Below are 72089 nucleotides of genomic sequence, written 5' to 3'. Positions count from 1 at the left end.
TGAGGTTGGGTACCTTATCCTGGTGACACAACGAATACGACCCATTTTGTAGATGTTACAATTGTTGTAAAGTTCTATAAATGATCTGATCTTGATCATTCATATAGAGACATGTAAGCGAGGGTGTTCTATACAAAAGGGTTGGTATAAGACCAGACCACAAAATGAATAGTCTCATTATATAACTTTTAATAGTAAGGACTTGCATTTCACTAAGACAACCATAGGTGACATGACTTGAATCCTGAGTGAGTTGTGAACTTCTACCTATGAAGTTAGTCATTTGATTTGTTTGGGTGAGGTGGCAGATCTTCGACTTCATATGCCTACTATTTCGGGGATTCGTTTGATTGAGGAGTTGGGAACACAGCTACACAAGATAGAATTTACTTCTTTTCTAATATCGGGGTAAGTAAATAAATTGCTCTCTTAAATGTTGATTTTGGGGCTTGAACAATGTGGTGCCACACCCTCTTTTAGCCTGAAAGGGGTTTGGTCGTAGTTGGACTATGAATTATTGTTCATTAGAAGGATTAATGGTACTTAAGGAGTTAGACGTAACTATATAGGCAAAACAATAATATTTGTCCAGCTATACTTACGAGCAATTTGAAGGTCATAGCACTATTGACGGGTTATATCCAATGGACAAAAATATATCTATAATGCAAATAGTACAACTATCAATCTTTAGTGGAGTGATCGACAGTTAATAGATGTTGAGTAATTTAATTGAAGAAGTTTAATTAATTATTCAATTACCATTGAAGCTTCAATCTACAGGTCCATAAGGTCCCCTCTGTAACTCAACTGAGATTATTGAGAATTAATTTTGGATTTTTTGGAATTGTTCAAATTAATTGAGGAAATTAATTATATGTGATATAATTAATATAATATATTTTGATACATTATAATATAAAGTTTATTTGAGAGGAAATAAATATTTGAATATGATTCAAATATTAATTATGTGAATTGGACTCATATGATTAAATTTAATATAAATTTAATTTATATTAGATATTGAGAGAATTACAAACTATAGGTTATATTATATTTGATATAATATATAGTTCATTATATATTATATATTATATAATAAAGTTTTTATTATATTATGTAATATTGTTTTATTAAAATTGTTTTATATTTGAATATTAATTGAGAAGGAATTATGTAACTCCCTCCCCTCAATTCTCTCATATCATTATCGTGGGAGGTTACCACAAAGAAGGGAGTCTTCTTCATCATTGGTTCTCTGGTTTTTCAGAGTGATGGATACAAAATTCTTCCTAGAAAAACATCCTCTCAAAAGATTTTTCTCCCTCACCCAAAAATCTTCAAAACCCACACCTCTTGCATATTCCCACCCTACCCTAAGGATAATATAGAGGATGATTTTGTGGTGGTGTCCACATTGATTTCCGGTTTTGGTTCTTTATTCGCAAGATCGTGATAGTTCGTGAAGAGGAGGAATTACGTGAAGATTGTTTTTTCAAGGGTTGGATTCTAAACCTTAATTCCTTCTCTTTAATTTTGAGGCATGCTACAATTTCTTTTAGAATGCATGATTAGGTTATGTATTTTAGTTTTCTGTGAAATTAATCGGAATCTATCCCCACTTCCGCATCAAACTTCACCTTTCCCTTCAATACGAACTTAGCAAAGATAACGAGTGAGTGCGAGTTTGTGTGTGCACACTGAGACAAGCGAGTAGGTCCTAATGGAGCGAGGATAATGGGAGAGAAAACTATGAAATAGTAAGTATCGAGTCAAGAGTATCGAGTATTAAGTGACATGTGTCGAGCATCGAGTAGCGATGAACAAGTATTTAACAAAATCTTATTTTTCTAACTGTTCACTTGCTGTATTTTTTTTTGAAGGATGGAGAAATATCTATTCATACGTTATGGTGGTACATTGGGACAAAATAGAAGAACGCTATACTAGAGGTCGTTTAAAGGGTTTGCTAGTTTCGAGTACATTGGCATATAATGAGTTGGTAAATCTAGTATATGAGATCATGCAAGTTAGTTTGACAGAGTTTAAGATTATAATGAGAGTGATGCATAAGATTGATATTGATTTTCCTCTAGTCTACTTAATAGACGATGCTGATGTCCAATTTCTCCTCTCAGAGTATGATTGTTCTAGACCTCATGTATTTGTAAATCTTGAGAAAATTCAAGAAATTCATTGTAAGGCAACATTTGATTACATAGAGACAGAAGACCAACCAATGTGTAGAGTGGATGTCAATGAGCATGATATTGGTCCATCGGGTGTCTCATTGGAAAACAACAATATTAATGTTAACATAGTGAAGATATTGCATTCGTATGTGACAATGGAAGAGGTTGGGACTTGTGCAAACGAGAACGTGACGATAGAAAAGGAAGAGACTGGGAATGAAAAATAGCCAATCCCAGTTGTTTTAGGAATGATCCTTCTGTTGTGAATGAAGAACAACCAACCCAGGTTGTTTTAGGGAATGGTCCTTCTATTGTGAATGAAGAACAATCAACTCCGATTCTATTAAATGATTTTGGATATTTTATTGGGAGTGTGCTTTGCTAAAATCCACACAATGTACCATCTAATAGTAATGCCAGAACGAGGGACTTGATGATGCAACCACAGTTGTCTGTAGAGTTGGTGGATACCATTGAAGTATGTCAATTTTTTTTTTTAAAAAAAGAATGATGAGAAGATAAGGTTAGCAATGTTGACTATTAAGAACAACTTTGAGCTACGGGTTAAAAGTTCAAAAAAACATTGTATGATGTTGGATATTTACACCCGATTTGTAAGTGGGTTGTTTGAGCAATTAAAATGGACAAATGTGATATTTTCAAGATCATAAAATGCATGTCCAAGCACGTATGCTCGATTGAAGTACTAAATCATGATCGCAAGCAAGCTAGTGCATTCATTATTGGTCACATAATCAAGAACAAGTTCGGCATTGGTCGGGCCAACAAATTGCTCCATATTATTGAAGATATGCAACATTAGTACGATGTTAATATTAGTTATGACCATGCATGACGTACGAGGGAAGCTGCTTTCGCTCTTGAAAGGGGACTGCCAGAGGAATCATATGTCATCTTGCATGCATATGGTGTGTCTTTAAAGATAGAAAATCTTGGAACTGTATTTGTGATCGAGTTTGAAAAATCACAATATTTCAAATACATGCTTATGACACTAGGTTCGAGTTTAAGAAGTTTTAAGAGTTGTTGACCCGTGATCAATGTAGATGGTGCTCATCTAAAGGGTAAGTACAAGGGAACAATGTTAGTTGGTGTTGTAATGGACGGTAATAACAAACTGATATGATAACATGACCAGTAATAGTGCCAAATGATTTAATGCTATTACTAAAAAAGCAAGAGTGTTGCTAATAACTTCTTTGCTGCATAAGAGGTTTACATCAAGGGTGGTTTCATTAGTGGCGAACAATGTGGTAACATCAAGGGTGGTTTCATGAGTGGCGAACAATGTGGTCTGATGTACATCGACATATTCAAAGTATGTAGAGGAAATAATGGATTTAGAGTGTGAAAAAGCTAGGCAATACTGAGTAAATCCAATCGAATGTTATAGATTTCATGTCATGGATGGTGGATTAGACGGTATTGTCAGCCTTGTCATTCAACAATGTAGTTGCATATAATTTCAGTGTTTGGAGATTCCGTGCGCACACTATTTTTACAGTTAGAAAGCACAAAATCAATCCATTTACTCTCTGTAATAGATTCTATAATGTTGATCTCTAGTACTAGCATACGCAGAGTCAATAAATTTGTTTGGTCATGTATTCGAATGGAAAAAGCCACTAGGTTATACCAAGGTAAAAATACTCCCACCGAAAAGGGTTGTACATGTTGGTAGACGAAGGGTAAACAAGATACCGTCTGCTAGAGGACATATCACATTAAAGAAATGTGGCCAGTGTGGCCAACTGAGACATAATAGACAAAAGTTCAATGAAGCACTTGATACGTCTAATACATACCAATATTCCATGTGGAAACGTCGTGAATTGGTGTGCACATATCTCTAGCTAGTTAATAAACTTCCGTCGGAGAAACATGAATAAAGAATCGAGAATCTGTAATTTGCAAGTTCAGTCAATTAATGGAAATATAAAATAACAAGCATACGGAAGTAATAAAGGATGTTAACTTATGTCGTCCTCAATCCAATAACTGTCACATGTTAGCTCCCAGAACAACTCTTTTGTTGTGCAATTCCTCCTGAAAAGGACGTTCGTGCTTGGCCAGTGAGGACCCCTATCTACGCTATTAAACTAGACCATGAATTCATTCATCATATCATCTGAAATAGCATGTGTCAGATAATCGAGGATGATGTTGGCAGGATGTTGACTGAAGGGAAGCAACTCAAGATGTGGTAGGGTCAATAGGGGAAAGGGTGGTATATGGAGAAGCAACATAGCTGGTGGATAATGGGGAATAAGGAGGAGTGGTAGATATTGAAACGATGGGAAGGATGGGCTCGGTGGAGGATGGAGGGATGAGGTCATTGGACTAGGTGGAGTATGGAGGAATAGGGTGACTAGACTCGGTGGAGGGTAGAGGGATGAGGTCATTAGAAATATGGAACAAACACATGTGCAGCAGAAGAAAAATGGATCTAAAGTACTCTAATTATGTTAATTATAAAGGATAAGCATGCAATAAAACAAGTAAAAAGTGGAAAAGAATACAACCTTTATAGACTTTGAATCTTCTCCAAATTAGCTCAAATCTCCTCACGAACGGTTCGTAGACCACCACGAGAGTCTTCCCAACTATTCTTCGGCCTTAGAATGGGATGATGGGATCCGGTGAGTGACTCATTTGAAGAGGAAAAAAGGCTAAAACTTTGAGAGAAAAAAGGGATGAGATTATCATATAATCTCATCAATTTCCACTAAGATCAAGAGTTTTAAAATTCATTAAACACTCCCTTTTAAAGACCATTACATGCAAAACATGCAACTTTGAGTTTGATGAGAATTTGACGCTAAAAAATCCACTAACTCAAAATGAGATTTAGTGAGACAAGTGTCTTCAAATGAAGACAACACTTAGCCATGCAAAAGTTGACATTTTTCACTCACAAATGTTGGATCTTTCTACTAACTTGGTCAAAGTTTGACTCTCAAAGTCCAAAGTCAACAAATTTGACTTTTTGACTTCAAAGTCAAAGTCAACAATTTGACTTTTAATGCAATTTTGACCAATTCTATTTAATTTCAAAATTAATTATAATAATCATTTTAAAAATTAAATTAATATTAAATACTTAATTAAATAATTTAATTAATTTAATTTAATATTAAATTCAACAAAAATCCCAATGAATACGAATCTCTATTCATAATCTTGATATTTAAATCTTATTTAAATATTTTCTATTTTCTCTCTCTTTATGTTTAATTCATAATTAAACATTAGGTTAAATATATCGTATATATTTAATGCTTTGCACCGAAACCCGAATTTGAACACTTCAAATTCGTTCGTCACACTGTTCTAAGGTTTAGTCCGATATGAACTAGTAGAGGGACTTCATGGACCTACATATCATGGGCTCCAATGAATCGCGATTAACTGGCTAAACTCTTTAGCCTAATTAACCACCATTCATTAACTACCGGGTCACTCCACTAAAGCCAGTAGTTGCACTCCTCTCACTATAGATATATTATGTCCACTCGATATAACCATGATTAGTAAGTTAACCTTTCATAGGTTATTCGTAATAATGGTTGGGTCAAAAGCTGTTTTACCCCCGAGATTACATCTTACTCCTTAAGTCTCTAATGAATAATTGATTTGTGATAAACCGAGTCCTTCTCGGGCCAATGAGAGGGTGGGGCCTCTTGTTCAAGACCTGGAGTTAGCATTTTAGCCAACCCTCACCCATAAAAATCTAAGATAATCCCAAATAAACAAGAGTTCATAATTAGCTCAGGTTTAAGGTCAAGTTACCTAGGTCATTACTTTGAAATAGTCAATCTTAAATAGTAAATAGCATTATAAAGTAAGAGTGACTTAATTCTTTCTCCGATCTTATGCAAACTTATTACATAGGACGCCCCCACTTCTCAAGTCATTACATGAATGAATCAGGATCACATCGTTTGTGGTACTTTACAACACATTATAATAACTACAGAGTGGGCCGCATCCAATAGTATTACCAGAATAAGGTACGTAGCCTTATTCATATACTATAGACTGTTTTGGCTATTTACCGAACTTGATCCACTCTTATGTCTCCACATAAAGTTCATGTATTCATATAATAGCCATGGATATTTAATTTATTAGATTTAGACTTTACAAGTTCAATTCACATATTCAATAACAGTTTTATTGAATAAACGTCAATAACATCTTTATTGATAATAGAATATGTTTAACATTACAAACTGCGAGTTTTAGGTCATACAACCCAACATAGACTCGGTGGAGGCTGGAGGGATGGGATCACTAGACTCGATGAAGGGTGGAGGAATAGGGTCACGGGACTTGGTGGTAGGTGCAGAAATGGGGTCACGGGACTCGGTGGCTGGTGGAGAAATGGGTTCATGGGACTCAGTGGCTGGTAAATATCTATTCAGTCGGGTTGCAACCTTTTTGAAAATTGTGATATGTTCTCGTATGCCCACACTTATCATAATTAATGAATGATTATAAAATAGAAAGAAGTAGTAATGGATATTGGAACTAAAAAGGCCAAGGAATGGATATTACTTGGAATGCATGTAGAAACCTCGGTAGGTTATACTTGACAATGTAACTCTTATTGTTCTTGGCCCTTTTCTTGTAGTTCTTGGCCTTACCATTCAATCCTCTTTGCAGTCCAAGTAACATCCTTCCTATGGCATATTTCCCTAATCGATGCTATTGAAGTAATCCAAATCCTCCACATCATTTAATAAACTCTTGTCAACATTGGACCTCGTCTTTTTCCTCCTCATCATAGCCAATTCAGTGTAATATACTAATGTATATGCATCCATGTCATTCTCAAACACCATCTTCTGTTCACTGACTCTAAGTTATAATTGTCAACATCTCCTGCAAAATCATTCTTGAAGTACCTATTATGCAGTGATTCAACGTTTCAACCCTCCTAACAACTATTGGATTAAGTGACCACCACAATCTTATCACCAATAGGAAATCTTCTTTCAAGAATGTTACAATCGTACCATTCAAATCGAAGGTCATTGCATCCTTCCTATCATCACTCCCTCAATAGAATGTAATGGACCAATGGACCGTTGAAGATAATGTCCATGTCCACAAATCAACCAAATACTGTCTTCTTGAAGAGGACAGTGTGGTTAAGCTTGCTTTCCACTATCTTGTTAACCATCCCAATGTGAGAGGATAGATTGGTTGCTTGGCCTGGGAAACGATATGGGGAGGAATTTTGAATTGTTTAGCCATACTGCATAGAATAAAATAAAACACCAAAAAGTAAGCATTATGTTTCATACCTGATACTCAATACTCAAGACTTGATACACGATACTCGATCCATCATACTCGACACTCGATGCATGATGCACGATGCACGATGCACGATACACGATACATGATAATTCGATACATGATACATGCTATATAGTTACCTTTGCTCGCTAAATGTGACTCCATGGTTGATTATAGAGCATTCGGTTTGATTTTCCACCTTTGTGACTTATCCTACTCAAACCCTATACTCTAGATGGTCCAAAATATAAAAAAATATGAAAATTGAAATGAAAAAAATTCCAACTGTAGCCAAACATGCAAGATATGAAAACCGAAATGGAAACAAGGAAAAACCATATTGGTCGAGTATCGAATAACATCCAAATGCAAAAAAAAAAAAAAAAAAAAAAAAAAACCTAAACCAAAATATAAATGAAGAGACGAATGTTACTTGATTTCAGTGGTGCAATCGTCTAAGGATATAGAATCGGAAGACACAAGAGAATAATCTGAGTAAACGAGTTGAAGTGGTGAAATAATGGCCTTCAAATATTTTAAGAATTCAAAAGGTTCAACAGGATCGAGCATAAAGTAATTGGGTATCAAGTATGATGTGGCATAATCGAGTATGATGGATATAGCACGTGTCGAGTGTCGTGCATGGGCACGGGTAATTCAAAACGATAAATTATAAAGTAATCGAGTATTAATTATGACATGACATGATCTAGTATGATGGATATAGCATCGTGCACCGGGTATCAAGTGAAGAGCAATCGATGATCGAGTACCTTGGTCGTGGAAAGCATGCATGATGCATCTCAGGGGCGAAGCGATAAAATCACATGTGGATGATGCTAGAAGAAAGCCACTTTTTATCTCTTTTTCAACATGTGACTATTTTTCATTTGGGCCTCCCAATTGAGGCCACTTGTACAAAAAATCCAACCTATGAGATTTTTGTACAAATGGCCCTTTTTCATGTCCATGAATGAAATTTGACCAAGGGTTTGAAATCGAATGAAATTTGGCTACTAACATAAGCGCGCTATGAAATTTCTGATTCAACCAACAAATGGACTGAGAGTGGACATATACTCGTTCTTTTCTCTCGCTTCTCATTTCTTCATCTTACTTCTTCGATCTTTTCCCTCATCAATGATTTCCTTCAGATTCTCACTCTCACTTTTTCCTCTCGCTTTTAATTTCACCCTCATTTGAAAAAAAAAAAAAGAATAAAAGGATGAGGAAGGAGGAAGAAGAAGAAGAAAGTAAAGAAGACAATGAATGTAGCAAAAAGGAACCAGAGAGCAAACAAGAAGAAGAAGGTAGATGTAGAAAGGGAGAAGAAGTGAGTGAGGAAAAAAAAGGATTGCAGCGAACGCGAGAAGAGGAGAAGAGAATGCATATGGAAAAACATTGGGGGATTTTGATAATTTTAGCATGACAAGATGTAAGCAATAGGCCAGACATTCTTTATTTTCAAAATCTAGTTCAACATTCATTTGTGCCTCTTATTTTGAGTCATCCGTATAATTTTCTCCAAACTTGTTTGTTGTGCTGACCACTCTTCATAAGGCCCAAAAACCCAAGATCAATGCTGGAAAGATGAAGAAATGGCTCAGAAATTTTCTGTCAAATCCTCAATACTCGAAACTCGATGCTTGATGCCTTCCTACTCGACCCTCGATGAGAATTTCCTTCTTTGTATGATGAGTCTCTGTTCAATCCTCAATAGAACTCGAGACAACTGAACTAATACTTGATGGTACTCAACTGTTCTTGAACAATACTCGGTGTAACTTGAAGGTGAAAACGATGAACTCAAAGCTACTCGATAGCGAAGAACGATGCACGATTGACTCGATATTCAACTTACTCGATGCGATTTGAATGATGAATGAAAGGTGCATGATTTTTAATAAAGAAAACACTCGTATGAACAAGAAAGATAAGGCATGAAGATGAAGACACGATGTTTATGTGGTTCGACAAGATTGCCTACGTCCATGGGAAGATCTGAATTCTTTTACTGATGAAGATTGCATACAGTTTTATTGTTTACAAAAAACTATGAAAAATGACAACAACTCTCTGTGTGTTGAATTTAAAATCAGTGGTATTTATAGAGTATACTACCTGACCGTTTACAAAGTTAATTAAAAAAAAAATTGAGGTATTTGAGTCAAAGCTTCTTCATTGTTTGGTTCAATTCTTTGCGACTTCCTCCTGCTAAAGCCAATCTCTCTACGTGTTTCTTTGCGTTTGTGGTTTTAATTCTGAGATTGAAGAAGAATGCGCTGAGGAATATTGAGCCTTAAACCCATTCCTAATCTCAAGTGTCACAGAACAACTTTTGTTAAGAGCAAGAAAAGCAAACCAAGGCCTATGAGCTTTCCACCCTTTGCAATGTTCAAACCTGCATTTTCATTGTTTCTGATTGTGACCCATCCACTCACTTCAAAACATGGCCTCCCAATCGCGACCAAATTCATGCTATGATATATTCCTATAAATCCCACTCTTTAATTTCTCAATACAATCCCACAACTCTTCTTATGATCTCCATCAATTCTTCTCTGATCGTAACAACAAAATTATAATAGACACATCTAAATTACACCACAGTGTTGACAAATTCAAGGATCACCATTGATTCTCTATCAGAACATCAATTGAAGGACTTGTTGGCCACTTTAGGGACTTGTTGGTTGCTTTGGATTGAAGGATCTCTTAACGAAGAGCATCCATCAGCGTGTTTAGATCTTTTCGATTTCATCGTGACCGAAAAACAACACATACATTCTAACAGATAGTTATGCAAATTAACACTAAGTAAAGGCATGCTATGAATAATAAAATACAAAGGATGGAGTTCTCATGCCAGTTTAAAACCCTCTTCAAATGTTGAACTTAGATGCAGTGGAAGACCTCTATGCGAACAATATCGCCCAGCAAACCAGTCGGCAGCAGCAACACGATCGTCTACATGAATGGCAATAACACGAACAGTCACAAACAAGTGAACAGTAGTGGGGACGACACCACCAAATGGAGCCCTTGGTACTCTTGGAATGAGAGTCCAAGGTGTGGTCTTTGGTAAATTTGGTAGAGGTCGGAGAAAAGACAAATCGTGTAGACGATAAACAAGTGGGAGAGAAGAGCTATTATATAGCTGTGTGCTTATTGTTTAGAAGAAGCTACACGATCGTTTAGATTTTACTAAGCGATCGTTTAATAAATTGTAGACGATCGTTTAGAAAACACGGCACACTATATAATCGTTTAGGAAAGTTAGGCGATCATTTAAGGATGGGTGTGCGACTGTTTAAGCGATGAGCAACTATCGTATAGTCTCTCAAGCTAAGCGATCGTTACATTTTCACAACGATTGCCACTTTTTCCAACTCTTGCAAAATGAAAAAAATCCATTTTATTCTTCAGTTACAGTAACTAACTTCGTATTCTCCCACTAACGCACGACCGAGAGAAGTTTTAGACCAATTATCATATAATTAATTAATTTAATAATTAATGAATATAATCATATTATATTCTTTTACCCTTTAGTTTGATATCACACATCTACTATAGTAATTTCTCCTCTACTTGATATAAATCATATATATATCTAATTTTCTCCAAAATAATGTACCTCATACATTTAGTCAATTATATCATATATAATTAACCAGTCCAATTATATTATATATAATCGAACTCCCCCTTGTTAATTTAAACATTTCAAACTGACCCAAACACTAATTCTCGACTTTATCCAAGCTACTTAGGGGACCTAATGGATCCGTGGCTCGAAGCTCCAACGGTTCGTGAATAGCTGACTAAACTTTTTAGCCACGAGATCCACCATCCATTAACTGTCAGGCATTCCACTAAAGACCAACAGCTGAACTCTTCTTACCACAGATATATTTCTGTGTCCATTTGATATAACTAATCATGAGTACGATGATCCTTCACAAATGCTCGTAAGTACAGCTGGGCCAATTTTCCGTTTTGCCCCTGTAGTTACATCTCACTTCTTAAGTACCACTGATTCCTCTAATGAACAATACAACAAAGTCCAACTATGTGTGAACACCTCTCAGGCCAAGAGAAGGTGTGTAGCGCCACATAGTTCAAGCTCTGGGATCAGTCCTTAAAGGAGCTATCTATCTACTTACCCCTGCTTTGGGGAAGAAGTGAATTCCATCTTGTGTAGCTGATTTCCCAGCTCCCGAATTAGACGAATCCCCAAAATAGTAGGTTTGAATCGGCGACCTGGCCACTCGCACCCATACAAATCAAAGAACCATCCTCAATGGCAGGAGTTCCCAAGTCACTCGGGATTGAGGTCATGTTACCTATGGTCATCCTAGTAAAGTGAAGTCTCTGTTATGAACGGTGTTATATAATGAGACGTTAACACTTCGTGGTCAAGTCTTATACAAACTCTTTGTATAGGACACCCCCGCTTGCATGTCCCTTATACGAATGATCAGGATCCGACCATCTGTGACAAGTCACAACACTTGTGACCATTCCACAAAGTGGATCGCATCCATAACATTACCAGGATAAGGTTTCCCTCTTATATCCATATACTACATACCATTTTGGTTACCACTCAAGACATGATCCACTTGTATGTCACCACATACATGCTTAAGTTACATACAAATAACCAGCGATTTTATGTTTATTGGTTTGTGGTAAAGTAAATAAAACATTCAACTAAGTAAAAATAAGAAGTGAAGTAAAATATCATATATTATACATCAAAAGCGTTCATACAAACTGTTTACAAACTACAGGACACGAGATTTTAGGGCATCAATCCCAACATGGATTTCAAAATTGAAGTTGCAGATGACGTGATTTAGTTCATGGAGGCCGATTATAATCACTTGATTCAAGAACCATTTGGTGAATTTGACATATCGAAGTTTTTTATTGAGCCATATGGGTCTCAATACACTGTCGAAGATTTCATCTATGTTGAAGGACTAATTTCCAAAGGATAGTCAATTTCAATGTGCTTTGTTCTTGGGTGAAAGATAAGATGTTGGTTAAAGAATTGACTGAAATATCATCACACCAAAGGGTTGGAACTTGAGTAATAGGCACCCGAAAATCACAAAGAATTTGATGAAGCTGTAATATGACAGAAAAGAGAACTACCTTCTATGGAAGCTTCAAACCCAAGAGTCAGTAAATGAGATGTAAAACGCTCAAACAATGCATGTGGCACTTGTTTAGGCCCATATAGAGATTTTTTTTTTAAATAATTTGCAAACATAATCTGGTTTCTCATTATTAGTGAAACTTTGAGGTTGCATCATATAAATTTCCTCTTTTAGAATTCCATGTAAGAATGCATTCTTTACATTCATTTTGCCTAAGAGGCCACTTGAAATGAGAGGCTAAGGAGAAAAAAGTTCCAACTGTTGTATGTTTTACAATTGGACAGAAAGTCTTCGATTCCACCCTCTTGATGAAAGCATTTGGCAACGAGGCAAACTTTGTATCTGGATATGGATCCATCTGGATTGTGCTTATACGAAGCACCCATTTATTTCCAACAATATTTTTGCTAGTTGGTAAGGAAACTAAATCCTGAGTGCCTTGTTTGGGTTAATTCGAGAAATAGGGATGTTTTAGAACTTAATTCGATAAAAGGGGTTGTTTTCAAACTATTTATAGAAAAGGGGTATTTTTTTTTTGTCTTTATTTGAATTATTTTCAAGAGATGCATTCAACATTATTTTATTCTTTTTTTACCGGTTACCTTGAATGTGTCTCTTGAAGAGATGCATTCAAAGAACTAAATTGAAAAAAAAGAAAAAAAGAAAAAGAAAAGGTGAATGCGTCTCCTGAATAGAATGCGTCTCCTGAATAGAAAAATTTAATAATATTCAAGGTCAAAGTTTGTTTTCTTATTTGAATTTGATTAATAAATTTTATCATAAGTACAATTTTCTTTATTCATGGCTAGAATAAGATCCTCTATTACATCATCTGAGTCATTGTATGACCCTATGCTAACATCATCGTCCATCTGATCCTATAAAAACAAGATTAAATTTAACTTAAATATTTACTACAAATCAATGTGATTACAATCAATAAAGATAATTACAATCAATAAGGAATACACCATTTGTTGTTTACCGTTACAAGAAAAAGTTACAAGAACGAGCCAAGAAATAAAAAACGAAATCCAATGACTAAGTCGCATCGCATGCTCGATTGGGAAAATTTCGTCTATTATGTTCTTATTGTCTTAAAATTATGCAACATGTCTTGTAACGTTCCCTCCAATCCATCTCATTTTGCATACGAAAAGTACACGGTCTGATAACTTTTCTAACTCATGACTCGTCCGGATAATAGTGGGGAAGATAGGATCGAGCCAGTGGGACTTAAGGAACAAGATGTAATCTCAGGGGTAAAAAAAACTTTTGACCCAACCGTTACTACAAACAACCGGGCTTTAGTGGAGTGATTCGGTAGTTAATGAATGTTGTTAATTAGGTTAAAGAGTTTAGCCAGTTGGATTAAGAATAGCGTGATGAGAGAATTTGAAACGTTCAAATTCAAATAGAGAGAATTTGTAATTATATTCGATATAGTTACATGTTTAATTATTGAATTAAACAAAATTGGAGAATCAGATAATATTTAAATATGATTTAAATATTAAAATTACATGAATAGAGATTCATATTTGTGGAATTAGTGGTGTAAATAATTTAATATTGGATATAAAATTATTTTAATTAATTAAATTGTTTAATTAATTATTTAAATTAATTTTTAAGATTAATCATTTGAATTAATTTTATTTAAAATTAGAATTTGAATTTTTGGAAAATTCAAATATTAAAATTCAACTTTGGATTTAATTTAAAATTTGTGAAAATTTAATTTAAAGAAAATTAGATTTAAAATGAAAATTTGGAATTACCCTAAGTGGATTTATCCATCTTTTGACACTCATCCTTCCACTTTAATTTTCGCTTAAATTTGTGGATTTGGTGTCATTCTTCTATGCAATTTGATGGCACTAAATAGGCTGAATAAAAGTCAGTTGATTCAGTTGAGATTAAGTGCATGCAATGTTTAATTTTGTTGGTGAAGGTCGAACAAGTGTTCTTCAAACTTCTACTGAAAACCCAGTCTTCTTCCATAAAATTCCCTCTAATCTCAGTTCATTTTATTTTTTGTGTTGTGTATTTGATCGATAAATTTATTTCCATACAATATCTTTTTCTTGTTGTTTTTGATTTGGTAAATAATTTAGGTACAATATATTTTTTGATGTTGTATTTGATTTGGTAATTTGGGTAGAAGATAAATAAAATCTGTTTTGAATAATTTTTCCATGATTTTCGAATTAGTTAAATTATGGGGTTCTGGGGTATTTCCGTATTTTGGTAATTAATATTTTAGGCCCAAGAGTATTTTCGTCAATTGCTAATAAATATTTTCTATTGATAAAATTCGATTTGCTATATTTACTATTTTGAAACTTTTTTTGCTATTTTTCAAAATGAATTTTTAAATTTTGCTATTTTTCTTATCAACCCTTTAGTTTATTTCCTTATGTAAAAGCCTATTGTGTCTAGACTTAATATTTAGGAGAATTGGAGCATATGACAAAATTTAGGGTTTCGTTTTGAAAAATGGCAAAACCGGTCAATAGTAAGATTTATGGCAACTCACATGCATGACCACAAATTTCCAAATATCTGATTTACCCTTGTCTGTTTCGTAATTGTTATTAATGAAACTACAAAAACATGATAAGTGTAGAATCATAAATAAGGCCAAGTTCTAGATATAGGGTAATTGCTAATTGTCGAGTTCTGTATATAGGGTAATGGCTAATTTTCCTTAAGAACAAACATTGCTTTGCACAAGAACAACTACCCTCCTAATTTTTGATATGTAGTTAATGTAATTTGCATATTTTATTATTAATTTCGATTCCGTTTAATCACTTTTCGAAATTTTTTTGAATTAATCTCACTTTAATTAAATATCAAGATTTTTGTACCAAATTTATATTTTAATTTCATATATTATCAAATTTCATTTTATTTAATCAAATTTCAAATTTATTCTAATATTTGAATTGTTTTTCATTCCTTTATACATAATCAAATTTATTCCAATCTTTAAATTGTTTTTCATAATTTTATACATATTCTTAATAAATTAGCTGAATATTTCTCATATCCTTTAAGGTTTAAATTGGTTTATATTATTTTAACGATTTGGAAAAAAAAAATCCATCATTATTGTAAAAAAAAGAGTCATCGGCTTTGTTACTCACACTAAGTGTTTATCAATTTAGATTTTGTTGTGGTTTTTTCACACAAAGTATTTATCAATTTAGGTTTTATTATTGTTTTTTTTCACAAGCTATTGTTTTTGCTATGGCTTACAATGAATTAGACTTCTCTTTTCCTCTTTTCCTCATTTCATCGATCTATCGACGATTTTCCTCTTTTCCTCTTCATTTGTTTTTGTATGACGATTCAATCTTCTTTTGTTTCATTATTATAATCAAATTTCTTTGTTTTTCGATCAAAGAAGATGAAATCTTATTCATTGGAGAGAATCAGAGTTAGACACTACAATAAATCGGAACTTCTGCAGTTGCGGGGAATGCCGGAGAATTGGAATTATGATTTTTGTATGATGGTTGACAATTTTTTAATGTACCTGTGAATCTTGCAAATACACTATATGTTTGAATAATAATTCAGTAGAAACATAATATTTTCTTCAACCTTCTGAGCACATTATCATCAACTTTTATTTATTAAACTCTTTTCAATTGGTTTAACTTTTTATTACCAAATTTAGTTTTATCTAAATCTTTATTCATTAGTTTAAACATGTTGGTATCGGCTTCAAAATGTAATAAAAGTTAAACGTATTTCCAGTTTGCCTTCGATAGACTCTAACTAATATACATTTACAGATACAGTGTAATTGTAACATGAAGTTATGAGATTAATTAATTTACATTTACACATACAATGTAATTGTAATATAAAGATACAGTGTAATTGTAACATGAAGTTATGAGATTAATTAATTTACATTTACACATACAATGTAATTGTAATATAAGTTATGCGATTTTAATCCTTATTTTTCATGTTTCTTGATTTAAATTAGAGATTCTCTCTGATTTTTCTCTAACAATATCTATTTGAATTTGTCCTTTATTATTAGATTATGTTTTATTTTATTATTATTATTTGTTTATATATTTTGGTATTATATTAATTTTTTTATATTATTACACTATTTATATTAGTTTATACTTTTTAAAATGTAATCTAATGATATAACAATAGTATCATTGATATATAAAAACATATTTATATACCTTTGATAGGATTTGTTTTATATTGTTTCGTTTTTTTTAAAAAAATAAAAAACCTAACCCTTAATTCCAAAGTTTCAATATATTTATAATTTGTGAAAAAAAAAATCTAAGCACTTTCCTCCCTACATATTTAAATATATATATATATATATATATATATATTTAAAAATCCTAATTCTACTTTACCTCTTTCTTATCCATCATTTTCTTTCTCTCTTTCCTATTTCTCATTTGCAGCAAGCTTGTAGCCATAACATCTCCACAACCTCTCCATAAATTCTATGCTAGCATACCCTCCTCATGACAGTCACATCTTGGACCACCTTCTTTAGAACCTTCTATTCTTTCTTCTCTTACCATCGACTAGTTCTCTACGCAGTCGCATGCCACCACCGATGACCATCGCACCACAGACACACCATCGTGGTCGTTCATTGAAGAAGCAGTCGCCAATTGTTTCTCGGTGAGGACCATATTGGCAAGTTTTTAGATTTTCAAACTGTTTCTAAGATTTTGACTATGCTATTTGTTTTTTAGTTTTTGGTTGAGATTGTAATTTTTTTTTTTTTTTTTTTGCTTCTAGAAGTTTAGATAGAGTGTATTTATAGTTTTCAAGTTGTTTGTGAAGCATTGTCTATTTGTATTCAAGTTGTTAGTCTTTGGAGTAGTTTCGTCATTTACCAATTTGTATTTTCTATTATTTAATTTTTTTTTTGCTATTTTTATAACTTTGAAATATTTTTACCATTTTTCTAAATGAAACTTTAAATTTTACTATTTCTCTTGTCATCCCTAATATTTAAGATAATTTTCAATCCCTTGGTTGGAACCTCAATGTATCCATCCCCATTTATCTCTTTAAAATTTTGTATCCGCATTCTCTCTAAACTTATCAGGGTTGTATCATTTTGATATAAAATAGTGGGTAAGATGGAGGGTAGGATTATATAGTTGGAAGAAAAAAGGGTGGAAATAGAGAAGAAACAAGCATAACAACCTCCCTAGCTAAGTACTAATTTACCATTAATATAGTATTCCTGTCAAATAGTTTACCGCAGAAATATCTTAAATCACTTCAAATATGCTAAATTCCTTCAATTATTAGTTGCTTTTCCTTCCTTTTGTAAACTGCAAGAACATATGCATTGGTCAATCAATTTAGCTACTTAAACTTGTTTTCATGATAGATAAAAAGTATTGCACAATTATTAACACTTAAAAAATAAGGTAAAGAAAGAAGAGAAGAAAATCCATTCTTGTAGCTAGGGTAAGCTAGGTAATGTTTAAGCTTCTTTAGCGGTGCATATAGTGAGATCACATTGAACACAATGTAGTTCAAATCAGTTCTTACATTTCCTTTGTGCATCCAGAGTCTTAAAGCTGCAATTAAATGTTATTATTTGAACCAGAACTCCAATGTCAAAAAATTGGATCATCTTTTGCATGAGAAAACACTAAAAATGTGCTTGAAAAAGAAAACTTATGTTCCTCTTTTAAACTCAAAATGTATGTGTTGTGTCCCTATCTACATTCTCTCGTATTCATTATAAATGAAGCAAAGGCTTACCTGAATCAGTTTTTATACCACTTTTTTGTAGGGTATGAAAGATCAAGTGGACGGTATGGAAGGGCTTGCCCGTGAAAATCTCAAATTTGTAAGCAATTTGCAACTTCACAAGGCATTTTCTTTTGTTAGAAGGCATTTTCTTTTGTTAGAGGCTCCATTAAGATTAAGATTAGAAACAGAGGTCTAAAAATGGTTATGAGAAGTTGAAGTGTAATTGGCACGTACTCCTTCACTTCAAAGCAGAGGTTAGGCTCAAATCTCCAAACCTCCATTCCACTTGTGGTATTAAAAATAATGGCTATGACAAGCAATGAGATAATCAGGTTTAACCAAATACAAACCTATGCTGATATAATGCCAAATCTGTTGGGCCTCCATTCTAGAAAAGCTAGGGGGGATAGAAAAAATCTGATCATACTAAGCTAAAGAATGATGAATATGAAAGCGGTTCATAATAGATGGGCAATTTTATTTTTTCCTCCACACTACAGTATATATATATTGTTTTTTCTATATAAGTAAGTTGTTACATTCATGCCAACAAGAACGTAACTCAACTGATATCTGTATGTATTGAGGGCCAAGAGGTCTGTGATTCAAATCCTCCCACTCCCAACTTGTACTAGAAAAAAAGTTGTTACATTCATGTACACGATAAACTTACCCCAAAATGAAAAGGAATATCCTTGAACCTACGGGGGGTAATTACAACAACATCAGACTCATGAAATCATGACTGAATAATCTTCCTGCCTAAGAACCACCATCTGTAACATTGACATCACCATTTGCTGTGATGGGGTGTTCATGTTCTCCACAGCTAACTCTGAGCTCCATCTGATGACAACAAGGATGATTGGACACTTCCAGATGTATTACTTGACCAGGATGGAGGTTGAGTTACAGTTTTGGCTTGATTTTAATAATGCGATGTCAAATAAAGAGAGAAGAAAAAAAAATTGACAACTTCTCAAGTGTATATCAAGCGGATCTTGAATAAATAATCACTAATCGCATGAAAGAATTAGATTCTGATTATTTATTTAAAGATGCATCAGGACTAGCATTTAAATAAATAAATTATTGATGCTAGTGATGATTGTGCTTCAAAATTCGAGAAAACAAATAGTGGAAAGATGTTTTTCAATTTTGTTCTTCTTCTTCAACTTCAACTGCAAAGAACAATGACCTTATTCATGCAGATATTTACAAACTTTTAGAAAGACAAGGCGCATCCAGATCGTCCAACTCCATCCACCCCCAAAGCAAATTCATTCTAATAATTAGCATTTACTTCACATAATTCACCAATTTACACTCAACTATTCACCAAACATTATCTAAGACACATGTCAAAAATGTATTTATTCAAACATATCATTAAAAAAATAATTAAAATGGTTTTCTTAAAAAGGGAAACTTATCAGTAGGCAGCAACAATAATGAATGCAAGTTCTGTTTCAAGAAAGAGACCTGTCTTCAGCTTGGTTTTGGTGCTTCACATCACAATCAATAGCAGTTAGGAGCCAGTAATGTTATTTCCATCCTTTTCGTTCCAAGGAGAGCACTAATCATCCAACCAGTTACCAATTTCCAACAAACTCAATATATCCATATATTCGTCTAAAAAGCATTTAAAAATTATCAAAAAGGAAGGAAATTTCTGAAAAAAATAAGGTTTACCTGCTACTTTAGTCGGCTTCTGCGTCATATCATCTGTAGTCTAGCTAGGCTTCTCAAAAGGGTGCTTCTGTTCATTATGGAAAGTCAGGAAGAAGGAAAAAAAAATATGAAAGCAGCCATGGTCAGAAAATATTAAGACATACAAAAGAAGTCCGAGATAAACAAGATCTGTTTTCTTATCTTCAATTTGCCTCTTTATGGCTTTATTACTTCCTCTTTGCACTAAAATTTTGATATATCTCTCTCTCCTTTCACAAACAGTAGAAAATCAAACCAATAATAGATGCTTACATTTGCCAATACATATTAGATAACATGTATATCCTTATCATGGACCCTACTAACCAGGGAGTTTCAACATCAGAAAATGAGGCTGTGTATGAAGCAGATCACAAGTGCTAACTATCTAGTAATGATCTTCATTTACTTAATTTTGAAGGAAATCATAAATTACATCCACATCCAACTGGTAAATACAAGATTTTTATTGGCCAATTTGATTTAAATAATTCATATAAGTAGTTAAGCCTGCAAACTTTGAGAAACTCAATCATGACAGAGTTTAAACAAGACCACCTGCAACACTTCAAGTCCTCCAAAGCATCTGAAGAAAGGGGCTTGAATATGGAAGTCATAAACCAGCTCTCTAATGCAACGGAGAGCATGTTAGAGGGTTTCAATGAAACAGAATTCTCAATGGAAAACTTCTGGAGCTACCATTTCCAGTTACCAGAAAACACAACACCGAGCTCACTTTCCAATTTTCCTTGTGTTACCCTACTGAAATGTCAGAACGAGTTTCCGGTGATAACTCGAAGTAGTCTACTTGTAGATAGCGCTCAAGAAACCATGAAGAGAAAAACAAAACAAGCATCAGAAAGCAATCCAGGAACTCTTTGTGCAGCTTTTGGAAATGACAGTAGTAACGCTAGGCCTTCAAAAGCAAGTGTCAAATTCTTCAACAAATTTTTCCTATTGTTTTGAACTTTTATTTTCTCTCTCTCTTTGAGCATTAGATGTGTGTTCTTATTTGTTTCTTTGTTTACTCAGAACTTGGGAGGAGGAAGGAAAAGAAGGAACTGTGAGAAAGAACAAGAAAAGCCTGCAGAAGTAGTTCATGTTAGAGCAAAAAGAGGTCAAGCTACCGATAGTCACAGTTTAGCAGAAAGGGTATATTCCTGAACTAAAACAATGTTTCTTCCTAAACACAATTTGTTTTATGGATTGATATACAGTATACTGGTCTTGTATATAGAAAATCAATAAATAAATAGTCAAATACTAAAACGGTCTTTTCATATTTCAGGTGAGAAGAGAGAAAATCAACAACAAACTAAAATGTTTGCAAAACATTATTCCCGGTTGTCACAAGGTAATTTTTTTCCTTGTCCTGTGTATCAAAACATTGGAGTCTCAAGTTCAAACAAAATTTCCATTTTTTTCTTTTTTCAGTCAATGGGTATGGCAATGGTGTTGGATGAGACTATCAATTACGTCCATTCACTACAGAATCAAGTCGAGGTGAGGAATACGATAAACTTTTCATAAGTATTTATAGTGTTTTCATCAATAGCAATGATCGATTTACTTTGTTCCTGAATTCAGTTTCTCTCAATGGAGCTTGCAGCTGCATGTTCCACTTTAGGCATAAATTTTGGCATGGGGCCTATCCGAAAAGCTTTGGTACACCATCAACTACCCAAAAGTTTATTAACTTTTGACATTTTACTTTCTACCAATGAAACCATTGGGTAAATTAGTGCCTACTTAAACTGATTTTGTGTGGGAGTCTTTTTCTTGACGTGTGGAAGGAAGTTACGTTTGCTTTTTTCATTTTAAAGCAAGTCACTCCATTTATGACATAGATAGAAGTATGACTAGAAGAATGAAAAAAAAAAAAAAGAAAGAAAGAAAAGAAACTTATAGACGCTCATTTATTTCAGTTCATACAAGTTCTTCACTCACCTCACTTTCTGTCTTCATAAGTTCTCCTTACAAGAATTTTTTCCCCTTCACCTACCTCAAGATAATTTCTATAAAGAGTTCAAGAATTAGATAAGAATCTAAATCTACCATTTTCACTGATTTAGAAAAAGAAACGAGATAGGAAAGGGGAGGGGAGGGATGTCAAGTGAAATGATATTGATAGGTCAACAGAAAAATGGTGTTGATACTGGATTGGCTAGAGCAAGGGTAGGAGTGGGGTGGGTTTAAAAAGGAGAAGGATAAAAAATTCATTTTTTGTCCAGACTTAATTTAAGAAGATGGTGGATCAATTGAGCCAGTTTGATTGGACAAAGCTAAATTCACAAGCAATAAAACAATATAAAATAAACTTCTCGAATCTTGCTAAGTATGGAATTGATATCGGTGCTTTCTTTATTCATTAATTTTGAAGTATTGGTGTTTAAGCTTTAAGCATAACATTGCAGGGGACAAGATCACATGAGGAACATGAGAGAGAGAAATAGATGAGGAAATGATAAAAAGAGCACAGTTGCTTCCACTTGAGTAAGCCCTTTTGACTGCGAATGGGGCATTTGTTATCTATCTGTTGTCACAAATCACATGAATTTGCTTCTTATATTCACTTTCTCTTTAGACAAACAAGATAGTGTTTTTTCACAAGTCTACAAAATGACAAAAACATAAGTACTAGAGACTGATGTATCAATTTTACATCTACTGTAAATTGCAGAGATGGTAGAACAGTACAACCAAGTACCTAATATTGGTCATGTAGCTTGTTGATGGAATTTTGTTATCTTGTCTGCATCACGTCCACTTGTTTAAAGTTAAACAACAGATAAAATGACGTCTGGTTGGGATGCATGTAAGACTGTGATTCTCTTTTCACATTGGACTGTCATTTTATGTCATCAGCCAACAGCTTATGTTTTTCAAACCCTTAAACTATCAAATGAAAAGTTACTACATTAGCTGATGCCGCCTATATTTGTAGTAGGATAACTGTTCTTCAGTGGTCAAAATTCTATCAACGGTCACAAAATTAATAAACGAGGATCAATATTAGATAATATCAAAAATATATATATATATATATGAAACTAGTTATATTTTCAAAATCTTGCAAAGCTACACAGAAGAGCATTTTATCTTGAGACTGATAAAAACTAACAGTTTAATCTAAAGATGTCAATTACCAAAGAAGAAGATTTGAACAATTTAAAAATATATGACAAAAGCTAAAAACTAAAATTTAAAGAACACAAGCTAAATACATTAAATAGTATGCTATATCTAGACAACTAGAAATTAACTTGCCTATAACTTGGCTAATTAGTATAGCCAAGTCATGATCTTCACTATTTTCTTTAGATATTAACATTGTGTGAATCAAATTTTCTTACTAAGATCATGAATGTGTATGACAGTGTATTAGTTGAATGTCCAGTGTAAATTAAGTCAATCTAGAGTTGACTTGACTGTGGAAAACAGTTGAATTGACAGATTTAGTTGATTGTATTGAAATTGATAAAGATAAATATCAAAAAAATTTGTAATGTATTTTGATCTTGAATAATTATCATGTGTTGAAACATTGAATGGTTTTCAATACAAACAGTACATTTAACTGAATACTTTTAGATATTGTACTTTAGTCTTAATACTAAGATTTACTCTTCCCCAATGATCCACAATTGAATTCAGCATACTTCATAAAGTTTGTATGAACCAAAAGAGCCCTACTTTTAAAGGATATTATGTCCATAGCTTTTACTTTTTAGGGGGATATGATCAAGGAAAGAACAGATTTATATAAATGTGTTGGACAATAATCAAGGCAAATCTGATCCACAATGCTCACCCCTATGTTACTTTCATTCGTCTCATAACCAACAAATGCACAAACGCAATAAAATATCCACAAAGAAAATATATGAAACAAGAGTTTTTCCAATTTTGGGGCCACATAAAAGCACATAAAATACAGTATATGGACTAAAAAAAAATACAAAATTAGAGTGTATATAGAGGCTAATTTGCATATAAGTGGTTATTGACAGCCCTGTCCCAAACCAAAAATTGCAAGCTTAAACTCAAGCCACATCTTGACCCAGCAAATGATTAGACCTACATTCCAAACCTAAATGGTAATGACAAAAGAAAAGAAAAGAAAACCTAAGAGAACCAAATAAATCAAGCCAACAATAAATAATAACATCATGCTTTTGCATGATTAACAGGCTTGCCTGCTAACAACCAGGCATTGCAGACTTCATCAGAGACGTCTCCTATAGGATGTCCAAATCAAAGAGTGTGGACCAGTTTCCAGATACTCTCTAAAATCCACTTTTATTTCACCCATCTTTCTCTAAAATCCAAAATCCCACAAAGTCTAATTTCATTATGATGACACACTCAAATGGAATGGCTCTCTCCTTCAGGCAAGGAGGAGAATAAGGGGTGTTTAAAGGACAACCACCAGCTATGAAGAACAGAGAAACAAATTATGGAAGACCCCACAAATAAATTGAACAAGAACAAAAGAAAAGAGACAGAAATTATAAGGGGGCTAACAGAATTGACCCTACGGAGAGAAAAAAGATCCCGAGGCCATGGCTGATTAAAGAGAATGAAACTGTGGGGAACAGTCATTGGGGCATTTCAACAAATACATTTCAGCAAATACAGATGTGGGGTTTTCTGGAGCTTACCATTGCGACGTCAGAACAGAGCAGAGTGCTGTATCAGTATCATTTGCCTTACGTAATCTCCCTGAATCCCTCTCAAATCTCTACCAATCCTTTGCTTCCATGATATGAGAACCGGTCTGTCAGCTAAAATGGAAGTATCTCAAATTTATGCAGATATAATATAGCGAAATTGTGAGCAATGGCTGATTATAGACATGGGAAATGGTTAGTTTTCATCCGATTTACCTCTTCCATGGGTTGGATATCGATTTCTTCCCTTCGTTTGAAACTCAATCATGAATAACAATTTTTAAATTTTGTTTGATTAAATGTCTAGATTTGATGGTAGTCTACGAATTTATGATCTTAATTTTCGAATTCTAAGCCAATTTTGTGAATTGGAAAGATTAGTTGTAACGTTATTTAAAACCTTTTTTTTTCCTAAAAAGAATTGCTCCATTTGTTTCGATAGGCTACAAGATGAATTTATTTATGCTCAAAGCTTATTTGCAATTCTCGTACTTTTTTCTCTTACTTAGGGATGGAAATTTTCTAATACCATGTATTTGTGTAAATATTTAATTTGAATTCCGAAAATTTTCAACGTATCTACATCTTTATTTATTTTTATTTTTTTTTATTATTATCCCAACACTTTTTTTTAATCTCACCCAGACTGAAAAATTGAAAATTTTTCAAATGCAATGTATTTGTGTAAATATATTTATTCCATTTTTTAGTTTTGATTTTTGTAAACATCATTTACTTAACTAGATTGGATTAATTTGTATTTTAATTTAATCCATTTTGTTTAAATCTATGGGGTATTTTGGTCCATTTGATTAATTAAAAAATAATGTCTTTTTTGTGTTTACCTATTTTAAATAATGAAAAGTCATTTAGTTATTTTTCAAATTTGATATTTAACTTTAGCTAAATGTCTGGTTATATATGTTAAAAAAAGTTTGCCAAACTCAGTATTTGTAATTGATATTTAGAGGGTGTTTGGGTCAACTTTAAGTGGGTGAAGTGTGTTTGTTTTAAATAATAATACGTCATGAGCTATGTATGTCGATTAATATTTTATCACATTATGGGTTATTTTATTATGTGATCTATTTATGAAGACACTAGATACATAAGTATGAATTTAATGGGTAGAAGCTTATTCCTAGTTAATTAGAATTTAATGAGAACCTAAAGACCTTATGGTTATGGTCTCCAATATACCAAAACTTTCTTGAATCTCATCTAGAGAGAGTTCTACTAAGCGCATTTAGAGTTTTGGTTGAGGAAGACAATAGTCAACAATAGTCATCTTATAGCTATTAACATCTTGAAGCTATCATCAAACACTCAATATAATTTGGTATGTTAATTATTCTTGGCAATTCGGCATAAATGATCTTAGGGTTAATCTATTCAATATAGATTTAAATTTAGGGATTTTTACATAAAAAAACATCTTTGACCCATATATTTTTAAAAAATGCCTTTAATTTTGATTTTTTTTTCAATAAAGGCTTCAATTTTTGGATAAATTTACCCTTTTTTATTATTTTTATGTCTGATTTTTATATATATTTTCTTATTTACGAGGCCTCTTTGGTAATGGAAAAAGAAAATACAATTATTATGAAGAGAGAAAATGCATTTAATATATATTTTTTTTTTCATTTTCGATTGGAGAGATAGAATACATATATATATATATATATATATATATATATATATATATATATATATATATATATATATATATATTTTATCCATTTTCAATTAGAGAGAGAAAATACATTTAATATATTTTTCTTCATTTCCAATTGGAGAGAGAAAATGCATTTAACTTATTATGTGATATATTTCATTGTTTGTTTTGAGTACTATTTGTTTTCATGTAATATATTTCATTGTTTATTATGCTATATCCGAGGTATTATGATATGTATGTCATTCTAACTAGGTATCGCTTGTGCGCCTGTAATATATTCCCTCGGTGCCTGATATATATGTCATTCTAATGCAATATTTATATGATGATCTGACTTATTTGAGTTTGTCTATTATAGTTTATTGTTTATTTTTAGTTTGTTTATATTTTGCGTTATTATCTCATATATACCATACTTTAGATTATGATTACTTTAATTATATGTTAGAACATTTGTCATAGATGTTTGCAAATATTTTAACCAATGTATTAAATATACTAGTAAGATTGACTAAATTCCTGGTGGGTTTTTCTCGTGGATGCTAGGTTATATTTATATATACTTTAGAAGTTGTCATTCTTCGTCAGTCCACCATTCATCGACTATTCAAGATATGAGTACCTATATTTAATTCATAAGAAGTCTCAATCTTTGGAAGTTTTCAAGCCTTTCAAAGCTGAAGTTGAACTTCAATTTGGAAAGAAAATTAAGGTTGTCAAGTCTAATCGTGGTGGTGAATAATACGATAGATATGATGAATTAGATGATTAACGTCTAAGGTCTTTTGCTAAATACCTAGAGGAATGTGGAATCGTCCTACAATACACTATGTTAGGGAAGCTAAACATAAATGGTGTGGTGGAAAGGCAAAATGGAACACTTAAGGATATGGGAAGAAGTATAATTAGTCATTCTTCTTTACCAGAATCTCTTTGGGATGAGACACTAAAGACTGCAATATATATCCTCAATAGGGTACTTAGAGCTGTGGACAGGAAAGAAGCCTAGTATTAGGCATCTTCACATCTGGGGTTGTCTAGGTGAGTCTAGGTCATACGAGCTTAATGAAAGAAAATTGAACACAAGAACTATTAGTTGCTATTTTGTTGGCTATTCTCAATGATCTCAGGATTTCAAGTTTATGATCCCACTTCTAGATCATTGTTTGAGATGAAAAATGCTAGATTTCTTGAGGATATTATGTTTGGGGAGGGGGGAGGGGGAAGATAACATAAGGAAAGTTGTCTTTGAAGAGGAAATAGTTTCTTTTCCTAATGTGGTTATAGATGACATTCAGGCTCCAATTCCTGACTTCAGTGTTGAACAAATTATAGAACAAGACAACATTGAAGTCTCCGTTGTTGAACCTGAAGTTCAGACTCAACAACTTCAAGAAGTTTCACTAAGGAGATCCACTAGAGAAAGAAGTACAATTTCAAATGATTATATTGTATTTCTTTAAGAACATCAGGATGATGTGAATGTGGTGAAAGATGATTCAATCAAGTTCCAACAAGCTTTACAAAGTTCTAACTCTCAAAAGTGGATAAATGCTATGAAAGAAGAAATAAAATCCAAGAAAGACAATGATGTTTGGGAACTTTTCGAATTGCCATCAGGAGTGAAACCCATAAGTTGTAAATGGATATTTAAAACCAAAAGGGTTTCGCAAGGAAAAATCAAAAGATATAAAGCTCGTCTTTTTGCAAAGGATTTTACTCAAAAGGAAGGTATTAATTACAAAGATCTTTCTCTTTGGTTTCATTCAAAGATTCTTATACGGAAATCATTGCACTAGTAGCTCACTTTGATTTAAAGCTACACCAGATGGATGTAAAAACTATGTTTCTCAATGGAAACATTGATGAGACGATTTATATGGTATCACAAATTCTATGAAGTAATTACCTCATTTGATTTTGAGGTGAATATAGTGGAAGATTGTGTATATCATAAGTTTAGTGAGAGTAAATCTATCTCTCTGGTGTTATATGTTGATGACATACTCATAGCAAGTAACGATGTAGGTTTATTGTATGACACTAAGAGGTTTCTCAAAAAGAATTTTGAGATAAAGGATCTTGTGATGCTTATTTTGTATTAGGAATTGAAATACTACGAGATCATTCACAAGGTATTTTGAGATTGTCACAAAAGAACTACATTGAAAAGATTTTGAGTAAATTTGGCGTGAAAGCTTTTGCACCAAGAGATACCCATGTCACTAAAGGTGATAAATTTCATTTATGTCAATACATCAAGGCTAAACTCAAGACTAAGGAGATGTAGAATGTTCCTTATGCATTAGCTGTTGCAAGTCTAATGTACACTCAACATATATGTGTCCAGATATTGTGTTCAACCGGGGGATAGATCATTGGAAAGCAGCCAAACGGGTTATGAGGTATTTGCAAAGAACAAAAGATTATATGTTAACTTATTAAAGATAAGAAGTTTTAGAGATCATTGGGTATTTTGATTCTGATTATATTGGATGCCCAGACATTTGCAATCTGCTTCAGGCTATATCTTTATGTTAGATGGAGGAATTGTATCCGGACAAAGTGTTACACAAACACTTATGGCTTTTTTCTATCATGATTGCAAAAATTATAGCATGTTATTGTTGGGGTTAATGCCTAAAGTCTCGTGTCCTGCAGTTTGTAAACAGTTTGTACGAATGCTTGTGCTGTTAATATATGATATTTACTTCACATCTTGTATTTGTTCAGTTGCTTGTTTTATTTGCTTTACCACAAACCAATAACTTAAAATTCCTGGTTATCTTTATGTGATTCAAGCATGTATGTGATGACATACAAGTGGATCATGTCTTGAGTGATGACCAAAATGGTCTGTAGTATATAGATATAGGAGGAAAACCTTATCCTGGTAACGTTACGGATACGGCCCGCTTTGTGGAATGGTCATAAGTGTTGTGACTTGTCACAGATGGTCTGATCCTGATCATTCGTGTTGGGGACATGCGAGCGAGGGCGTCCTATACAAAGAGTTTGTATAAGACCTGACCATGAAGTGTTAACGCCTCCTTATATAACACTGTTCATGACAGAGATTTCACTTCACTAGGATGACCATAGGTAACATAACCTCAATTTTGAGTGAGTTGGGAACTCCTTCCATTGAGGGTGGTCCTTTGATTTATATGGGTGCGAGTGGTCAGGTCGCCGATTCAAACCTACCATTTTGAGGATTCGTCTGATTTGGAAGCTAAGAACTCAGCTACACAAGATGGAATTCACTCCTTCCCCGAGGCAGGGTAAGTAGATAGATAACTCCCTAAAGGGCTGATTCCAGGGCTTGACGATGTGGCACCACACATCTTCTCTTGGCCTGAGAGATGTTCACACATAGTTGGACTATGTTGTATTGTTCATTAGAGGAATCAGTGGTAATTAAGGAGTGAGATATAACTACAGGAGTAAAACGGTAATTTGGCCCAGCTGTACTTATGAGCATTTGTGAAGGGTCATCATACTCATGATTAGTTATATTCGATGGACACAGAATATATCTGTGGTAAGAAGAGTTTAGCTGTTAGTCTTTAGTAGAATACCTGAGAGCTAACGGATGGTGGATCTCGTGGCTAAAGAGTTTAGTCAGCTATTCACGGACCATTGGAGCTTCGAGCCACAGGTCCCCTGGGTAGCTTGAATAAAGTCGAGAACCAGTGTTTGGGTTAATTTGAAATGTTCAAATTGACAAGAGGAAGTTCGATTATATATGATATAATTGGACTGGTTAATTATATATGATATAATTGGCTAAATGTATGAGATACATTATTTTAGAAGAAATTAGATATAAATATGATTTATATCAAGTAAAGGAGAAAATACTATAGTAGATATGTGATATGGTCACAAGTGTTGTGACTTGTCACAGATGGTCTGATCCTGATCATTCATATAAGGGACATGCGAGCGGGGGCGTCCTATACAAAGAGTTTGTATAAGACCTGACCATGAAGTGTTAACGTCTCATTATATAACACCGTTCATGACAGAGACTTCACTTTACTAGGATGACCATAGGTAATATGGCCTCAATCCTAAGTGAGTTGAGAACTCCTGCAATTGAGGGTGGTTCTTTGATTTGTATGGGTGCGAGTGGCCAGGTCGCCGATTCAAACCTACAATTTTGGGGATTCGTCTAATTCGGGAGCTGGGAACTCAGCTACACAAGATGGAATTCACTCCTTCCCCAAAGTAGGGGTAAGTAGATAGATAGCTCCTTTAAGGACTGATTCCAGGGCTTGAATGATGTGGCGCAACACACCTTCTCTTGGCCCGAGAGGTGTTCACACATAGTTGGACTATGTTGTATTGTTTATTAGAGGAATCAGTGGTACTTAAAGAGTGAGATGTAACTATAGGGGCAAAACGGCAAATTGGCCCAGATGTACTTACGAGCATTTGTGAAGGGTCATCGTACTCATGATTAGTTATATCAGATGTACATAGAAATATATCTGTGGTAAGAAGAGTTTTGCTGTTGGTCTTTAGTGGAATGCCTGACAGTTAATGGATGGTGGATCTCGTGGCTAAAGAGTTTAGTCAGCTATTCACGGACCGTTGGAGCTTCGAGCCATAGGTCCCCTGGGTAGCTTGAATAAAGTCGAGAACCAATGTTTGGGTTAATTTAAAATATTCAAATTGACAAGAGGAAGTTCGATTATATGTGATATAATTGGACTGGTTAATTGTATATGATATAATTGGCTAAATGTATGAGATACATTATTTTAGAAGAAATTAGATATAAATATGATTTATATCAAGTAAAGGAGAAAATACTATAGTAGATATGTGATATCAAACTATAGGGTAAAAATATAATATGATTATATTTATTATTAATTAATTGGTTAATTATATGATAATTAAGCCAAAAATTATGTCTGGACGTGGGTTAGTGGGAATGAGTCAGTTATTATAACCGATGAAATAAAAATGAAATTGTTTCATTTTGAATCGTCGTCCAAAAGAAATAGAGAGAGCGCACGTTGGTAAATTGAAAACAATTGCTTAAAGAATTGAGAGCCTATACGATAGTTCTTCTCCACCTAAACGATCGTCCACCTCGCGCCTAAACAATCGCACACTAGTTCTTACACGATCGCATAGCTTCTCTAAACGATCGTATAGTGTGCCAATTTTGCTAAACGATCGTATACCTTTTTCTAAGTGATCGTTCAGTAAAATCTACATGATCATGTAGCTTCTCCTAAATGATAAGAATTTTGCTATGCTATAGCGCCCTTTTTCCCTCCCACTTGCTTATCGCCTACACGATCTGGTATTCCTCCTTCATCTACCAAGTTCACCAAAGACCACGCTTTGGGTTCTTACTCTAATAATACCCGACGCTCTATTCTAATGGTGTCGTCCCCACAGTTGTTCGTGCTGCTGTAATTGACGCTGTTGTTGGGTGTTGGTAGATCGCGTGGAGGGTTTCGCTACGTTGAGTTCTGAAGTTTGAAGATTGTCTTCAACTGGTATGGCAACTATTTCCCTTGTTATTTTGTTGTTCAGAGCATGTCGTTAATTAAGAATTGTTTGCATAACTGTACGTATGAATGTATATTGTTGTATTTTGGTCACTGTGAGATCAGAGCGATCCAAACGTGCTCATGGAACTCTTCGTTAAGAGATCCTTCAGTTATGAGGTGTACATTTATGAAATATGGTTGCGAAATTTTATTACTAAACTACGGATAATGGTTGACATAGAAAGACCACTAAAATTATTTTGTGATAATAAGTCAGCAGTGATATATTCCAAAAACAACAGAAGCAATACGAAGTCAAAACATGTAGACGTGAAGTTTCTATTGTGAAAGAAAGAGTTCAAAATAGTCAAATTTCAATAGAACACATAGGAATAAACTATATGCTGGTAGATCCATTAACTAAAGGTTTGTCACCTAAAGTTTTTCATGAGCATGTTGCTGATCGGTAGAAGAATGGGTGTCGCAAACCACTCCCCTAAGACTAAATAAAATTTATAATTCTAAATCTCACTCTTGTTACTATAAAGAAGTAGCAATAGTGGTGAGTCCGAGTAGACCTACAGAAAGGCTATTAATTTTTCATTAAGCTAACTTCCTAACTAAAGCAGTAAATTGTAGGGGGGGGGGGGGGGGGAGGGAGGGGAGGGTTGTGTGGATAAAATAATAAATGTGCATGAAATTAAAATGCAAGGATAAATGTAAACTAGGATTGATTTATCTAATTTCTAGAGCAAGAGAGACATTCAATGCAATTTCGATCATTGACTTCCATAAATTAAATATACATTCGATTTATGCATACACAACAACTTGTTTGATTTGACCAATCTAGCCTCTACAAAGGCGGACAACTAGGAAGGATCGAACTAAGAAAGCATCCTAAGCATTAATTAAGCTTGGAAAGTCATTCCCTAATTAATATACATGCTTCTAAATTCTATTGGGTTCGATAGTGTCCATATAGAACTAACAACATGCGCATTACATTTTAGGATTCTATTATGTTGATTAATCAATTGAATAGCCTAATTAATTAACCAAATTTATCTTTGAACCTAGCAATTCATGCATCCTAGGAATATCCATCAAATGCACAATTAATTATTGCTACTTATTTGATTTTAGCTAGACATTCTAAAAGAACGTAATATAACTAAGAATCAATAGTGATGCATGCTTATGGGTGAAAAGTCAAAAACGCAAACATAATTATAGAAATTAAAATTGATTCAAAGAAAACATAAATTTTGAATGCATAAAATTCAAGAAACAGAAATCTCAAGTAATTAACAAAGAATTCTTGCTCCAAAAACTAGATAAAAAAAATTACTCATTAGTTCATAGACAAATCAAAGAGGAAAATCCAATCCATGACTTACAATCCAAAAGAAATTGAAATTCTAACTTAATGATGTTGAAAAGATAAAGGAAGGGGAAGAAAACTAGCCTTTCTTCGGCCTTTGTCAAAATCTACGTCCCTTTAAAAACCCTAAAAATTGAAGAAACTATTTATACTCAAGGACACAACGTCGCGACACTGATAAGAGCATTGCAACGCTCTAGCCGCAATCAGACCTCGAGCATAAGCCAAGGGTAATGCCAACATTTTGACTCTACGGCGAATTGGGCAGGCGCGCACGTTTTAGGAGAATTGCGTCAAAGTCCATGGTAACATTGCGATGCTGCCATGCGTTTTGAGTGTTCTACCTATCAATGTAGCACATCAGCATTGTGCAAGGGTTTAGACACTGTACATAGGGGCATTTTGATAATTTTCCTTTTTTGAAGCTCGAATGCTCATTTTAAATCCAATTTGCTTCAAATTAACCCCAATTGACTCCAAATTGTTGATGCTACCTCTTTGGTGCTCAATACCTACAAAATAGCATAATTAACATGTAAAATTCATTAACAAGCCTCAACTAAGCCTAGGGAAATAGTACTTTTATAGCTCTATCAGACACTCCCAACTTAATTCTTGTTCGTCTGGAGCAAGGTAGAAACATACATTCAAATAAAAACATATTCTTACACAAATATGCTTGTTGAAGATGCAAGGTTGTTGCTCTAGTCTCAACAGTCAATTAGGATGAAATTTGTAATCAAGAATGAGATTCAATTACAATCAATCATGAAGAACATTTTTAAAAATGATTCTACATTTATTCATGCATAAATGAGCCTAGAGTCTTTCTAGTTAAGCTTGGATAACTCGAAAAGGTCTTATAAGGTTCTCAATCCGTTTTACCCTACTGTGCTTGGTTATTGCCTTTAGACATATCAAACTTGCAATAAAAGGGCAACACAAAGACAAGGGTGCCTAACTCACACACACAAAATATAGAGGGTGTTTGTTTTACCTAGAGGGCTAGCTTTCATACTCAACCGAAGGGAACCTATCCACCATTTTCTTGCGAGGCCCTAACTTGACATGACAAAGGTAACTCTTTTCACCCCTATCCATGCATGCACATACACACACTTTTCTTTTTATTAGCAAGCTAGCATAGTTTTTTTTTTTTTTTTTTTTTTTACTTTAAATTACCTTTTTTATAGTAACTATTTTGCTTCGGTTTTTCATTTTTAAATTTTATTAGACACTAGACCCTTTTTAATCCACTTTATCTACTTTTTCTCTAAAACAAGTAGGGTTACTCTAAAACCAAAGTGGGCCTTTCGAGGTGACAACAGAAATCTAAACCAAATAATATAATTCTAGGTATGCAAGGCCTAAGTTCATAAGAAAAATGACTTAAAGATGCATGAGAAATAAGATTTTTTTTAATAAAAAAAATGGGCTAAAAATCATGATCATGCTCTTCAGACATTATATCATATAAATTTAATCATAGAGAGAGTGTGTTATCAACTATTCATCATAACAACCAAGGAAAAAAGCAAGCAAACATTTAAGCACAAACATAGTTAGAGCACAATGCTCAAGGATCCTAAACTATTATAAACTACCCCATAGGTACCCCACCCCTAACTTAAATTGATACATTATCCTCAATGTATCTCTAATCTATGCTCTACGAAATAAAAGAATCAAGGGAACAGAAATACTCTCCTGAAGACGTTTATGTGCACGGGATGGTGGTAAGAGGGCGTGTAACTTGATTTGATCTTCTTTCTTCTTTATGGGAAAGGAAAGAAACCTACAAAATAAAAACAAAAAGTTAACTAAGAAAAAAAAAGAAGAAAAAAGAAAATAAAAATTTAATGCATGGCTCCTCCAGGAAGCGCAAATTTTTAACTTCGGTTGCTCGACATGACCCGTCCTCTATTAAGGTATAAAGAAATTCTTGTATTTCTCTGATCCTTTCTTGGATAAGTCGATATAACCTGGAAAAGCTGTAAGGCTTCTATTCTTTTGAAGAGAACCAAACATGTTGAATTTGGTATTTTTGATAGTAGACAAAAAAGGTGAAGAAAAAAAGAACTAAAAGACTTAAATGACCCTAAAGATTCTAAAGAAATAAAAGACGCAACAGACTCTTGAGAACAAGGAGAAGAAAACTAAAAAATAAAGATATACCAGTGGGTAAAATAGGTCGAGGTCTTTCAACCTCTAACTTTATCACCTGGGTACTGACAAATGTAGGCTCAAATTCTTATTCTACCTCAATGACTGGCTCAGGACATGGCATGCCATCTTCTAACTCCTCCTCGGTATCAATATAGATTACCTCATTGTCGCAAGCCTTAGTAATGTAAGAGGATGTGAGTAGTAGAGATTTTGATCTTTTCTCAACTGAATTAGCAATGACAAGGTCTCTCGAACTTTGAAGGTCAGCTCTAGTCTCAGTTTGGGGACAAACTTTTCTACTGGAGGTCTCAGATCTCCTGTTAAAAAAGAAGATCGTTATTAGCAATTTGATTCATAATTTCCTCTAATGGCATACCTGAGTTAGTAGAGTGAGCTTGCATCGATATGTTGGATGTGATAGGGTATGAATCATAGTGGCACTGATCCTATCCAAGCTTTCCATAACAATCAGACTTCTCCCATCTAGGTCGACAAAAATCATCATCCATATGATTAGGGGGCCCTCCTAAGGAGTAGTCTCTTGGCATCGGGCTCCTCTGCAAACTTGGACATGCTTGCTTAGGATGGCGAATCATACATTCTTGCACTTGTTGTGATCCCCCTGAAACCATTTGACTAACCAATGAAGTTAACTAAAAAAGTTGACCCTAAAGGGCAATAACCTCGTTATTTCATTGAGATGGTTCACTAGATTGTTCCCATCCTCATTGAAGATATCCTGCCATGCTTAGAACACTAATACAAAAAGGAAAAACAAATCAATGCAAAAGAAATCTCTAAGTAGAAACTTAAATAAATGAAAAACTGGCACCTCTTTGGCAACGACGCCAATTTGATCGGTTAGAGAATAGGTGTGTTGCAAACCATTCCTCTAAGACCAAATAATATTTATAATTTTGAATCTCACTCCTATTACTACAAAGATGTAGCAATAGTGGTAAATCCAAGTCGATCCACAGGGAGACTATTAGTTTTTCATTAAGCTAATTTCCTAACTAGAGCGATATATTGGGGGGCTTTTTGTGGATAGAATGATAAATGTGCATGAAATTGAAATGCAAGTATAAATGTAGACTAAGATTGGTTTATCTAATTGGTAGGTTGCTGGTAACACCACCGCCCATAAACCTACGCTACACAAATAATATTTATAAACACTGAACGAACTACTTATACTAATTAATAGTACAAGCGACAAGTCCAGGGTCTAACCACAGACAGCTGAATTGGTTTCCTCAAAAATTGAAACTCGTAGAAAGTAACCAAGGGGGGGATTTGTGAAAATTTCAAATTGAAATTGCACGAAAATCAAATTGCACAATGAGAAAGAATGTGTAAAAATGTCAATTGAATAAAATACGTAGCTTGGGTAGTTTAGGTTTATTTCATTCCTTTTCAACTCAATCATAGACTTTTCAAGAGATATGTGAGAAATTCAAATTACAACTTAGCCTACTCATTTAGAATCCTAACCGGTAGTCCATAAAATCAAGTTAATTAAAAGAAAAGCGAGAATCCTCAACTAATCAATCAATCAACATGCATTAAGATCTAAGGCAAAACTAAGCCAAACAATTGATTTCCATCGTCTAACCAATTATTTGAGCGAGAATCATCTAAGTTAGAAAGTAATGCTTATTAAATGGAATCCCAATTTAACTTCACAAACTTACTTAACTCTTGCCTCTAGATGACGACTACCTAACAATTACAAATTAGGGTCAATCAAAGTAATAAATTATACATGCATAGCCAATTTTTCAGATTATCCTATACAAGATAATTGAATAATAAACACGAGATAAATTTTCATAAAATTTAGAACAGTCTCACAGAATTACATAACATAGTCTTAAGAACGAATTGGAATGAAAGTAAACTACAAACCCAAGCTAAATTCTTACCCTTTAGCCATAAATCATCTTCGAATCCAATACAATGCTCAAAGGGGAAGAAGATTCAGAATTCTGGTAAAAACAGAGGAAGAAATCGAGAGGAACAGAAGGGCGACCGTCTATTTGAGTGTGCCTTGAGTGCCTCTGACGTGTTTTTGCTGAGCATTAAGGAGGTGTCATAACGCTGTCCCTAACATTTGGTTGCGTGCACGCGGAGGTGGGAGTTGCAATGCTACCATTCCGCCGCACAGCGTTGGAGTTAAGCGTTGTAGTAGCGTTGCGATGGTGGCGTTATTCCATCTTTGGAGCATTGCAATGCTAGCCTACACTCAAGCCTACCACCTTCAAGCGTCGAGTGAGCATTGGGCTTATGCTTTGGAGGAGCGTTGTGATGTTTGGTAAGGCAGAATACTTCAATGTGTTGGTCTTCTTTCTTCATTAGTTCAATTTGGCTCCTATCTTGGCCATCTTAATGTCTTTTTGTCCTGAACGCTTCATTCAACTGCTTGTACACTCGAGTCCTACAAAACAATCAATTTAAATATATTAAGTAGCTTAACAACCCCGATTTAAGTAGAGGAAGATAGCACATTTTCGATGCTATCAAACACCCTTAACATAGCTCTTGATCGTCCTCGAGCAAGGTAAAACAAGTAATCATGCAAAAATAATCTGTTTGTCAAACTAGAATATTCCTTACTCATGCCTCAACAGTCAACTAGAATCAAATTCACAATCGATTAGGTAATAAAAAAAGCATTCTATCATTTCAAGAACGGTTTGAAAATTCGTTTTAAGATTTGTTATGCATATTCAAGCACAAAGTTATTTTTGAACAAGAGCAAGCCCATAATGGCCTTATGAATCTTCCATTTGTTTTTCCCCTACATTGGCTCAAAGGATCCATAATTAGTTTTTCTAAATTCAAAGTGGTAATGACATCAAATTAGATCGGTGAGAGTAGAGAGAATCTTCCATTTGTTTTTCCCCTACATTGCCCTTACTACATGTTTTTCTTCTTCTTTTTTCTTTTTCTTTTTGTTTTCAAACAAAGGCGAAACTTAATATAGGAAATCGACTTTCATTTTGGCTTGCCCACACAGGTTTCATGCGAGTCATCCAACTACAGGTCAATTTCCCTTCAAAAATGCCTAAGCTTATGCATTCCTCTGGGATACTTTAGCTCAGAGGGAAACTATGAGTGTCATGGTTGCTCTAGGTTAATCATACCCTTGAATAAGGGGAGTAGACCCTATACATGCATATATGATTTTTTCTAAATATATATATTAGGTGACAGTGATAACAATTGACTTCATCTCAAAGCGTGCATTACTAAATTGAACTGTGGAAAGACTGATATCTATCATCGAGGCCTTTCGAAGTGACAACAAACTTATGGTCCCATAATTCAATTCTAAGCAAGCAATAGAGTCAAGATAGATATGCAAAGGGTATGGAGATGTAATAAAAAAAATTAAGTAGAATTTTCAAAAACATCATGAAAATTATGAATCCTTTTATCTGGCCTATTCTCATACAAAAACGATTCATACGAGTGCATCATAGATTAGTCATCGCAAGGAACAAAACAGCAAGACAAACTACAATCAAGCAAACAAATTCCGAGCACAGTGCTCAAGGAGCCCAAAAAAATCAGCTTAAAAATCCTAAAAATCCAAAACACCCTACCCCCAACTTTTAAAACACATCATTTTTTATTTGTTCTCAACTAGGGGTTGTAGGATTAAAGGCAACACTAGAGGGGGGTGAATAGGGTTGACTACCAATTTTTTTTTTTTTTAAATAATTTTATCTCCAAACAATGCTCATTAAAGTTAACCCACTAATTTGATTAAAGAAAATTTATGCAAGACAAAACTTAAATCATGCAAGCTATGATAACTTCAAATTTAAAGACAATTTAATCAAGGATAAATTTAAATAACACACTAAAAATTAAATCATGCAATTTGGAAAGATTAAAAAAATAACTAAGACAAGAAACAAAAAAATTGAAAATAAGAAATAAAAGAGAGAGAGGAAGAGAAAACACCGGGAATTATAATGGTTCGACAAATTGCTTACTCCACTCTCCAAGACTTCTTCTTAGGTATTTCACTAAGAGATCCTCTTGCAGGTGAGAACCAAACCGACACACGACCCTCTTTTTTCTAGGCTAAAGAGAAACCCAAGATTCTTTTTACGGGTTCAGGATCAAACCAATTTCTTTTTCTTACAACCCAAGGTGTACCCACACCTTAATACAATTCCCAAAAATTAAAAGAAAACCTTACAATATTACCTCTTGAAGGCTAATACACAAGTTGAGCACTCAGAAAAAAAACTCACAAAAATAACTCTGGGTCAATTTAGGAGCAAGGAGGACAAGAATTTAAGAGTAGAGAGAATTGAGAGCTTAAGACTTGATAGCTTTTGGTGTGTGTCTATGAAGAGTAAAATCAAGTCGAATTTATAGGCGAAGGGGATAAATTTTGGCCATTGGATATGATTGCAAATGAAGGGTGGAGATTGAATAAAAATAAAAAAGGAAAGGATTTGAAAATGAATTTTGAAAGATTGGAATTATTGAGATTTAGAGAATAAAAAGGATTTGAAGGATGAAAATTTAGGAAGGAAATCAAATTTGAAAAGGCTGAAATTTGATGAGAATTTGGAGAAAATTAGATCAGGAAATTAAAGGAAAATAAGAAAATAAAAATGAAAATAAAGAATAGCCGGATGATATGAACACCACGCGCACAAGGGAGGAGATTGAGCGTCATGCGTCGCATTCTGTGAACAAACCGCAGGCACGTGCGGTGCACGCGCGTGAAGCTGGGTGACCGCCACTTGTCATTATCTTATTCGTCCACGGTCGCCACGTCAGCTGCCACATCATCAATATTGGCCATTTGTGTGCCACGTCGGCAAGGTGCCACGTGTCACTGCCACGTTAGATTTCCTCTCCAATCTTCTTTTGCTTATAACTTTCTCGTTTGAACTCCGATTTGAGCGATTCAAATTGCGTTGCAATCGTCTTTCCAAGCTCTACCAGATGACTCTGAAACACTGAAAATGTTAGTACAAAAAATCTGAGTTTGTTATCATCAAAATACTTGGTTTGATTGAAGCCCTAAAGTTAACAGGGGTAAGCATGTTAGATCGAAAAACCGAACGACAAATCTAAATTGGCCGAAATAGGGTCGGTCGATCGAATATCTGAACATAAAGATTGGGGGTCGGTTTGAATTTTTCGAACCAAATAAGTAGTCGGTCGAGCGCACAAGGGGTCAGGTTGAGACCCGACCTAACCAAAATATTAAAAAAATTATATAAAATATAATACTTCTTCATTCTTTCGATCCGCACGGTACACCTGCACGAGTTAGGGATTTGTTCCTTTTGATTTTGAGTCAGCTTTTCTTCCGCACCCTAGGTCGTCGTTCCTTCTAATTTTCTTCTGCTGTTTTTGTTCATCTTCGTTGGTTCCACATCGTTCGTCTTCAATCATCTTCTGTCTAATTGTCTTCTGTTGTTCCTTCCGCTTCATTCATCTTCGTAGTTCGTAACTTCGTTCCACTGTTCGTCTTAGTAGTTCATTCCGTTGTTCCTTCTGCTTCGTTCGTTCCACTATGGTTCATTCCACATCATTTCGCACCCCAGGTTGTCGTTTCACCGTTCCTTTCGATTTTCAACCGCAGGCCGCTATTCCTTCTGCTTCCTTCCACTTCCTTCCGCTTCCTTCCTTCTTGTCAATTCTCAACTGCATCCGTTTCTTTCGCATCGTAGGCCACTGTTCCTTTGAATTCGTTCGTTTTCACAGTTCGTTCCACCGTTCCTTTCAATTTTCAGCCCAGGTCCGTATATCTTCTATTTCAGCCGTTTTAATTCATTGTAGAGTGTAGATTCTAGCCTTTTCAATGGAAATTAGTTTGATTTATGGCTGTGACGGGTAGTGATTGACTGATTGTAATGTATTGTAAATGGAAATTAGTTTGAAAACAATGGATATGGAGTTTGAAAACAATGGAAATTAGTTGACTTTGATTTATGGATGTGTGGGTAGTGACTGACTTAACATTCTTGCTGAGTTTATGTAAAGCTAAAATCCTTCGAGTTTTTGTGAATTGTGTGATACTGACGACATCTGTCATATTGTGGTTCAGCTACATGGATTCAACAGATATGAAGTTTGATGGAACTGCAACTGATGCTTCAAAAAATGAACGAGATGCAGAAAAAACAGATGTCAATACAAATATCGTTGATGTTGATTCAGCAAATGAGACATCAGATGTTCCAAATCCACCAAAAAGAAGGAAGGTAGTGAAAAAATCTATGGTTTGGGATCATTTTGAGAGGCTAAAAGGTGATCTTAAAGACCCTCATGCTCAATGTAAGTATTGTGGAGTTATCTATGCATGTCATTCCAAACGTAATGGTACTGGGACTATGAAGAATCATTTGGAAAATTGTAAAAAAATACCTTTACCAGAAAAAGAGAGATCTAACCCAAATGATATTATCTTTCAAAACTAAAGCCAAAGATAATGTTGGGGATAATACATCATAATTTGTATGTGAGTCATATAGTTTAGAGAGTTGTCGGGAAGCGTTAGTTGAAACGGTAATTATTGACGAATTGGCATTCAAGTTTGTGGAGGGTAAAGGATTTAAGAAATTTGTCGATAGATTAACATGTGCAAGTCAACCTAGATTTGTTGTTCCGTCTCAGTTTACTGTGGCTAGAGATGTGCTTAAGTTATATGTTAATGAGAAAAAGCATTTGAAAGACATGTTTGTGAACAAGAAGTATAGAGTTTCTCTCACTATGGATTGTTGGACACGGAACAAAATATAAATTACATGGTACTAATTGCCCATTTCATAGATTATGATTGGAGATTACATAAAAGAATACTTAGTTTTTATCCAATTGAGAATCATAAAGGTGATACTATTGGTAAAACCATCGAAAAGAATTTGAAGGATTGGGGCATTGAAAGGGTAATGATTTTGACTGTTGATAATGCAAGTTCGAATGATACTGCCATTACTTATCTTTTGAAAAGATTCAATAAGGGATTATTGTTTGGTGGAGAATTTCTGCATGTTCGTTGTTATGCTTATATATTAAATCTCATAGTATGTGATGCTTTTAAGGAATATAATGATTGCATTGAAAGGATTCGATATGCTGTACAGTTTATAAGATCTTCTCCTGCGCGTTTTTTGAAATTTAAAAAGTGCATTGAAATTGAAAAAATTTCTTGTAAGAGTTATGTGTGTCTTGATGTTCCCACTAGATGGAACTCTACATATTTGATGCTTGAGGTAGCTGTGAAGTTTGAAAAGACTTTTGATAGATTAGAAGATGAAGATACTTCTTATAGACACGATTTGTCACCAAATAAGGAAGATTGGACAAATGCTAAGATGTTGATTAGGTTTTTAAAGGTCTTTTATGATGTGACATTGAAAAGTTCAGGGTCTTTGTACACCACTTCGAATATGGTTTTTCATCAGATTAAAGTGGTTCATAATTGTTACGTTTGAATGCTGGTAGTGCAAATGCAATGCTAGTTGGAATGGCCAATAGCATGAAGGCCAAATTTGAGAAGTATTGGGGGAACAATGAAAAAAATAATATATTGTTGTATATTGCTATTATGCTAAATCCTCGAAAAAAGCTAAGGTTTGTATCTTTTTGCCTTAAATTTTTTTTTTCAACCACAGGTTGCCAATTCTCTGGGAAATGTAGTGGAACAATATCGTAGACATCTATTTCATGAGTACAGTATTACTCATACTCATAGTGGAAATGAGAGTGGGAGTGGGAGTTCTACTACTAATACACCAATTATCTTAGCTTCAGAGACTATGATTGATTGTGATCCAACTGAAAAGATGGGTGAAGACTTTTCTATGATACAATTGATCTTGATTTTGAAGGCGATAAGACTACACCTTTCGAACAGGGATCAGAGATTGATATTTATTTGTTGGAAGCGAATGTTAAGAATGAAGGTAATTTTGACATACTTCAATGGTGGAAGAGGAACAATCATTGGTTTGAGGTTCTTAATCGTATGGCTAAAGATATTTTGGCAATTCTAGTATCTACTGTAGCATCTGAGTCGGCTTTTAGTACAGAAGGACGTGTTGTTGATTCATCACGTTGTTCACTAGCTCCAAAAATAGTGGAGGCTCTCATTTGTACTCAAAATTGGCTAAATTCTGGTCCAATAAATCTTGAAGTTCAGCATGACATGGAAGAAGCTTCATTATTTGAAGAAGGTATTTATTCATTATTTGTATTTTGTAGTTGTAACTTGTTAGATTAAAATCTTAATGAGGTTGTCTTTCTCTTCTTAATCTTAATTATATAGGATTCATAGTGGTTATGGACAATGAAAAAGACATTCATGATCTTCCAGATTTTGTAAAGTTGTCCCTTAACGATTAAGTATTTATCATTTGATTTTATTTGGCAACTGACTTTATTTTTTATTGTAATTGGGTTGTATTTGACAATTGACTTTATGTTTTATTGTAATTGGGCTGTATTTGACAATTGACTTTATGTTGTAATTTCTAGTTTGATTGTATTGTATGTGAGTGTGACTATGTGTCATTTGACATTTCTATTTGTGACGTACACTCTCGACTCTCATATTAGTTTTGTTTTCAATTATATATGTAATATGTATTAAAGGTTCTTTAAGCAATTAAGCGAAGTGAGCAATAACACAATCTCAAACAATGGACATGTTAATTGTTAAATATTAAAGGTTGTCAATATCAATATCTTATTTTTAATACCTCTAGGCTAGCTCTATTCCATAAGTATTAAATAATAAAATGTGAAATAGTATCTTGAATTATGACTCATAATCACAAATTAAAAGAAAAAACTAAACATGATTGATAAGGAAGTTAATAAATAGTTGATTTTTTTTAATTAAAAATTGCTATCTATAACGATAATGATTTATAATTAAATATAACTTCTACCTAATAGCAATTTTTCTTAGAATTTTAATAAATAAATCTAATTTCTTTTAAAGGAAGAAAGAAAGCCAAAAAAAGTCAACAAAAAAAAAAACTAAAAAAATATATATAACCCTAACCCGAAAAAACCGACCCTAGTTGGTCGGTCGTGTTTTCGTTCAGTCGTCTACTGGGACCGGTTTGGACATATTCCAAACCGATTTTAATCGGTTCGGGGTCGGTTTGGTCGAAAAACCGGCCCCAACCGGTCGATGATCATCCCTAATATAAATATTGGTTTTTCCATTGTGAAATTTGATCTCGAAAAGAAAATTGAAAATTGGTTTTTAAAATTCATTTTAGGAAAAATAGTAAAATGAAATAAGTGGGTTTCTCGCACTTTTGACACTCAAGTTCCACTCAATTATTTGAGCCTTGGTTTCATGTTTTGATGCAATTAGATTGCATGAAGAACTTGAACAAAAACTGGTTCAATTTGTGCTGAGAGGTGAGAGAGGAAATTCTGAATTTTTTGCTGAATAATGAAGTTAAATTAGGGTTCTTCAACATTCAAGAAAACCAGTCTTTCTCCATATAATTCCCTCGAAATTTCTACTCATTTTGGAATCCACCTTCCAATCTAAGGTCCTAGAGGATAGTAAAGAAGAGTTCTTCAAAACCCTATTTTCAGTTTATGAACATGCTTTCTTAGTTGCTAAAATTGATTGAATTAGAGTGCTTAATAATTCTGTTTGATTCCACTAATTGAATGCTTACTCCATCATTGATTCATCCAACGTCGAGCAAACAAAGATAAAAATTTATGCTTCCTGGATGCACCCAAGCGGCATATTTATCAGCTTTCATTTCCTTTTTCTTTATGTTTCAGTTTTATTTTCCCTTTCTTATTTGTCCTTTCATTAAAAAAAAAAAAAGCAATAACTGAAAGAATTTTGAAACTTCTCTTTCTTATTACAGGAAATTTTTACTCTTTGTTTGAAGACCGACATGCTCTAATCTATGCACGCATCCAAATCTAGGGGAGTTCTCTGTTCCCTCCTTCTATTTGTCCTTATGCATGATTTTTAACTTTGCAATACATCGAGGACAATTTATTTTTCTAAAGTTAGGGGTGTGTGCGATGCATGCCTATTTGTCTTTTTCATATATGCTCCATTTTTGGTGTTGCTTAATACTTGATATAGAGTGAGATAAAATTGCTAAATTCTTTTTTATCGATAATGATAGATTCATTGCTTGATGTTTAATGAATGGATTTGTTCGCTCAATTTTTAATTTCCTTTTCATGAAAGTCAATTATACACTTATTGAGTTTTATTCCTTCAATAAGAGAAATTCTTTCATAATTTTGAGCTCATTCTAAAAATCTTTTCTTGAAAACTCATTCTAATGAAACTAGGCTGAATTTTTTTTCAAAATCCTAAAAATCTTATAAACGGATTATCCTTCTCATATTTTTGTTGTCATCTCGAAAGGCCTACCTTTAACTTAGGAGTAACATTTTGTGCCTTAGAGAAGAGCTAGACAATGAGGAAAGAAACGGACCTAGTGTGTAATTGAAAAATAATAATGATGATGAAAAAAAAAAGAAAAAAACTGCTAGAAAAAATGAGGCAAATGCTAACTTGCCTGCAATAAGAAAAATAAGTGTACGTGTGCATGGATGGAGGTGAAAAGAGCTACCTCTATCGTGTCAAGTTAAGGTCCCATGAGAAAAGAGTGGTTAGGTTCTCGATGCTTAAGTGTGAAAACTAGCCCTCTAGGTAAAAGAAATGCCTTCTAAGTGTTGTGTGTGTGAGTTTTAGGCACCTTTACCTAAGTGTTGCCCTCTATTTTGAAAGAAGGGTATGTCTTAAGCCGATAATTGAGCAAGAGTAGAGGGAAGATGAAATGGGATTTGGATAAAAATTTTCTAGACTTTCTTTGATTTTAAAAATTCCAAGGTCAACATTTCATTTATACATCTTCTTGATTGCAAAAGAATCTTTTGCAATGAGTTTCAAATAAGTGCTTGAATTCGGTTCATGAGATGATTACTTGCATAGCTCGAAGGACTGTTAAGACTTGAGTTCGAAATCGTTTAATAGAGTGAACAGTAACTTGTTTAGTGCATAATTATATGTCGTAGCCTTGCTCGGGATGATCAAGAGTTAAGTTGGGGGTGTTTATTAGCTCTCAAAAAGAGTTAATATTCTCTCCTTAATTCCACTATAATTGAGTATTTCTTATGTATAAAATTTCTATTTTGTAGGTAAGTTGATCCTGAGGAGCTAAAAGTTCATTCAGAAGCAAAACAAGCCAAAAATGAGAAAATTTGGGAGTTGGATGCATCAAGTTGGAAGAAGTTAGAAAAATTACAAAACTACCATCAAAGGTAGCATTACAATCCTCCCTTGACCCTCACGTGACGTTGAAAGGCAGTAAGCACCTCTTTCAAGACATGAATACAACATTGCAATGCCCCTGCAACACTTCCGCGTGACGCTATAAAGCAGTAGTATCAAGTCCATGGCAGTGTTGCAATATTGGCCAGAGCGTCGCAACGCTACAAATATTAATGGACATTCAGCATCCGTGTGCGCGCAACACACCGTCACGCCAGTGCCACGCCTCCACCCTGACACTTGAGGCCTGTTTTTACAAGAGTGTCACAATGCTCTTGCCAGCGTTGCGACACTGTGATCGTGATATAAAAAGAAATTTTCAATTTCGGCAAAAATTGTGACAAATTGGGGTTGCAATTGAGAGCGATTTTGAGAACTTTTCATCAATTTTTCACCATTCTTTCTTCCATCCCTCAATTCTTTTCATATTACTTTCAATTTCCCAAACATTGTATGTTGATTTAAAACAATGCAAGGCTAGGTAACCCTCTATCTTGGGAACAATAATTTAGTTCAATTCTTGAGGATGTTAATTTGTTTATGTTAAACTCTATGAACACTTGGGTGTAATTTGAGTTTTTCTTGAATGAAATTTGATAAAGTTGAACTGAGAAATCAAGTTTATTAGATTCTTGTATGCAAAATTTTACATGGCGTCTTTTCATAATCATAGAATAGGTTGCGCAAATTAAGAGTCCTTATGTGAGTCAAGACTTTTTCTGAACTTACACTTGTATGCCCTAGTTTAATTTCACCCAATTAATCATGCTATGAATCTAGACTTTCCAATTCATAGGGCGTCACAACAAAAAATCCCAATTCTTAATGTAAATTAGTATTAAAAATGAATATCACTTAGAAGGAAGTGTTTAAGACTAGTTTAGGGTCAATTGGGTTAAGACATTTAATTGACTAATAGAGCTATTAGGTTTCACTAATAGGTTGTGGAGTTCATGAGTTTGTATTACATTTTGTATGCAACGATAGAATTAGAATCTAATGAACTATTCCCAAGAGCCTTTTTATTGAGAACTTCAACCCAATTTTACGCTCTATTTTTGTCTCGAATTTTACATATTTCGTATGCTATCTTTTAAATTGTCTTTTTCACAACAACCCCTTCCAATTGTATGGAATTCTTTAATTGACCTTGCTAGTTCGTAGTTTCCCTAAGGACTTGACCCCATACTTACTGTTTATACTACCCTTTTTAGTGTAGGTTGTAGGCTCGATGAACACATATTATTTGCTAAGTCAAAAGTTGTGGGCAACAATAATTTAATTTGGTAAACAACGTGATTTTCATGGTTTTGCGCACTCTCTTTCATTGAACGAAAAGAGAATCTGTCCAAGGGCCATTGGGTGATGTTTTCGTGTGACTCCTGAAGTTTGTTTTATATAGCAACATTCTCCTTCTTCCACACGGTGATCTTCTTCTGAAATTTTGTAGCTCAATGCAAATATGAATAAAATTCTCTCTGATTCCCAGTGGACGTAGACTCTACGTCGAACTACTATAAAACTTGTCTTCTCCTCTTTTTCTATTACTTTTAATTTCTTCGGTTCTCTGTTGCTTGACTTCGTGATTACCACTTTTGCTTTTCATCATATTTAATCTCTCTTTATATACATTAATTGGAGAGATTAATATTTCAAAGGATGATTATATGTGACTTGATCTGAATCCTAGAAGTTATGAACTTTTATGTGTGAAGAATTGTCCCTTGATTTACATAAGTAAGAGTGGTCTGAGCCATTCACTTAACTTGCCTAACACTTTGGAGACTTGACCAAATAGATCATAAATTTAGATGTTTTTAAATAAATTTTTAAATATAGAAATATTTTGTTTTTAAGTTGAAAATTCAGATATAGAAAATAATGTAGAAAATAAATATTTGATTAAAATACTATGAAGATTTTCTTGATTTTTTTACCGTTCAAATTAGTTTATTTATTGGGGTCAATTAAGAATGTTCAACCTGATCAAAAATTATATTTATTTTATTGACCCTTTTTGTATTTGGGATTCATCATTTTTGTTGAATTTTAGGGAAGATTTTGATTTTGGAATTTGGTAGGATTTTTTTATTTTGAATTGAAGTTTTGATTCTGATTAGTCGCTAAAATAATTGTCGTAAGCAATGGACGAACGTATAGGAGTATCTATATGAGTTATTCTTTTCAAAATAGTTAATTTCCAACTCAATATAACTTTCACAAAAATTGATTGTTTAGGTGTTTAAATTTCTTATATTTATGTTTTGGCATGCTCAAGAAATATTTTCTTAGTTATTTAAAGTTATAATATTCAAGAAGAGATAGGAAAAAAAAAAGAAACATGGAAAGTTTTTTAGAGTGAAGATTGAAAGAATCGGTTAATAGGGCATAAAAAAGAAGGAAAAACGATAAATAGTCAAGTGTTAGAGCATAGATTGAAGTAGAGAAAATAGAGAAAATTCGACGAATATAGATTTTAAATAAGAAATTTATTTTTAATAACAATTAGAAAAATTTTATGGCAAAAATAGAAAATTTTATAACAAAGATAGTCTTTTTTGGCCAATTTGTGAAATATGGATTAACCTTTTTTTAAAACCGATGAAATGACTTTAGAATATTGATGTCTATTTTTGCTACAATGATGTTGTATCAATGTAAAACTATCTTTAAAAAAAAAAAGTTTGAGCCATAATTTAAAATTCCACTATTTCTTTATAACCATGTAATATTTGAAAATATCAAGGGATAGGTTGTTTATAACATATCGTTGAACTTTTGTTTAGTAAACTAATAATAGGACGTTGTACTAAATTAATCCTAGAAAAAGAGTTGGTAAAAATACAAAAATGAAGGATAATTCATATGGAAGTAAAAAAGACAGAATGAACATTGTAAAAATAATAAAAAAAAAAAAAAATGGCACCAACAATTCACTAGTCAAAAATGTCCATAAGGGAATCAAATCGTGAACATACAGATCCAAACCCTGGATATAAATCTAAAAAAAAAATAGATATAAGAAAAGAAATGAAAAAGAAGACGTAGAATTAGTCAGATCTACAAACAGAAAAAAACAAATCATATCAAGTAGATCTAAGAAAACAACTATGGAAAGAAAATCAAAAAAGAGAAAAGAGAAGTTGAGGAGGAAAAGGGAACGAATGTTTGAGATATAAAATCGAGCAAGATGGAGAAAGAAAAGAGAAGAAAAAGATGAACTAGACAGCGAAAGAAGAGAGAAGATGAGAAAAGAGGAGTAAATGTGAAGAGATGTATGCGAGATAGAGAAACAACAAAGTAATTGAGGGAGTTGAGGGAGTAATGAAAACACGTGGAAAAATGGGTGAGAGTGAGATAGTGGGTTATTAAACCCACCATTTTACTTTTATCAGTGCAACAAGTCAGGTTGGGCTACCAAACAATCCCTAAGGGTTTATTTACATGTTCACAAAAAACAGGGTTATCATTAAAGGTGGTCTTCGCTGGAGTTGGTCTTCTGAGTGAATGTTAGTGTTGGTTGTCAGATATTGTTGACACTTGAATTGATCATCCAAGGTGTGGTCTTTTCTAGAATTGTCATCAGAGGTGGTTGTCAAAGCCTAAAGTTAGTCGTCGAAATTGGCCACGCGAAGGTGGTAGTCGGAGTATGTCGCTGGAGTTGCTTATGCAAAGGTAGTCATTGGAGTTAATAACTAGAGTTATTATCGGAGGTGGTTGGTGGAGCCTGAAGTTCGTTGTTAGAGTTGGTCATGTGAATGTAGAAGTTGAAGTATGTCATCAGAGTTGCTTTGTATAAAGGTGGTTGTCGGAGTTGATCACTGAAGTTGTCTTCGGAGCTCGAAGTTGGTCGTCAGAGTTGATCGATCGAAGGTGGTCATCGGAGTATGTTGTCAGAGTGTAGTACTGATAGTCATTGATTGTGAGTAATGGATGGAACTATTAAAAACATTGGAGGGTGGAGGAATTGGGGAGAGTTGGTAAAGCAACCAACTCAATCTACCAACATTTAAAGTTAGTGGGCCAAACATTGAGTTGGAATAAAATACCAACTCAATTAAACTCATGTTGGGTTGCCAAACACCCCCTTAATAACAAAGTAGTAAAGTTTGAATTTTAGTATACTGGCACATTTATAACATGTTAGTTTTGCACTAAATCCTTAAATTGTCTCTTTTTTCTTGTAGTCATGAAATGAATTTTACCTTTAAGGTTTGCATTTAATAGCATTCTTAATCCACCTGTTAGTTTCTACATTTTTTATGAGGAAATAAAGAAAATGAGAAGTAATAAATTTTATAGAAAAGGGGGAGGAAGGAGTAAATAAAAACTAATTGTTTGTGACTGCCAATAGGTGACCAATGATAGTAAATAGGTAGCAGTCAGTGACCCTAGTGACTGATAGTGGACAGTAGGCAACAATGAACATATGTTGAAGGAAATCGATCACAAGGATTTCCATGAGTAGCGGAAAGATCATTCCAAATTACAATCATATATGAACTTTACAAATTACATTCATAAAACAAAACACACGGTTATGCATTCATTACATAACTTATAACAAGAAACTACAAATGATCAAGAAGAAATCTACACACATTTGTAGACTCATCGCCAAGATTTTTAATCACGAACGCTCGAACACAGAAACCTCGAACGCTCGTCCAACACGATCGCTGCACAACAGGAACAACGCGCACTCAAATTCCGTGATCGCCTAGGTCACGAACACCCTAACAGCACGAACAGCCTCCACAGAACCTCGAAGGTATCAAGTTGAGTATGACACCACCAAGAAGACTACCTTGGTATTATTGGTGTGAGAATCCAGAGGGTGGGCTCTGTGTGGACTTGGTTTGAGGCAGAAGACGGAGGATACAACAATCATGTAAACGATTGAGCAAGTGGGAGAAGGCTAAAATTATCGTATAGATCGATACCCAATCGTTTAGCAAAAGCTAAGCGATCGTTTAGCAAAAACTAAGCGATCGTTTAGCAAAAGCTAAGCGATCGTTTAGCAAAAGCTAAGCGATCGTTTAGCTCATCACTTAGATGCGTGTCTGTCGCTTACAAACACTACACGATCGTTTACCTTTGTCAAGCTATCGCTTAGTAAATTTTATTTACTTGACAACTTCCGTGAGATTCTTTTTCGATAGAGAAAATCCCAAAACACAATTTTGCAAAAAATTATTAAAATTAGAAAAATAAATTTTCTTTTATCTCACGGTTATCATGAAACCACTAATAACCTCCCATCAATTGGTTATTAGAGAAAAAGATTTAATTATTCAATAATTAATATTATTATAAATATAAATGATGATCAACTTATCATACTATATTTATAACCTACAGTTTTAATATTTCATCTCATGAAACAAATAAACCATAGCTCTTTTTCTATTCCATGGTACTTAATGTAAATCTCATTTACATCAATCCTCCACTAAATGTATCTCATACATCATACCGATTATATCATATATAATCAAATTACCTTTTTTCAATTTGAACATTTCAAAACAATACGAAGAACTGATCCTCAACTGAATCCATTGAGCTACCAAGGGGACCTTATGAACCTGTAGCTCGAAGCTCCAACGGTACGTGAATAACTGACTAAACTCTTTAGTCATGGGATCCACCATCCGTTAACTGCCAGGCATTCCACTAAATACCGACAGTTGAACTCTCCTTATTATAGATATATTATGTGTCCATCTTAACCAATCAGCAGTGTGATAACCATTCACAGATTACTCGTAAGTACAGCTCGACCAATAACCATTATGTCCCTGTACTTACATCTAACTCTTTAAATACCATTGATCCCTCTAATGAACATAAGTCATAGTCCTACTATGACTGAATCCTCTCTTCCAAAGAGAAGTTGTGGCCACCATGTTCAAGCCCTGAAATCAGCCCTTAAGGGAGCAATCTCTCTACTTATCCCTGCTTCGGGAAAGGACTGAATTCCATCTTATGGATTGAGTTCCCAGCTCTCAGATCAGACAAGTCCTAAAAAAGGTAGGCATGTTGAGTTGGCAATTTGGCCACTCTCACCTATACTAATCAAAGGACCATTCTTAAAGGCAGGAGTTCCCAACACAATCAGGATTAAGGTCGTGTCACCTATGAGATGTAAGTCTCTAGTATCAATGGCATTATATACAGAGTCTAATCATCTCGTGGTCCAATCTTATACAAAGTCTTTGTATAAGACACCCCTGCTTGCATGTCTCCACATGAATGGTTAGGATCTACCATCTATAGTAGTTTACAACACTTGCGAACCTCTACAAAGCGGGTTGTATCCGCAGTGTCACCAAAATCAGGTATCCCATCCTAATCCTTATACTACAGACCTATTTAGGTTATCACTTAAGGCATGATCAACTTGTATATCACATTTACATGCTTAAGTTTACATAAGATAACCAAGGAGCTTTGTTTATTGGATATGAGTAAATGCCAGAATGAAATAACATTTATTTTATTCATCAAACAATGTGTATCATTACAAACAATGAGACTCCGGGAGAATTTGGACACCAATTCCAACACATATGATGATCCACAACTAGTATAATCAATACCATGCTTCAGCGAGGAAGGCCTTTGAACAAAGGAGATTGTTTTTTTGTTTTGTTTTTTTGGTGAAAATAAAGAAAAGGGAAAGAATTAAAATCTAAGGAAAAATGGAGGGGAAGCGATGAATCAGTCAAAGATGATCACAGTGGTTGATCAACAAAGATCACAATAGTCGGTTGACAACAATCATGACGATCATGAAGGCCACCATGGTTAAGACGGTCAGGATGGTTCGATGGTGAATTGGTCGTCAACAGCCACAACATTCCGTCGCCAACAACCACGATGGTCAATCGTCGATCGTCAATATAATTGGCCATTGACAGTCATGACAATTGATCAAAGATGATCACAACAGTCGACCAGTGGCGATCATGACAGCCATTCGACGATAGTCATGACGATCACGACGGTCACCATGGTTAGAACGGTCAGGATGGTCCTACTAGTCGATCGATTGGTGACAGCCACAACGATCAATCGCCAACAACCATGACGGTCAGTCGCCGATCGTCATTATGATTGGTCTTTGACAGCCATGACGATCAATTGCTGACAATTTAGACGTTCGATCGTGACAATCAATCATCAACAGCGACCATTAAGAGGTATAAGATGAAGGGATTTTTTTTTTCAAACCCATGACATTCACTAAAAAAAAACATATTCCAAACCCATGGGTTTGTTTTCTTAATCCTAGTAATTTTATTCCAATAACCCAAACATGGGTTTGGCTTTAAAAGCCAAATCCTCCTAATTTCAAACCTATGGGCTAAATACCCACTTGAAGTTGAGTAGTATTTTCTAAATAAGTTATTAATGCTTTCTACCGATATACCAATCGTAAGGGTATTTTTAACTTTTTTTTTTTTTTAAGTTTAATGGAATTAATAAACTTTTTAAAAGTACATAGATATTAAAGCAGTACTGACGATTTTCATAACAAGTTAAATTACAGCTTAAAATACAAAATAAGAGAGAAAAAAAGGAAGATTGAAACAAAAGAAAAGATGAAAAAGTAAAAATCGATTTACCTCACAAATTGCTCGAATCAATGCACTAACGCACAAAGATGCTTGAATCGATGCACAAAGCATTCCAACGAAGAAGAAAGTTAGAATTTAGGAGCCAAACTGGTAGAAGATGCTCGAACGAATTTGGGGAGACAAAAAAGAAGACTAAAAGAGAACAATGATAGATGGAGCTAGAGATAGATGGAGTGGTGATGACTAAAGAGGACGAATGAGAAGACAGAAAGAACCATAGTGAAGGTTGAAAAGAGCGAAGGATGAGGCTAGGATACAATATGTGAAGAAGAGAGAATGTGAAGACAGAGAGAACGCACGAAGACTAAAGTGAGTGAAAACTTTTCGCGTGTAGGTAAAAATGAAAACGTAATGGGTGTTTTCATGTTTTGGGGATATGACTCTCCGCGCATTCCATAATTTTACATTCTCGCTTTTTTCTTTCTTTCTTTTTAATAGCAATTTATAAGCAATGTGATGCTAAAATGCTATTAAAAGGCTAATTTGTTGTAGTGCACTTTAAGTCAGTCTCGTCCTTCTCAATCGTTGACAATGCCTCGAAGCAGTGAGAGGGTTATATCACAACCTAGCCATTACTTAGGTTTAACTGAAACTCAGGTTGTTATACCAGATGATGGCTTTGAGGATCTATTATCTTATAAACAAATACCAATGGGTCAAAGCCATAAACCTTGAAATAGAGTCTATGTACTTCAACTCAGTACGGGAACTTGTAGATCTACCTGAAGAGGTTAAACCCATAGGGTGTAAATGGATTTATAAAAGAAATAAAGATGTAGTTGAGAATGTACAAACCTTCAAAGTTAGACTTGTAGCAAAGGGTTATACCCAAGAGGAAGGGATTGACTATGAAGAAACTTTTTTTCCCTGTTTCTATGCTTATGTTTATAAGAATTCTCTTATCCATAGCCACATATTATGACTATGAGATATGACAAATGGATGTCAATACTACTTTTCTAAATGGAAATCCTGAAGAGAACATCTTTATGTCTCAACCCAAGGGGTTCGTAGCCCAAGGTCAAGAGTAAAAAGTTTTCAAGTTAAATTGATCCATTTATGGATTGAAGCAAGCGTCTAAATCTTGGAACATTAGACTTGATACTGCAATCAAATCTTTTGATTTTAATCAAAATGTTGATGAACCGTGTGTCTACAAGAAAATCATCAACGGTAAAGTAGCTTTCTTAGTACTTTATATTGACGATATCCTACTCATTGAGAATGATGTAGGGTACTTTACTGATATTAAAAATTGGTTGACAGCCCAATTTTAAATGAAATATTTAGGAAAGATGTATTATGTACTTGAGATTCAAATTATTAGGGATCGTAAGAACAGAATGCTGGCTCTGTCTCAAACAACTTATATCTTTGATGCAATGGTAACATTTACATCATGTCGAATGGATGTGGACGGATGTCCAAACATTGCTTGTAATGAATCCATGATCGCCTTAAAAGTGACCATGCTCTTATGCTTCTTAATCAAAACATCTTATATGCTTGCTAAGATATAAGCTGGGGCTTTCTCATTCTCCCTAACCCATTTTTCATATGCATCCTAAACTTTTCGGTTTGCAATCGAGCTAGAAAAACAAACCTTAAATCATCTATTACTAATATCGTATTGATATTTGATTTTTAGGTTGAATAACCATCGCCGGTAAACTTATCGAAAACTAAAAGTTGAATGATAGAGTTTGACATGCAGAAAATATAAACAAATTCTACTAGTAGACCGCTTTTTAAATCCAACTTAATATTTAGAAAAAGTAATAATGTACCCATATCTCATTATTAATTGCAATGATACTTTAGTAAGTCAGAATAGATGCTACTAATGGGCAATCAAATACTCCTTCACTAAAGCAAAATATTTTTTTATTAAATATTAATGCCAGAATAACTCTTTATTCCTATAGTCATTTAGCTATCGTTTCTGGTCAAGAACATACTAATACTTTGTAACTCTTGTAAGTGTGACCCTACATTTTCGAATTTTAGAGAACGGTATCAACAAGCTCCTGAGTTAGAAGACAGTGTTGAAGACAGAACTAAGAAACCCTATTCATTTCTGAAGTTTGTGATGTTCCAATCCTTATGTTACAACCCTCTAAATGGGTGGTTGCCTAAAACGACACGCAGATGGAACATAGAAATCTCACAGTGCAACCTAATGAAAAAGATTGCAGGATATGTTGACATACTTCCTTCACCCACTTACTATGAACTACTTCCTCTATTCACCTTGTTATTGACCCATGCAAACACTTTTCAAATAGAGCAGTCGCGGTAAATGCGATATGAAGCCGAGCATGGATCTCACGGTGTGAACTCTTGGGGACGTGAGAGCTAAAAACAATATATCATATATATTATTGATCTCCCACTAAAGTGTTCTACATGTTTGGGTTAAATATTTACTTAGGTATATTTCAACTAATAAATACAACCTAAGTATAGGTGTTTATCCAAGTATAACGTTTATATTTGGATTTAACATACGATTTCTAAGTGATAAACCATTTTATTACCTCACATCGCTCATGTATGTTCATAAAACCGGGTTAGCAACACTCAAGAACCAGCTAAAATTTCCAAGTGGCAGGTTCCATAAACCGTAAACTTAAGTACCTCCAGCCTTAGACAGGATTTAGTCTAGGGAGTTCGTGACCAATATTTTATAAGATAATGACCTATTTTAACTATTTAAAACAAGTTGTTATTTGTTAACCCTAGGTGAGCATGCATTTTAACTTTTTTTTTTTTTATAGATTTTAAATATCTAATTCATTTTATCATTCTTTATAAAAGATAGACATACTTTCAATCCACAACATTCATCCAATATTCCATAATTTAATATAACCAATTATATTAAACATGAAATCCTAGTACATGCATACTATATATTATAACTAATTATAACATACTTTTAATGCATGCTACATGTAACCTATGGTGTGATTTTAAATCTACATGGCATACATTATGCACATACAAGATTTAATTTAATTATAACATAAATTTTGTAATGCATAAATAATTTAACATACATTGATATGGACCAGTTTTGACATCCTAAGCAAGCAAAAAACCTTAATTATTACAACAATAATTAAATACAAGTGTTGAACTACCCGAACCCACCAGAATCAGCTCAACACCGCTCGAACCAAACCTCCAAGGCATGAAGATGGGTTAAACCATTCCAAAACCTACTGAATTGGACCTCTAAGACCCGAATCTGCCAAACTGTGAGCCACCTGAATCGGCAATTCCCTTGCGTACCTTTAGTTTTTTCTTGCGAACGTGCTTCAATTCTTCTTCATTTAAAACCTATTTTCAACTCTATTAACTCTAAAAAATTTATAAACTCTTAATCACATATTAAGGCCCATGAACAAAGAGCCAATTACAATAATTTCAACATAAATTGAAGAGAAATCTAATGCCAAAACTGAAAAATATCCATATCACCACCCATTTCATACAACCTGTGAAAAATACCCACCAAGCAAAAATTAATGTAAATTGAGTGCTTGAAACATACTCTAATACCAAATGAAAGAGTTTACATTCAACATGCAGAAGACATTTGGATCCTAAGCACTCCAATTCCATTAATTTTAGAGATTAAGCATGTAAGTCTATAAAAGAAAATTTTAGGGTTTCAAGAGAATACCTTTGAAGAACTCCAAATTAGCTCTAATTTCCAGCTGATATCTTCTCTCTAACAGGTTGTAAACTACTGTAAGAGCCTTCCTTACTATCTTGTGGCCTTAGATTGAATTGTGGAATCCAAAATGAAAGTAATTTGAAGGGAAACTTGGATAATTGGAAGGGATAGTTGCAAATATAGACATTAGACCCAAAGTATTAGCATATATAATATAATGTAAAAAAATTGCAAATATGACCAAATTTAAATAGATTATCAGTGATAGACCATATTATTGGTAGGAATCTATCAGTGATAGACCATATCACTGGTAAGAGTCTATCAACGATAGAAGTCTATCGCTGATAGAATTATCTATATTTACATTTTTTTTTAAATAATGTTATACACTTAGTTATTATTCCTAAAAATGCCACCAATTGTAATTACCCCTAATTGGAAGAGTGCTTTGCATGAATGATGAAGAATCTTTCTTCATCAAATTAATAGAATTGGTTTTGCATGAATGATGCAGAACCTTTCTTCATCAAATTGACCGAATATATCAAATAAAAATCAGCCTATTTTTCTTCCATACATTTGAATAAACACATGAAATTACATTGCCTAATGTGTTGACACTAAGATCTCAAGAACTTAGTGGAATTTGGTGGTGTCTAAAGTGAGATCTTTCCACTAAGACCAAATTTCTTTTTTAAATTAATAGAATTTCAAATATTCATATTTAAAAATGAAATTCTAATTTGAAATAAAATTTATTCAAATAATCCTGAATAAATAAGGGTTTATAATTAGCTCAGGATTAAGATCGAGTTACCTTAAGTCATCGAATTAAAATAGTCAGTTTAACAGTAAATGGCATTATAAAAAAAGTGACTATTTTGTGGTTTGGTCTTATACAAACATCTTTTGCATAAGATGCCCCCACTTGCATGTCTCTATATGAACAATTTAAGGATCACATCGTTAGTATCATATACAAAATGAGCCACATCCATAGTGTCCCCAGGATAAGCTACTTAACCCTATCCTTATACTTATAGGCCTTTTGGTTATATACTCAAACTTGATCCACTTTTATATCTCCACATAAAGTTCAAGTGTTCATGTTATTGTTGGGATTGGTGTCCTAATTCTCCCGGAGTCTCGTTGTTTTGTAAAGATACACATTGTTCAATGAATAAAATAAGTGTTATTTAATTCTGACATTTACTCATATCCAATAAACAAAGCTCCTTGGTTATTTTATGTGAACTTAAGCATGTATATGTGTTATACAAGTGGATCATGTCTTAAATGGTAACCTAAATCGGTCTGTAGTATAAGAATCAAGGTGGGATACCTGATCCTGGTGACACTACGGATACGGCCTACTTTTTAGAGGTTTGCAAGTGTTGTAAACTACTACAAATAGTAGATCCTGACCATTCGTGTGGAGACGTGCGAGCGGGGGTGTCCTATACAAAGAGTTTGTATAAGACCTAGACCACGAGATGACTAGACTCTGTATATAACATCGTTGATACTAGAGACTTGCATCTCACCTAAACGACCATATATGACACGACCTCAATCCTGAGTGTTTTGGAAACTCCTATCTTTGAGGGCGGTCCTTTGATTAGTATGGGAGAGAGTGGCCAGATTGCCAACTCAACATGCCTACCTTTTGGGGACTTGTCTGATCTGGGAGTTGGGAACTCAATCCACAAGATGGAATTCACTTCTTTCCCGAAGCAGGGATAAGTAGAGAGATTACTCCCTTAAGGGCTGATTACGGGGCTTGAACATAATGGCCACAACTTCTCTTTGGAAGAGAAGACTCAGTCATAGTAGGACTATGACTTATGTTCATTAGAGGGATCAGTGGTACTTAAGGAGACAAATGTAACTACAAGGGCATAACGGTTATTGGCCAAGCTGTACTTACGAGCGATCTGTGAAGGGTTATCACACTGTTGATTAGTTAAGATGGACACAGAATATATCTGTAGTGAGAAGAGTTCAACTGTCGATATTTAGTGAAGTGCTTAGTAATTAACAGATGGTGGATCCCGTGACTAAAGAGTTTAGTCAGTTATTCACCGTTGGAGCTTCGGAGCTATAGGTCCATGAGGTCCCCTTAGTAGATTGGATTCTGTTGAGGATCAGTTCTTGGTGTTGATTTGAAATGTTCAAATTGACAATAGGTATTGTGATTATATATGATATAATCGGTATGATGTATAAGATACATCTACTGGAGGATTGATGTAAATGAGATTTACATTAAGTACCATGGAATAGAAAAAGAACTATGGTTTATATGTTTCATGAGATGAAATATTAAAACTATAGGTTATAAATATAGTATGATAAGTTGGTTATCATTTATGTTTATAATAATATTAATTATTAGATAACTAATTCTTTTTTTTTTAAATAACCAAAGTAGTGGGTGATTATTGGATCATGGTAACCGTGAGTTTAAAAGAAAATTGGTTTCCTATTTTGAAAAAAAAGTTTTTACAAAAGATTGAAAAGAATTTTGAGTTTTCTCTCTGCGTATAGAAACTCACGGTGGTCGTCAAGTAAATACAGATTTACTAAACGACGTCTGGGCAAGCTAAACGATCGTGTAGGTCCGAGCTAAACGATCGTACAGTGTTTACTAAACGATCGCATAGCTTTGCTAGATGATCGCTTGCCCAAGATAAACGATCGTGTAGAGTCTGTATGCGACAGACTGAGCTAAACGATAGAGCTAAACGATCGCATAGCTTTTGCTAAACGATCACATATTTTTATCTAAACGATTAGGCATCGACCTTTACAATAGGTCTCCAACTTCTTCCACTTGCCCTGTCGTGTACGCGATCGTTGTTTCCTCCATTCGTCTGCCTCATACCAAGTCCGAACAGAGCCTACCCTCTGGATTCTCACACAGAGGATACCAAGGTCACCTTGTTGGTGGTGTCAGACTCAACTCGACATCATCGAGGTTTTCTGGAGGCTGTTCATGTCGTTGAGGACGAGCGCGGTGTTCGTTCGTGTTGCGGAGAAGATCGTTGAGGACGAGCGCGAAGTATTTGTGCTGTATTCGTGCGGTGTTATGGTAGTATAGATCGAGTGTTTGTGGTCGCTATTGTTCGAGCGGTCGCGCAACGGAGCGCGGAGACGCTTCTGCCTATATGCATAGAGTTTGACTCTCTGCCTATGTAATTTCTGTATGAATCACATAACCATTTGTATTGAAGTCGACTGTAAATGTTTTGTTGATTCATGATTGTAATTTGGAATAGTCTTGTTCCGCTGCTCATGGAAATCTCGTTTCCGATTTCCTTCAGTTATAGCTAGGCGTTCGTTAGTTTATTGGATTTAGGCTTTTACAAGGACAATTTACATATTCAATAACAACTTTACTGAACAAACCTTAATAACATCTTTATTGCAAATAAAATAAGTTTAATATTTACAAACTGCGAGTTTTAAGATATACAACCCAACAATTTCAATAAATATTATTGATTGTGCTATATTCTATTTTGTCTTAATAACCCTAAATCCAATCAACTAACATCCAAGGTTGTTTTATAAGTCTTGAATAGTATGTGGAGATATACATGGATCAATGTTCAAGATACAGTCTAAAGGGTCTATAGTATAGAAATAAGATTGGGTACCTTATCTTGGTAACACTATGAATACGTCCCACTTTGTATTTGTTACAAACACGATGATCCAACACATTCGTGTAGGTCACATGCGAGTGAGGGTATCCTATGAAATGAGTTTGCATAAGATCGGACTGCAAAATAGTAACCACTAGATGTAACACTATTGACTAGTTAGGTTTCTATTTCAATATGATGACCTAGGCTACTTAGTCTTAATCTTGAATATATTATGAACTCCTGTTCACGGAGGATGATCCTTTGATTTGTAAGGTGAAAGTGGCCAGTTCGCCAACTCAATAAGCCTACCATTTTGGGGACAAGACCAAGAGGGAGTTGGGAACATGATAATACAAGATGAAATTCACTCTTTTCCGACTTTAGAGTAAGTAGATGGGTGTTCCCTTAAGTGGTGTTTCTGGGACTTGGACAAAGTGTTGTATCCTTTCACTAGCCCAAGAGGGATTTTTTTTTAATGGTTGGATGCTTCATCCCAGTGTTGCAACATCTCGGGCTCCAAAATGAACAAAATCGTGACACTCTCTGAACAGCATCGTGACGCTGCAAGGGCAGTAGTTCCAGTCCAGATTCCTACTACGGACCTTGCTTGCTTCCAGCTTCAATTACAACCTAATTTCGATTATATTGACTCCAAATAAATTACAGAATCTAGAGCACACATAAAAATCTCATCAAACAATAGCTAATTATAAATTTAACTGAGGAATAAAAAAGAAATCTAATGCCAAAGTTGATTGAAGCACCCTATCAGTCCCTAAGCATGCAATCATAAAGATTCACCCACCAAACTCAAATTAACGTTAATTGAGTGCTTAAATCATGCTCTGATACCAATTGATAGAGTAAATAGGCAAACAACGAAAGCAATCAGAATTAATAAGCATTCTAATTACATTTACTTTGAGTTCTAAAAAGCATGCAAAAACATATTTTTCAACAAAAGAGTTTCAAGAACATATACCTTTGTAGAATCCTCCAAATCCAAGCTGCTCTTCTCGAATTCTCAACTTCAAATATTCAGTGAACCAACAAAATATCTTTTCTACTATTCTCAGCCTTGAATTTGAGTGGTGGAACTCAAGATTGAAGTGAATTCTAGAGAGAAATGAAGAGGGTTTTTGAGAGAAGATGAAACTTTGCAGAAAACTCACTTTTCCAACAGCTCCATCTCTTCAATTCTCAAATTTCTGAGAGTTTTATGTATCTAATATATGCAGCCACTCAATCATGAAGGTCAGTGACACTTCAATTTCAAAGATTAAGTGGGCTAAATGTGTCTACAAAATTAATCCACCTCCTACTTCAAAAGTAATGGATTTTCCCACTATGAAATTTTTAATCTTTCAATTTCCATTTTCATATCTAATTAAAATTAATTAAATTCATTAAACAAAAAATCAATTTCTAAAATTGAATAAAAATGAAAATTAATTTGATTTTAATTAATTAAACAAATTTAATTAATTAAATAATAATTTAATATCAAATATTAAATTTATCAAATACCTAATTTTGAACATGAATCCTTTTCATGTAATTAATATTTAAATATTATAAACTCTCCAATTTTGTTTAATTTTGATAAATTCAACATTTAATTATATCGAATATAATTATTCAAACCCTAATTGCAATTTGAACACTTCAAATTAAAAACCCTAAATTCAATTTGAACAATTTGAACACTTCAAATTGAAATCATTTCAAATTCACTCAATCTACTAATCCAAAGTGTTCATGTTTTACGAGCTAGTAGATAGACCTTATGGACTTACAGATCATGAGCTCCAACGATTTGAGATTAATTGACTAAACTCTTTAGACCGAATTAATCAATATTCGTTAACTACCGAGTTACACCACTATAGCTCGATAGTTGTACTCTCTCACTATAGATATATTTGTGTCCACTTGATTTAACTATAATTAGTAAGTCGACCCTTCATAGGTTATTCGTAATAACGGTTGGGTCAAATGTTTTTTACCCTCGAAATTACATCTTGTTCCTTAAGTTCCACTAATCCTCTAATAAACAAATGGTTTGTGATCCAACCACTAAACCGAATCCCTCTCGAGCCAATGAGAGAGTGGGGTCCCTTGTTTAAGACCTGGATTCAATACTTAAGAGAATAACCTTTCTCCTATTCTTAAATCGGGTACGCGTGAATTCCATCTTGCACCCTATGTCCCCAACTATCTACCCGGTCTTACCCCTGAAATGGGAGGTTTATTGAGCCAGCACTGTTGAGCCAACCCTCACCTATGAAAATCTAAGGATAATCCCGAATAAACAGAAATTCATAGTTAGCTCAGGATTAAGATCGAGTTATCTAGGTCATCTATGTGATAGTCAGTCTTAAACAGTAAACAACGTTATAAAGTAAGAGTGACTTATTTCTTGGTCCAATCTTATGCAAACTCATTGCATAGGACGCCCTCATTCCTCATGTCAATACATGAACGAATTAGAATCACTTCGTTTGTAGCATCTTATAACAAATTGTAACGACTACAGAGTGGGTCGCACCCGATAGTGTTACCAGAATAAGGCACTAACTTTATTCGTATACAACTGTTTTGGCTATTTACTCGAACTTGATCCATCTTTATGTCTCCACATAAAGTTCAAGTATTCATATAATAGCCATGAATCTTAGGTTATTGGATTAGTCTTTACAAGTGCAATCTACATATTTAACAACAACTTTATTGAATAAATGTCAAATAACATCTTTATTGAAGAATAGAATATGTTTAATTTTATAAATTGCGAGTTTTAAGACATACAACCCAAAAGTTTATCCTATTCTATTTTGTTTTAGTTGATGTCTTTTGTTCCTTTAAAAATGAAAAAACTGAATGCAAGGCGTCCTTACGCTTCTGCTCGGGATTCGATTCCCTTCACACGAAGTATTTGTGATCAGAAACAACTAATGAATTGCTTCAATTTTGAGCAACATCAAGGTATGTTTATAAAACTCTGTTTTTCAATTTTGAACTAGCGTGCTTAATCCTTAAAATTAATGAAAATAGAGTGCTTTGGATCCAAATTGCTTCCGCTTGCATGCTCTTTACTCTTTCAGGAGTGGTAGAGGGTTGACACCATGCCTGCCCCTAGTACATTTTGAGCAAAACCACATTTAATACTCTTGCCCATGGAATGTAGCGAAACGTCACTCGCCAATGTAAAGTGCTTGTATGAACTCCGATTGACATGAAGTTCGACATGTTTGTATAATTCATCAATATGCATTGAACTCCAAAGCTGCTCTTCAAAACTTGCAATGGAAGCCCGATTTCTATGTTCATGGCCCGAGACCCCATATAGCCCTTACTAAGCTTGTCATTGACACTATTAATGACACTAATGCTTGTCTTATTGCTCGTATCTCAACTTGACATGCTTGCCCATTTATCTTGGTGTGTTGGATGATGCACCATCCTCTTTGGTCATATAACGACACTTCTCTCTCCCCTCTGTCTTAACCTGACGTGTCGCCACTTACTTATCGCCACCATACATTCTTTCTAGTTATTTCCTTCAAGTACAATTGTGACACCCCTCGCATGCCTTGACCCGAGGAGATAAAACGGTTATTCTAAGGTAGCTCTAAAACTTTGTGGAGGATAACTTAGGTCATCTACTTCTGTAAATATATAATTATAGTTTTAAGAAGGTAAGCCAATTTTCACTCTCAAATCCTAAAGTTTCCACATTGTTTCACTCTTTAACTAAAAAATTGAAATGTGTGTGGTAAATGGGGGTGAAGCAAATAATCACAAATTGAGAAAACAAAACAAAACCAAACCAATTCAATGGATTGGTTCAATTTTTTTAGCAAGACATTGGATAGGTTGGTTTGGATTTGGAGAAACCAATAATTTTTGGATCAATTTTGGTTTTTATTCGACAAATCCAACCAAAAACCAAACTGAGTCAAGAGATATAGATATATCTAAATAAACCCAAAATTTCTCATATTTTATTTCTTTTGGCTTGGATTCTTCATCTCTCTCAATCTCATATATATGTATATATATATAAGACAAGAGAGGAAGAATACATGGAAGGAAAAAAGAACCGATTACAAAATATAAGCATTCAAAGATAGTAGCATATATAAATTTTAAAATTGAAATGAAATCTTCAGGCCTATTATGTCAAGAGAGGTATGAAAGGAAACGACAAACAAATTGTGTAACAATTTTGCCGAGACCTATTATAACTTTGAATAATAGCTATGCAAAATTTGAATAATCTGGAGAAGTAATTTTAGGTCAAAAATAGGAAAATGGACCAAAGCATAACCTTTTAAAGAGAAAAAAAAACGAGAAACCAAATCGCATATGACCGAACTAAGAAAAATCGAACCAACGGATTTATTCTTTATTGGATATTGGTTCGGTTCCTATTTTAGCTAAACTAATCGGTTCAATTTGATTCTCAGATTAGCTTGAAATTGAAGAAAACGGAACAAATATCACCCTTAATTACAAACATCACAATTATGTGAAGGTTTCCTTTATTTTGCAGATCTCCTTGTTTCCTCTTCTAAACAAATTTACGATTTTTATTAGCTGTAGGTAGGGTTTTTTTTTTTTTTTTTTTTTCTTTCCTGTTCAAATTTGCCATAACAATCATTAATAAATTAATTTATTGTGTGAATTAATGTCAATTGAAAGGCTCTGAATACGAATGAATGCAGGAATTATTACTTCAAACAACAATTAAATTATAATATTTCACAAGTGGGTACTACTACTACTATTATACTATTATTATTGTTATTATTGTTATTATTATTATTATTATTATTATTGTTATTATTGTTATTATTATTATTATTATTATTATTATTATTATTATTATTATTATTATTATTATTATAATAGTGTGAATTGCTCCCTTTTCTCCGAGACTACGAGAGAAAGAAAGAAGAAGGAAAAAAAAAAAAAAAAAAAACTCCGCTGATCTTTTTTCTCCAACAAAAAATTGAGTATTATTAATTATTATTATTATTAGTGTTTTGTCAAAATTATTATTGTTGTCGTCATTGTTGTGTTTGGAAACTTTGAGACTTGTTAAAACTATATAATAAGATTGTTTTATCATTATTTTAGCATTATCACACACATATCTGTGAGTTCAATTATGTTAAAATCCAAAATATGACCAATTAAAATATACCTTTTGAGTTTATTTGGATCATAAATATTTTTTTATAAATATGAATATTAAATATCTATATTTTAAATTTTTAGATTTTAAATATTTAAGATTATTAATATTTATATTTGAATATACAAGATAATTAATGTCTAGAGGTTGAATATATGTATTTCATCTACTAATTTGATATATAGAATCCAAAACTTAGAAAGATATTGTAATTAAAGCGTGGGGTGGGGAATCAAACCTCAAACCACGAGATTAATAATATGAACATTATGTTAATTGAGCTACGCTCTTGTTGACAAACTAAATATTAATTACTTATTAGATGTAAGAGAACATTTAATGTAGTCATAAATTAAATCTAATATTATTTAATTTATGATTACATAATGTTTAATCTATAACTACATTAAATGTTCTCTTATATTTAATAAGTAAATAATATTTAATTTTGGTTTTTATCGATCAAATTGGTAAATTAAATACTAATGTTATTTAGTATTATTAGATGTAATAAAGATTTTGTTATATTTATAAATAATTAAATGGATATATAAGCGAATTTTGCTATTTAAATGTCTGTCATAACCAAAGTAGTTGCGTGATGGGACACAGGGGTACTCCTCATTTAATTTGTGGACTTTTTTTTCAAATTATTTTGTGGACTTTGAAAGTTTTATCTTTTGTCATCAATAGAATAGTCTCAATCTTAAATTACAGTCCATTTTTAAAAATAGAAAACTTAAAAAAAAAATATTTATATAAAATAGCAAAATTTAATATTCTTTAGAGATACGAATAGAGATTGATAACAGTCTATTAATAATAGAAACAAATAGAAATTTATCATTGATACTATGTGATAAGCGATGATAGTGATAAATGTTGATAGAAGTCTATCGGTATCTATCAGTATTTTTTGTTATTTTTTAAATAATTTGACATTTTTTTCTATCTATGAAAATTTTATATGGAGAGACCAAAATAAATTGAAAGACCTAAACCTAAAGTAGTTTTTAAATTTTTTTAAAATATAATTTACATGTTAATATAATAATAATTTTCGTTATAATATAATAATATTATTTTATTAACATTCAATTTTTTTTTAGTTTGATTCATCTACCCTCAAATCTATTTGGGTTGATAAGAGAAATTGAAAATTTATCTCAACGACATTAATCCCGTCGACCAAAAAAGCATTGGCGGTTTTGACCTCTCCCAATGATACAAACAAGGGGTCAAGATAAAAATTTAATCCCGACGGTCCCCCTAGAAACCGTCGGGCTTATTATACTTTAGCCTAACGATTCTTTCAGATCGTTGGACATTTTAATCTCTCCCGACGATGCGCAAACACCGTCGGACATTCTTGTTTAAACCCGACAGTTACTACTCAGCTGTCTGGCGAGGTGTGTAGAACGTAAAAAGAATCTATTGTATTTGTGAAGCTCGCCTGACGGTAAGCAAGAAACCGTCGGATTTTTATTAGAAAGGCCGATGACTTCATGCAACCGTCGGGATTCTAAGTTCTAATATAAATATTAAAATGTTTTTATGGGAACTGAAGAATCATTTGCCGACGGTGAGATAAGAACCGTCAGGATAAGTTTAAGAATTCTTGATCGGTTTTCCTAACGATCGGCCAAACATTGAACTCTCGATGGTGTTTAGTCAACCGTCGAGTGTTCTAAGAAATATAAAAAAAAAAATTTGGAAATTTGGGAATGTTTCGTTGACGGTTGTATCAGAAAACCGTTAGGGTGCCTCATTCGTCCAATGGTTTTGAGCGACTGTCAGTCGTTTTTACATTCTCAACGGTATCCAGTCAACCATCGGGGGTTCTAATTTTCCTTTTGGGAATTGGTGAATTTTTTTCGACGGTTGTGTCAAAAAATCGTCAGCCTTGGGAAGTTTGGCCAAGGGTTCGTAAGTGACTGTCGGGATTGCTTACATATATCCCGACAGTAGCAGACAACCATCGGGAAAAGTTCAATTTAAAAATCTTTCCCCCTTTTTCTTCCCTGATTCTTCTTCTTCCCTCTCGTCGATTCTTCTTCTTCTTATTTTTCTTCCCTTTGGCAGCCGTACCAACGTCGTCGTTCTCCCTCTCGCCGTCCACTGCCATTTGTTCCCCTCTCGCTGCCCGTCGTCATCCGTTTATTTGCCGTTGGCCCATTGGTCGGTCTGTTCATTAACAAAAATCGCCCTCGCTGTCCGTTCGTTCCCTCTGGTAGCCGTTCCTCCCTCGTCCATTGGTTCCCCATCTCGCCCGTTGGTTCCTTCTCTCGCCGTCCGCCGCCGTCTCCAATTTCCCCCTCGTCAGAAAGGTAACTCTTTTTTTACTTATTTACTTGATATTTTTGGTATTCTTGGTATTGAGTACTGCCATAAACAAATTACTTATTGTTAGATTTACCAATGTATTGTTAGAATTGGATTAGGAATTGGTTACTAAGAAAGTGTCAGAATCGGAGAATTGGATTAGGAAAACCAAAAACAAAGGTTGATTCTAAAATAGGAGAAGCTAATGATGTTAGTGATTTGTTAAGTAGAAATAAATTGGTTGGAATTGGATGTTGAATTTTTGTCTATTAGATGGTTGATTGTAATGTAAATTTGTTGTGGATCATAGAATGAGGGTACTCTATTAGCTAAAGAACAATTCACTTCTGTATCATGTGATTTGCTCTGTTTCTATAGATAGCCAATGAACTATGGTAGTTTCTTTTCTTGCTAGATTTCTCACTAAATGAATTTGTGTCAATAACTTAGGATATTCGAGTTAATTTATAGGGTGATTCGATTAACTCTATAGAATAGTTTGGCATTGAGAATAGGGGATTTTTTCTGTATTCTTTAGTTTCTCTTTCTTTATTCTTTCTGTGTTTTGTTGTTTGAGGAATCGCCCTCCCTCTATTACTCCTATGGATTATTTAGTGCAACATTGTGTTAGCAACGAATACTTTCAACTACATGCTTGCTTATTATGGACTATTAACGACCTCCCTGCGTATGATGACTTATCTAGATGGAGTACCAAAGGTTACTAAGCATGCCCTATTTGTAAAGAGGATACATCATCAATGAGGCTAAGAGGAAAACAATTTATGGGGCATGGATGTTATCTTCCAGATAATCACAGTTGGCGTAAAAGCAAAAAATTTGATGGAAAAGTGAAATGTGTCTTCCTCCAGTTGACATAGATAGAAAAGATATCTTACGAGAGGTGAATTTGTTAAATTTTACCATGCTTAGCAAACATCGAGAGAAACGTGATAAAAAGCAAAAACAAAGTGGTCAATGATTTGTTAAACTTTCCATACTAATTAGTTTTTCTTTTCTTTCTTAATTCAGAATCATTTTGTGTTAGACTTGACCAGCAAACTGGTCAATGATTTCATCGATGAACAGATGAAAAATTCATTCAAAGAGTATAGGGGGGAACTACACAAACACTACAAGAAATATGCAAGTCTTAAAGAGGCACGAGCACATCCACTTGATCGCCTTAAGGACGATATAGAGGATTGACACTTTCTATGCAACAAGTTTGAATCCGCCGACTGGAAAGTAATACTTTTTGTGTTTTTTTGTTTTTGTTTTTGTTTACTTGCTTTTCAATTACTCTAACAAAGTTTAATTTCTCATTTCTTAGAAAGTGGCAGAGACAAATCAAAGGAATAGGTCATCCTTAAAGTATACTCATACAGTTGGTTCTAAAACTTTCATACGCATAAGAGAATCCACGGTAAGTTGGATAAAGTATACACATACAGTTGGTTAAAGTACACTCATCTTAATATCTCATTTTCTTGTAAATTGTTTTACAGAAAGGACCCGACAGTGAACCAATGGACATAGTGGACTTATTTAGGCAAATACACTATAGGAGTGACACTCTTTTATTAATCAGGTTACGAGTGATGCATATGTAAGTTTTTATTTCTTAATGTAACTTTATTCATATACAGTTGTCATACAATAATTAGTTTTAGTTATTAATGTGGAGTCAAATGGTTGAGCTAAGAGAATCCTCCAACAATAAGGGTCTGAACGAATATCAGATGAGGAAATATGCGAGCAGGTATTGGCCAAATATTCTAGAACCACAAATTCACAATATCTAAACATTCCAGAAGCAAAAATAAAAAAACACCCAATATGGTCTTTAACACTTTAGGTTGCCAATATATCACGTGTATGCGAGGGAAGATGATGACCCGACAATGGGACCATAGAAACTTATGGATGTTCACAATGATGTTTCTCCAAGGTGAGAAACAGGAAAGTTGATTGTACCAGTGAAGTTGTGGTTAGCAAGTGAATATCGAAAGGAATTGCAACTTCAGAACGATGTGACTGTTGGAAATATGATTGTATTTGAAATCAAATCAGTTGTAGTGAGTTTCATCGTCTTCATTCTATGTGACAATTTTGCTCATAGGATCTTGAAAAGCAACTTTAAATACTATCAATCTTAGGATGTTATTGTTGAAAACGATATTCAAAGTAGAAACAAAAGCAAAAAACATGTGTGCGAGCAAAAAAAGGTCAACGACTTGGCGAGAGTGGTCGTCAAAAGCTAGCCAGATGGACTTCAAGAAAGGGTTATTGAATCAACGATCCCAAACATGAGAATGAGAAGGAGAAAAAGAGATTTTGGGGGGCGGTTAAGTGAAGAAGATGAAGAATAATAATGATGACGACGACGACGATGATGACGACGACGACGATGATGACGACGACAATGATGATGATAATAATAATAATAAACTGAACAATATATATATATAATTTATATATATTTATATAAATTCTCATTTATATGTTTCTTCAACATGCCATTTTTATGTGTTTCTATATAAAAATTTGAAAACATCGAAAATATGAAGGAAAAAAAATCAAATTAATTTGATAACAATATGTATAAAATAATGAAAAAAAAATTAGATACTACTTAATTTATAACGAACATTTAAACAAATTGAAAGTTAGTTAGATAAAATC

General features: G+C 33.9%; 2 protein-coding genes and 1 long non-coding RNA gene across 21 annotated transcripts; 2 read left to right on the top strand and 1 right to left on the bottom strand.

The window, feature by feature from the left end:
- Positions 1–19024: 19024 nt before the first annotated feature.
- On the bottom strand, positions 19025–25369 carry LOC120086742 (uncharacterized). Of its 11 annotated transcripts, XR_016530480.1 has the most exons (6): positions 25063–25283; positions 24838–24960; positions 20735–23150; positions 20159–20225; positions 19949–20042; positions 19025–19312 (listed from the first exon to the last, which is right to left on the bottom strand). It is a non-coding gene; the product is annotated as an uncharacterized LOC120086742 (long non-coding RNA). The 11 variants fall into 11 exon arrangements; XR_016530490.1 differs by having other exon boundaries at positions 19025–20225; positions 20735–20804; positions 20889–23150; positions 25063–25288; XR_016530492.1 differs by having other exon boundaries at positions 19025–19387; positions 19949–23150; positions 25063–25293.
- On the top strand, positions 20711–22896 carry LOC120086709 (transcription factor BEE 3-like). Of its 7 annotated transcripts, XM_090315114.1 has the most exons (7): positions 20711–21100; positions 21209–21328; positions 21465–21530; positions 21611–21679; positions 21764–21841; positions 22591–22669; positions 22857–22896. In XM_090315114.1, exons 1-6 carry the CDS (start codon positions 20711–20713, stop codon positions 22627–22629), a joined length of 762 nt encoding a protein of 253 aa, XP_090171240.1. In that variant the 3' UTR covers positions 22630–22669; positions 22857–22896. The 7 variants fall into 7 exon arrangements, 6 of the variants coding, with proteins under 6 accessions (XP_090171240.1, XP_090171272.1, XP_038899434.1 ...); XR_016530386.1 differs by having other exon boundaries at positions 21465–21679; XM_090315146.1 differs by lacking the exon at positions 21764–21841.
- On the top strand, positions 24751–47452 carry LOC120086755 (uncharacterized). Of its 3 annotated transcripts, none has more exons than XR_016530471.1 (4): positions 24751–24889; positions 24991–25041; positions 43246–43806; positions 45478–47452. XR_016530471.1 is itself a non-coding variant. In XM_090315166.1 (4 exons), the coding sequence occupies exons 2-3, from the start codon at positions 25016–25018 to the stop codon at positions 42046–42048; spliced, it is 399 nt and encodes a 132-aa protein (XP_090171292.1). In that variant the 5' UTR covers positions 24751–24889; positions 24991–25015; the 3' UTR covers positions 42049–43806; positions 45478–47452. The 3 variants fall into 3 exon arrangements, 1 of the variants encoding a protein (XP_090171292.1); XM_090315166.1 differs by having other exon boundaries at positions 41676–43806; XR_005484317.2 differs by lacking the exon at positions 43246–43806.
- Positions 47453–72089: the final 24637 nt, after the last annotated feature.

This window comes from Benincasa hispida, chromosome 1, assembly GCF_027475165.1.
Source record: "Benincasa hispida cultivar pf3 chromosome 1, pf3_genome.v1.1, whole genome shotgun sequence".
Classification (NCBI taxonomy): domain Eukaryota; kingdom Viridiplantae; phylum Streptophyta; class Magnoliopsida; order Cucurbitales; family Cucurbitaceae; genus Benincasa; species Benincasa hispida.
This window is presented reverse-complemented; position numbering and strand designations above follow the sequence as displayed.

Excerpts from the sequence above, each read along its gene's own strand:
- LOC120086755 (XM_090315166.1), top strand. The coding sequence starts at position 25,016 with ATGGCTGATTATAGACATGGGAAATG. Across the intron at positions 25,042-41,675 it reads GATTATAGACATGGGAAATG|CTACATGGATTCAACAGATA; the intron begins GTTAGTTTTCAT and ends ATTGTGGTTCAG.
- LOC120086709 (XM_039043481.2), top strand. The coding sequence starts at position 20,711 with ATGACAGAGTTTAAACAAGACCACCTGCAACACTTCAAGTCCTCCAAA. Across the intron at positions 21,101-21,208 it reads GTAACGCTAGGCCTTCAAAA|AACTTGGGAGGAGGAAGGAA; the intron begins GCAAGTGTCAAA and ends TTGTTTACTCAG. Across the intron at positions 21,531-21,610 it reads TTATTCCCGGTTGTCACAAG|TCAATGGGTATGGCAATGGT; the intron begins GTAATTTTTTTC and ends TTCTTTTTTCAG.